At 42.3% G+C, this 72089-nt stretch overlaps 2 protein-coding genes across 4 annotated transcripts in view; both read left to right on the top strand.

Annotated features, from left to right (window-relative positions):
• Window positions 1-15158, top strand: part of LOC142435304 (cytochrome P450 4A6-like) — a 24378-nt gene extending 9220 nt beyond the window's left edge. For both annotated transcript variants that reach the window (XM_075539730.1, XM_075539729.1), the window contains exons 7-12: window positions 137-243; window positions 326-516; window positions 620-753; window positions 1704-1768; window positions 1912-1988; window positions 14991-15158. In XM_075539730.1, coding sequence (XP_075395845.1) covers window positions 137-243; window positions 326-516; window positions 620-753; window positions 1704-1768; window positions 1912-1988; window positions 14991-15156 — 740 coding nt within the window. In that variant the 3' untranslated portion in view covers window positions 15157-15158. The remainder of the gene's footprint in view (window positions 1-136; window positions 244-325; window positions 517-619; window positions 754-1703; window positions 1769-1911; window positions 1989-14990) is intronic.
• A 12820-nt stretch (window positions 15159-27978) lies between these two features.
• Window positions 27979-56859, top strand: LOC142435277 (cytochrome P450 4A6-like). Of its 2 annotated transcripts, XM_075539727.1 has the most exons (12): window positions 27979-28173; window positions 34884-35025; window positions 35669-35713; window positions 36176-36303; window positions 38749-38873; window positions 39208-39362; window positions 39833-39939; window positions 40022-40212; window positions 40316-40449; window positions 41400-41464; window positions 41607-41683; window positions 56694-56859. In XM_075539727.1, the coding sequence occupies exons 1-12, from the start codon at window positions 27979-27981 to the stop codon at window positions 56857-56859; spliced, it is 1530 nt and encodes a 509-aa protein (XP_075395842.1). The 2 variants fall into 2 exon arrangements, with proteins under 2 accessions (XP_075395842.1, XP_075395843.1); XM_075539728.1 differs by lacking the exons at window positions 39208-39362; window positions 40022-40212 and having other exon boundaries at window positions 39833-39931; window positions 40226-40449.
• The last annotated feature ends 15230 nt before the right edge of the window (window positions 56860-72089 follow it).

Raw genomic sequence — 72089 nt, 5'->3', positions numbered from 1 at the left:
CCCGCACACTACGCCTGAGCTCGCCTCAGTGAGACCAGCTCCCAGTTCAGTGTCGGTGATGACTGATAGACTGCTGCGGGTGTCTGGCTGCTGTGCCAAGTCTTCCCTTACACCGATGGCCATATTCGTGAAACAGACCAAGTGATCAAGCAGAGGAAGGCTTATCTGCAGGAAGAGAGAGAACTGGAAAAGGTCAGAAGGAAGAAGAACTTGGATTTCCTCGACATTCTCCTCTGTGCAAAAGTGAGTGTGGGAGAGGCTTGAGGCTTGCCCCCAACATTCCAGGGTCCGGGGTAAACCTGCACACGGCTCGGGGCTTCCCCAGATGGAGGACGGGAGCAGCTTGTCCGACCAGGATCTCCGTGCCGAAGTGGACACGTTCATGTTTGAAGGCCATGACACCACAGCCAGTGGCATCTCGTGGATCCTCTATGCCCTGGCCACGCACCCCAAGCACCAGCAGACTTGCCGGGAGGAGGTTCAGAGCCTCCTGGGGGATGGATCTTCCATCACATGGTGAGTGCACAAGAGATTAGAGAGCTCTTCCTCTCTGTTAGAGGAGAAGCCACTGGCCTACCCAGAATGTGAATACTTTTCAGCCTGGGATTCTTCTCCCTAGGGACCATTTAAGCCAAATGCCCTACACCACCATGTGCATCAAGGAGGCCCTGCGAATCTACCCTCCAGTGCCCGGTATTGGCCGAGTTCTCAGCAAACCCATTACCTTTCCTGATGGACGCTCCTTACCCAAAGGTATGAAATTCACCACACTAGCATGCAGCAACTATATCAACCAAAAACAACAGTTTCCACCAAGTTTATCCTGAGCCATGATGATCCACTGTGTGATAAATAGAACTGAATTTCACAGGAATAGGCTGTTAGATTTTCAGAAGTAAATCACCAAACATTTCTTTTAAAATATTTTAAAAATCACTTTCTTGTGGGCTCTGACAGGCAAACAATCCTTATGGGTGGACTAAGTACTCTAACCTTTGGTTAGCTGAACTAGTGTGACTCTCCAGCATCCAACTATTCTAAGAATTATGGATATATCTATGTGGGCTAATATGGTGGTTATTCAACATGCTGAGTCATCTCCACAAGGAGAGTTTTGCTTTAGAATAGCCTCTTTAGCTCTAAATCCTACTTTCCTGAGAAGTGGAAGGACAGAACAGAGAACCAGAGAAGGACAGAGGTCGATGTGGTCCTTTCTTTATGAGGCTTCATGCCAAATGAGAGAGATCAGGAAATCCAGGGTTGTAGTTAAGTGCTGTCCATGATCATAGGATTCCTCAGGGTGATGGCAGAGAGCATCTGGTGACCAGATGAGAAGCCATGGGCTTGTTCAGAACCCAGCTGTAGGCTTGCCTCTCAGTTCTCTGAATTACAGGTCTGCTGCACCCTAGCTTTATGGTCCTAGAAAAGTCAGACACCTCTCTGAACCTAATGGGTCTCCTTTAAAACATTGGAAAATGAGTGGGTTATCCATGAATGGTGGCTTTTCAGGTACAGTTGAGTAATGTAAATTTCCCTCTGGCACGTGAGTGACTACAAACAATCAGCCTCCGTTGCTTTCTTGCTTCTCCGGGTTTGTGGCACCCAGTCCTTCCGTGTGTCCACACCCATTGGACTGGCTGAAATAGGAGGGCAACCCCTCTTAGGTATATCAGTCCTTTGTCTCTTTCTAAATTTCCCCACAGGAATCATAGTCTCACTGAACATCCATACCCTTCATCACAATCCCAAGGTGTGGTCCAATCCAGAGGTATGAGGTCCTGGGAAGCAGGAATGGGATGATTTCCTAATACCAACGCCTCTTCAATCTCCCACACCCGGAAGTCCCACCCCTTATGAATTGGAAGGAAGACCTTGACCCTATTTGCTCAGTCTCTGCTTCTCTCTCTGTAGGTGTTTGACCCTTTCCGGTTTGCACCAGGCTCCACTCATCATAGTCATGCCTTTCTGCCCTTCTCAGGAGGATCAAGGTGAGGAAGCTTCCTGGAAAGGAGAAAGGCTCTTTGGGTGTCTCCCCCAGTGGCATTGATCTTCCTCGTTCCCCGGTGGCAGGCTCTGCTATTCCTGGGAGTGTTGGTGTTTGTGAGAAAGGTCTTTGTGTGTGTCACTGTACAAAAATAAGGAGCAGTAGCTAGAAAAGCCATGGAAGTTTGTACCTACTGCTCCTCCCAATGGCAGCCAACAATCAACCAGAGTGAATTTTCAAAGTTCTGTTATGTGGGTATTTGTCTCACTCTAGTACTGTCTCCAGTATAGAATATCTTGGGATTTTCCTTTATAAAAAAATGTTTTTCCAAAATCCCCCAATTTTTAAAGGTGGATTCTTCTCATCCTAATCATGTTCAGCACCACTTTTCTGTCAGTTTGTCATACTCTGATGGGTTGAGTGTTGCTGGGGGGTTAGAAAGGGGTTTTGTTCTATTTCAAACAGTTTATTAAATTACCAGCAAGATTATCCAAGGTAAACAGGTTTCAACTGAACTTCCAGACTAATAGACAACAAAAAAGGACCAGGCCATCCACTTCAGAATAGGTAGCTACTGAAAAACTTATTAAAAGAAGCAAAACATTGTTAGGTATATATGAATAGCAGATAAATATTGTCTGATATAGTTCCAGAAATTGATTCTTTCAGCTCAGAAGGCACTCACAATATTACTGAGAAAGCTGCCTTCTCAGAGTTGCATCAACCGAAATGATGTGGTTGAGTAAAGCTTTTAGGACCTTTATTTGATGATGGAATGTCTCAGAATGAGAAGAAACAGCTGTGAACATTTAGTAATATTAGACACTTGAAATGTGTAAAGTATGAATCTAAGTAAAGTGGAAGTTGTCAAAATAGAAATGGAGCACACTCAGAAATCTACCCTGCGATAGGATAATATCTACATACATACAAGGGAGTCATGTTAATACAACAGCCAACTACTGAACCTAGTGTGGAAGAATGCTACCTAGTTTCTTCTACTCACATATTCATTTAACCTAGAGGTTATAAAAATTCTTATGGTTAAAAGAAGCACAAAAACAACATTTTTTTATATCTCTGGTGGTAAAGAAAAACTGGAGAACTTTTTTCTCTCATATCTCTAGATGCTAGTTAACCCATTCATTAAGTATATTTTTTGTTTTGTTTTTCTCAACTTTTTATTAAAAGAAACTTTGATGGGAGACTCTCAGAGCTCTTATTACAATCCACACATCACTTGTATCAGGCCTTTCAGTACATATGTCAACATCATTCTTTTCTTGACATCTACTTTCTATTGAGTCCTTGGGAGCAGCTCTTCTTTTTTTCCTTCACCCCCATCATGGCCCCTTAATAATTTATAAATTATTATTATTATTTTCACATCTCACACTCTCCGCTGTCTCCCATCCCTCATGGTATTTGTTGATCTTCCCGCTGGAGGGGTGTGTGTGGCTATGTGCCAATCATTGACATTGGTTACCCTTCGTCCCTTTTTCTTCCTCCTTTTCCCCTACCCTTTTGGTATCACTATTCACATTCTTGTTCCTGTATTCCAAGTGTCCTGCACTTTATCACTTATCTATACCTGTGTACATGCTCAGGTCCACTCCAGAGTGAGAACTATGGTCATGACAGCGGGGGCGGGGTGGGTGGTGAGGAAGCACCAAGGAACTAGAGGAATATTGTGTGGTCCATCAGTACTGTACTGTACCTTAGTTGACTCATCCCTTCCCTGCAACCCCTCTGTGGGGGGATGTTCCAGTGTCTGCAGTGGACTTTGGGTCTCTTCTCTGACCCCTCTTGTTCTCAACAATGTGTTTTTGGTTTTGCTATGAATCTTCTGATGCCTGTCACCTGGTCCGGATGACACCTCAGGATCACAGTTGCTGGTGTGCTTCTTCCATTTAAGCTTGTTGCTTCCCTACTGTATGGACGCTTATTTAACTTCAAGCTGTTAAGACCCCAGATGCTATATCTTTTAGTATCTGGGCACCATCTGCTTTCTTCACCATATTTGCTTATGCAACAATTTTGTCTTCAGTGATTGCGCGGGGTGCGGTGGGGTGGGGGTGGGAAGGGTGCCAAGTGAGCATCACCAAATGCCAGTTTCTTAGAACAAAGTGTTCTTATATTGAGCAAGGGCATGAGCTGAGGCCCAAGGTCTGTCTGCAACTTCAGTATATGGCCTTATGAATATATGTACATATGCCAATTTTTATGTATTGATGTATTTACACAAATACATACCTCTGCTTATACCTCTATCTATAGATATGCTTGCTAGAGCCTTCCTCTGCTTCCTTTTGCCTTCCTCCTGCCCCACCAACATGTTCCCCCTTCTTCCACCTCTTAGTATTTCCTCTCAGCTAGATTGCTGTTGCTCCAATATCTACAGGATCTCCATAACTTCCTTGCTGTTGGATGTAATTCCCTAGTTGTTCCCCTGTCTATATTGTTTGCTCACCGCACCCTTCCCCTGGCCACCTTCTGCCCCCAAGACCCTCCAGGGCAATTGGCCCTGTTGCTTTCCCCCAGAGCTTGCTTCCCATTCCTGTCCTTTAAAAAATAATTTTATTAGGGTCACATATAACTCTTATCACAGTCCATACACACATCAATTATGTAAAGCACATTTGTACATTCATTGCCCTCATCATTCTGAAAACATTTGCTCTCCACATAAGCCCCTGGCATCACCTTCTCATATTTCCCCCTCCCTCCTCTCTCCCCCCTCCCTCATGGACCCTTGATAATTTATAAATTATTATTTTGTCATATCTTGCACTGTCTGATGTCTCCCTTTACCCACTTTTCTATTGTCTGTCCCTCAGGGAGGAGGTTATCTGTAGATTCTTGTAATGGGTTCCCCCTCTCAACCCCACCCTCCCTCCACCCTTCCAGCATCACCACCCTCACCACTGGTCCTGAAGGGATCATTCATCCTAGATTCCCTGTGTTTCCAGTTACTATCTGTACCAGTGTACATCCCCTGGTCTAGCCAGATTTGTAAGGTAGAATTTGGGTCATGATAGTGGAGGGCCAGGGGAGAGGAAGCATTCAGGAACTAGAGGAAAATTGTATGTTTCATCGTTGCTATGCTGCACCCTGACTGGCTTGTCTCCTCCCTGCGATCCTTCCGTAAGGGGATGTCCAATTGCCTACAGATGGGCTTTAGGTCTCCACTCCGCACTCCCCCTCATTTACAATGATATGATTTTTTTGTTCTGTGATGCCTGATAGCTGTTCCCTTCGACAGCTCGTGGTCAGACAGGATGGTGTGCTTCTTCCATGTGGGCTTTGTTGCTTCTGAGCTAGATGGCTGCTTCTTTATCTTCAAGCCTTTAAGGCCCCAGACGCTATATTTTTTGATAGTCGGGCACCATCAGCTTTCTTCACCACATTTACTTATGCACCATTTGTCTTCAGCGATCATATTGTGGAGGTGAGCACACAGTGTTATGATTTTTTTGTTCTTTGATGCCTGATAACTGAGCCCTTCAGCACCTTGTGATGACGCAGCCCATGCCTGCCTTATATAAGTAGGCAAGCCAACGATGTCATGGACCCAACAATAAGAAAACAACAGATCAAAAAACGGAAAAGAAAAAGAAGGAAAAAAAGAGAGAGAAAAACATACGTAGTTCCAGGTCTGTCCACTGACTTTGTGACCCTGGGGGAGTTCCAGGAGCTGGCCCTTCTAGCCTGAAGTCTAATTTGGGGGCTCTTTAGGGGATTTGTGGTTTGGCTTTGTTCCAGTTGATGATCAGTTATGCTCTCTTCCTGGTTTGCCCCGCTGTGGGGGCTACCACACTATCTCCCACCACACTATCTCCCAGCCACATGTCCCCATTATTGTCCTCTGTCACAGTCCCCTCCAGTAAGGGGACAACATGAGTTGTTGTCAGTCCTACAGTCCTCTCTGTGCTTTTGCAGTTCTGTGAGGGGACATCATCCTCTGGGTTTGGTGTGTCAATATGGGGTCTAGATTGTCCCTTTCTCTTTTTCCTTTTGGGTTTGCTTCCAGCTGGGCATGGCAAGTCAGCCCTTTTTCCCCACCTGAAGGTTTTGTGTTGTTCTCTGTCATGCATACTTCTAGGGTAGGGGTCAGTTTGGCTCTGGTTGAGGTCGGCCATGTAGGCCAATGTTTTCATGCATTCCTCCATGTGGTTACATTGCCATCATGGTTTGGTGCACCATGGTGGTGTCTGTATTCACACTCTAAATTTTGTGAAGACATAATCAAGATAATTCCCTCTTAGTGGTTTAGTGCCCTGCTCCCCTCATGTCGTCATCTCAGTTTCTCCTCCAGCCCTTTTGTCCCTTCACCTGATCCCCTTCCCCCTTCTTTGTGTTGGATTCACATGTACCTCCTTCGATTTGGTAGACCTCCACCCGACGGCCTGTGCCACGACCCTTATATTGTGAGATGAGTGTCTCTTCTTCTATACCTACTGTGCTGGTTATATTTACCTCAAGGGACACATTTCATACTTGTTCTTTTGTGATTGGTTGGTCTTGCTTAGCATACATTCTTCCAGCTCTTCTCATGAAAAAATGTTTTTCATCTGTGCTTTTTAGTGATGCATAGTACTCCATTGTGTGCATGTGCCAGTTTACTAATCCACTTGCTTATCAATGGAAATTTAGGTTGTCTCCAAATCTTTGTGATTGTGAATCGCACCGTAATAGACATTGGAGGTGGATGACTGGTTGTGTTTTATTTCTTACCTCTTCTGGGTATATGTCCAGTAGAGAGATAGTTGGGTCCTAAGGTGGATCAATTTCCACTTCTATAAATATCATGAGATGGATTTCCAGAGGGGCTGAGCATATCTACAACCACCTGCAGTGGAGTGCCACATCCCCTCCAAAATTTGTTGCTCTCTGATTTTCTGATTTGGACTAGTCAGGGTGATAGATGGTATCTTATGGTTGTTGCAATTTGCATTTCTCTGATGGCTAATGATCAGGAGCACTTTCTCATGTGTTTATTGACCATCCAGGTGTCCTCACTACTGAAACTTCTTTTAAGTTCTTTTGCCCCTTCCTCAGGGGGTTAACTTTTTCTCTTTTTGCAGGTCAGGAGGGTATTGTAGATTTTAGTAAGAAACCCTTTGTCTTTTTTGTCATTACTAAAAATCCTCTCCCAGCCTGTGGGTTGCCTAGTTATCCTGCTGGTGAAATCTTTCTATGCACACAGGTGTATTATTTTCAGTAAATCCCACTTGTTGATTTCAGGTTAACCTTTATGTGTATCCTTCCCTATTGCAGTTAGCTTATGTATTCCCTGGGCCATGGTTCTTAGGTTTGTCCCGATTCCTACCTTGATGGTCCTAATAGTTTGGGGTTTTACTTCTAGGTCTGTGATCCACCTTGAGTTTGTTCTTGTGCATGGGGAAAGGTCAACATCTTGTTTCATGTTCTTCCATGTGGCTGTCCATTGTTTCCTGCGCAGCTTGTTAAAGTCAGCCTTTGTCTCCCACTTGATGCATTTGGGGTACTTATCAAATATTAGTTGCCTATATGCTGGTAGATTTATTTCTGCATTTTCTATTCTTTCCATTGATCTGAGTGTCTGTCATTATGCCAGTATCATGTTGTTTTGACCACTGTGGCTGTGTAGTAAGTGTTAAAATCAGATAAAGTGAGACCTCTGACTGACTTTCTTCCTTCTTTAGCAGTTCTCTGATAATTCTGGGCTTCTTCCCTCTCCATATGAAATTGGTGGTCAGTTTTTCCAACTCTCTGAGGAAGGTTGTTGGTATTTGACTCAGAATCATGTTAGACTTATAAAATTCTTTGGGTAAGATTGACATATTTACTGTGTTGAGTCTTCCAATCCACGAGCATGGGATGTTCTTCCATTGTGGAGATTGCTTTTGGTTTCCTGTAGTGGGGTCTTGTGGTTTTCCTTGTATGTCTTAGTTTTTTTGGGTTGCATATATTCCTAGTTATTTCAATTTTGTCTGAGCTATTGTGAAGGGTATTGCCTTCTAGATCTCCTCTTTCGTGGTCCTATCCAATGTATATAGCAAACCAATAGACTTCTATTTTTATCCTGCCACTCCTCCATATTCCTCCAGTACTCCTGTTGTGAAGCTTTTGGGATTTTCACTGTACAGAATCATCTGCAAATAGCAATAGTTTCACCTACTCCTCATCCAGCTGGACACCTTTAATGTCCTCCTGCTGTCTTATGTTGTTAGCTAGAACCTGCAGTAAGGTATTGAATAAAAGTGGGAACTAGGGACGTCCTTGTCTGGTCCCCTTTTTCAGTGGGGTTGTTTTCATCTTTGTCCATTGACTACGAAGTAGGCTGTGGGCTTTTTGAAGATAGCTTGTATTATCTTGAGGAACTTTCCTTCCATTCCTTTCTTTCTGAGGACTCTTTAATTAGGAAAGGGTGTTGGATATTGTCAAATGCATTTTCTTTCTCTTTAGGTCTTATGTGGTCTTTATACTTTTTCTTATCAATGTGGTATATAATATTGATTGGTTTTCAGATGTTGAACCATCCCTGCATCCCTGGAATGAATCCTACCTGATCATGGTGGATGATATGTTTTACATATATACCTTTGTATTCTATTGACCAATATCTTGTTAAGGATTTTTTCATCTATGTTCATTAGAGATATCAGTCTGCAGTTCTCTATTCTGGTCAGATCCTTGCTTTTCTAAGTTATCAAAGTCAAATAGCCTTCATAGAATGCGTTTGGGAGTTTGTCAGCCTTTTCTACATTCAGGAATAGTTTGTGGAGGATTGATGCCAGCTCTTCCCTGAATGCTTGGTAGAATTATCCTGGGAAGCCTTCTGGTCCAAGGACTTTTTTGGGTGGTAGCTGCTTGATGATCATATATATTTTGTCTTTTGTTATGAGTTTGTTGAGGTTCCTGACTTCTATTTAGGATAATCTAGGGAGGAGTTGTTTTTCCAAGTATTTGTCCATGTCTTCCACATTTTTTAATTCATTAGAATACAGTCTTTAATAGTACTTTGTGATTATCCTTGTAATCTCATTGGGGTCTCTTGTGATTTCCTTGGTTTCATCGTTCATCCTGCTGATTGATGTTTGCTCCTTCCTTTCCTTGGTTAGGTTTGCCAGCGTTCTGCCAATTCTGTTCATCCTGGTTTTCTTTGAGTTCACTGATATAGTTCTCTGATTCCTCTAGTCTATTCATAAAGTCCGTGATCTTCTATGAGCACAATTAGCTCTAGTGTGTTTTATCTCACTCTCTCTTTTGTTCATTGAGAGTGATGCAGTTTACTGCTGCTTCTGTGACACTTTTGTAGAGGTGGGTGCCAGGTTTCTGGGAAACCAAGGGGCCCTGAAGTCTTTCTCTGTGTTCCTGTTTTTGAGGTAGCCTATGGGCTATTATGGAGGTGGATAGGACTACCATGTGGCAGCGTTCCTCATAAATTTAGTGGACAATGGTGGTGAGGAGTCTCAGTGGCTGGAGTGGGCTTGGAACATGTATGTATACTGTTGGGCTGTTTTGAACTGGGCTGTGAGGTGACAATTTGCAACCTTTAAAAAATTTCATTAAAAAATTTTTAAAGGTGCTTAAGAGTAGACAAAGGTGGGGGAGGTCTCGCTGCCATGGGAGAGGGTGCTGATCGAAGGCAGGAACAACTCCACTGCTGGTGGTTCAAGGTGCCAGGGGAAAGCCTCCACAGGGTGGAGGTGCCTGGCATTGATGGGGACAGCTGGCACTGACTCACCTGGAGAACACCATGCTAGCATGGGGCAGGCTGCTGATGTGGGTGATGGGAGGGGAGAAGCTCCGTGTGCAATAATAAGGTCAAGGGGGCCCATATGTTGTGTGTTGGCTGAGCTGTGGTCTGAGGCAGTGTTGCTGGCATGGGCCAGGGAGCCCCAGGGCTCAAGTTGCTTATCCTTTGGGCTCCAGATTGAGGCTATATATGGTGGCTGTATACCCTTTGGGCCAAGGACACACTCTCCCCTGCTGCCTGACAGGAAGGGATGCTAAGGAAGTGCTGAGCCATAGGCCATCACCACAGGGAACAATGTGGGCTGCCACGGGCATTGCAGTTGGGACCTCTGCAGCAGTGGAGGGGTCTCAGGAAACATGGGGGTGGCACAGCCTCACGTCACCCAATCTACTGCAGGTAGACTGCAGGTCAGTCACTTGTGCCTTGGGTGAATAGAAGGAGGAACCCAAGCTTGGTGGCAAGATCACTGCCACGTGGATCGAGGGAAACTGTGGGAGAAGGGTGTAGCTCCCTTAAATGAGTGCTTTGAGTGGACAGCTGCTGTGTGGGGGTCCTTCCATGGCTGTGTGAGTCTCCGCAAGGCAGCCGACCAGCTCCTGGCATGAACAGGCTGGGGAGCGGTGTGGTGCTATTGGTGTGTGGTGATCATGGTGAGAGCATGCAGGAATAGAAAACCCAGCCGAGCTGGGAAGTCTCAGGGACCAGGTCTCAGACCTCTGGGGACTCTGGCACAGAGCAGATGTTTGGGAGGGTCGCCCAATGGATAGGAGAAGTACTCTGGGTTATTGTGTGGGTCCCCTCACTTAACAGAATCCTCCCACTAGTTCTCCAGGAAACCGGTCTGGTGGTTTGCCAAGTAGCTCTCAGTGTGTGCCACTTAACTGGGTGCCATCTTGAGTTCTCCTACTGTTTTTCTTAATTTTTATAAATCCTTTCATTGAGGCCTCTTACAACTCTTATAACAATCCATACATCTATTATATCAAGCACATTTGTCCATATGTTTCCATCATCATTTTTAAAAGATTGTCTTTCTACTTGAACCCTTGGTATCAGATTCTTTTTTTGCCTCTACCAAATTCTTTCGTCTCAAATTGATAAAACATTCAATCAAGGTGTGTTGATCATTATTTGGTGATTAAAATACAAAGGTTGGAAACTAAAAGTAAATAATCAAACCAAACTCACTGCCATCGTGTCCCTTTCAAATCACGGAGGACGGAAGGGCACCTTGAAAAAAGGTTCTCAAAAGAAACAAAGCTGGAGACTTCATGACATAATTTGAATTTTTCAAGACCAGTTACCTGTTCATTGCTACCTTTTTCAACAACCAAAGACTGGTTATACACATGGACATCTCCTGGTGGAATACACAGATATCAAATTGAATACATCTGTGGGAAGAACCAATGGAGAAGCTCAACATCAGCAGCAAAAGCATGACCATCTGCTCATTGTGGAGCAGACCACCAATTGTTCGTATGTAAGTTCAAGCTGAACTTGAAAGAATTCACAAGAGCCAAAATACAACTTTGAGTATATCTCACTTGAATTTTGAGAACATCTCAAGAATAGATTTGGCTCATTGAATATTAATGGCAGGAGACCTGATGAACCATGGTCTGACATCATGAACATCATACATGAAGAAAGCTAAAAGGTCATTAAAAAGACAATAAAGAAAGGTCAAAGCAGATATCAGAAACTTGCTCTTGATGGTAGAGTAACGACCACAAATGCAAGTCATGATGAAGTATAAGCTGAGCAGAAAAATTCTAAGGGGGTCTTGAGAAGACAAAGTATTTTAATGAAATGTGAAAAGCCTAGAGTTAGAAAACAAACAAACAAAAAACAGACCTGCTCATCATATCTTAAACTGAAAGACTGAGGAAATAATTCAGTCATTAAGTTGGAATATTAAAATATTTTGCGGACAAAAATATTGGATTTTGCCAGAAGAATCAAAAGAGGATGAAAGGAATATCCAGGGTCACTGTGTTTGAAAGAACTTGTTGATGTTCAACCATTTCAGGAGGTGCATGTGATCAAGCACTGATAATATTGAAGAAGTACGTCCAAGTTTCACTGAAAGCATTACTGAAAAACAGGTCTCCAGATATTGATGGAATATCAACTGAAATATTTCAACATGCTGATAATGCACTGGAAGCACTCATTTACTTATGCCAGGGAATATGGAAGTTTCCTTCCCAACTCAGTGGAAGATATCTATATTTATACCCATTCCAAAAAATATAAAGGGGAATCAAGAAAATGCAGAAATTATCAAGCAATATAATTAATATCACATTCAAGTAAAATTTGCTGAAGATCATAGACAATAGTTTACAGCAGTACTTCAACAGCTGCCAGAAATATAAGCCAGATTCAGAAGAGAAAACAAGGGGTAGCATTGCTGATATGATATATCATGGATCAAAATAGAGAATGCCAGAAAAATGTTTATTTGTTGTTTGTGGACTTTACAAAGGCATTTGTTTATATGAACCATAAGAAATTATGGGTAGTATTGATCAGTAGGAATTCCAGAACACTTCATTGTACTCATGCTAAACTACTATGCATGGCAACCATTCAGACAGAACAAGGTAATATTGCATGGTTTAAAATCAGTATAGGTGTGTATCAGACTTGTATCTTCTCACCACACTTATTAAATATGTACCATGAGCAAATATTTTGATAATTTGACTACATGAGGAAGAACACAGTTTGGAAGAAAGCTTATTAACAACCTCTGATATGCACATGGAACAACTTTGCTTGCTGAAAGAGTGAAGGACTTGAAGCACTTGCTGATGAAGATCATGATTGCAGCCGTCAGTATGGAACGCAACTCAATGTAAAGACAACCCAAACAGTCACAGCTGGACCAATAGCTATAACATCCTAAAAAATGGGTAAAATATTGAAGTTGTCAAGGATTTCATTTTGGTGGGTTCACACTGAATACTCATTGTGCACCAACAGGTAAGAACTCATATGACACATTTTATTGGGTAAACCTCTTTACAATGTTGAAGAGCAAGGAAGTTACTTTGACGACTACAGTGCACCTGACCCAAGCCATCACATTTTCAATCGCTTCATATGCATGTGAAAAGTTGGACACTGAATTCTGAAGGCAAAAGAAGAATCTATGCATTTGAATTGTGGTGCTAGCAAAGAATACAGAAAGTACCATGGACGGACCACAGAAAGAACTAACAAATTGCTAGGAAGAAGTACAGTCTGAATGCTCCTAAGAAAGGAGGATGATGAGATTTTGCCTCATGTACTTTGGACATGTTACCAGGAGAGACCAGTCCCTGGACAAGGACATCATGCTTGGTGAAACAGAAGGGAAATGGAAAAGAGGAAGAAATGAAGAGGTGGATTGCGTGCAACCAAGTGCTCAACAGGGGACTAGTTGTGAGGATGCTGCAGAACTAGGCGGTGTTTCTTCGTGCTGTACAAAATATCTCTATGAGTCTAAACCATCTAGATGGCAGTACTTCACAGCAACAACAAAATCCATGAATATTCAATATTTCATTCCCCCCCAAAGAATTTTATTAGAAGCTAATCCAGATATCATATCATTCCTCATACCATGATACCATTCAATCATATCAAGCAGTGTTGTACAATCACTACCACAATCAGATTCCAAACATTTTCTTCCTTCTTGAACTCCTCGCCATCAGTATCCTTTACCCCTGCCCTTACCCCACCCCCTCCTCTGTACCCTCCAGGAACCCTGGGTCTAGTTCTTGCACCTACAGATTCGCCTATCCTGCGTTTCACATATTGAAAAACATAGAAGAACACGTAACAAAGACAGCTAGCAACAAAGACAAAATACTATAGAGACAAACCACAATATGAAAAAACCCACAGAAAATATCATAAAAACAGATCAAGCTCAGAGTGTATCAGAAGGGAGATCAAATGAAAAGGGTTAACCCTCGAGTCAGACTGATCAATTCAATCTACAGTAGTCTTCTCTCCCAGACTCTCTGTGGGCTCACTGGGTTATTCTCATCACTCAATTGGGTTGAGAGGGAAATAAGCCTCCAGGAAATCACTGGAGGCTTGTTTCATGTGTAGGAATGTTCTTCCAATGATCTATTTCTGTCTTGTTTCCTGTAGGAATGTTCTGTTGTTGTCTTTGTACAAGTTGTTTGTTCCTTGGGCTCGGTTTATTCTTAAGTATTTCATTTTTGGCGTGGCTAGTAAAATAGTTTTTTTTTCAGAATTATTTTCATTATTATACAGAATCCAACTGTTTTTCTAAAATATTTATCTTGAATTCTTCCACTCTGCTGAATCTCTAAATTGTTCCCAATACTTTATTGCTATTTTTTTAGGGTTTACCTCATAAAAATTCATATCATATGCAAATAGTGATAGTCTCACTTATTGATCAATCTGGATTCCTTTTATGTTTTGTGTGGTCTACTGGGTTTGGCTAAAAGTTTCATCACAATGTTGAATATGAGTGGTGATAAGGGACATTCTAATCTGGCTCCTGTTCATAGAGGGAATGCTTCTGATTTCTCCCCATTGATCAAGATGCTGGCTGTTGTTATTGCTTATGTCACCTTCATATGACAGCACTGTTCACAATAGCAAGCAGATAGAAATAACCTAAATGTTCAGAAATAGAAGGAAGGATAAGGCAAGTCTGGTACATACACACAAGAGGATGCTGTGCATCACTTAAAAACCAGCACCTCACGATATGGACGGACCCGCAGAACATTATACTGAGTGAAATAAACCAATCACAAAAAGACAAATAATACATGAAAGCACTAAGATAGAGACCAAAAAAATTGCTCTTGTACCAAAGGGAATAGACTGGAAGTTGCCAAGAGCAGGGGAGGGCAGGGGAGGAGGATGGAGTAATGGAATGGGCCTTTGATGATGCTGACTTGTGTGAAGTAACAATGGTAGCCCATGGGGAGAGGAAGCAGGTAGGGAAGATGGACCACTGCAGGGTTTGATTAGTGGTTTGGACTATAGCATCTCAAACTGATGATCTGAAATGTAAACTGTCACCTAATTTATAATAAATAAATATTTGAAATAAAAAGAGAGAGAGAGAAAAGAAAGACACAACAGGGGAACTGTATGCCAATAGCTTGGGGATACTGGGGGTGGTTTCTCATAGGAGAGGCCTAAGGTCTGGGCCTCACCAAGGGGGCCCAGCTCAGGATTAAGTCTAATGCCTTTTCCTCTTGGATGACCCTCCCTCTCCAGGAACTGCATTGGCAAGCAGTTTGCTATGAATGAGATGAAAGTGGCCGTGGCCCTGACTCTGCTCCGCTTTGAGCTGTCGCCAGATCCCACCAGGGTTCCTAACCCTATCCCAAAGCTTGTGCTGAGGTCCACAAATGGGATCCACTTGCACCTGAAGAAACTCTAATAACCGTGGTGAGACAAAGCGCAGACTCATCCCATCTATTCCCCCAGAGAGCCTCCTGCCTTGCACCCTGTCTTTCTATCTCATCTCCTGTATGTCTGCTCATCTTCCTGCTTCTTACTCCTACTTGCCTGCCTCCCTGACTCCTGTCCATCAGACATTCTGGTCTTCTTTATGATGACCTTTCTCTTGCTTTCCTTGCTGTATGTCTGTCTACTTTGGTAAATCCAACTCTCTGGGTGTCCAACTAACTCTTAATTACATCTCTGACCTCCAGGCTGTCCACCCATCTACCAGACTTTTGCCTCTGTCTGTTTGTCTGGCTCTGTACACATTTTCTGTTGCTTCTATGACAAAGACGGTGGAGAAAGACACGGGTTTCTACTTGAGTAAAGAGTTACACTCTCAGAAACTCACAGGGGCAATTTTTCCTTGTCCTATATCTACCTAATGACACTCAGTTTGTCTGATTTTCTTTATGATGAATAACCATGCACTCACTGGCTATAAGCAACCCAAATTTATTCTCTTACAGTTCTGGAGGTCAGAAGTCTGGAATGGATCTCACCACATGAAAACCACAGCAGTACAAAGCCAGCTCCCAACCTCCACCCCTGCTCCTACCAGAGAAGTTCTCATCTATGGCCTCATGATGACTTGGAATCAACAGCTGTCTTTCAGTTCCCTAAGTGCCCCAAAATAATCTATGTCAGAATCTTCAATAAAACATCACCTACAAATACATATTTGCCATATAAGGTTACATAGTCATAGTGTCCATGGACTTGAGTGTAGACATTTGGGGTGACTGTTTTTCAGTATGCCACTGTGGTCTTCGTACTGCTGTCTGCTCTGTCACACCTGAATCTCATTTACCTACCCAATTTATCACTTATGCAAGCCTCTAATTCTTTCCACCTCCCCAGCCAAGACCAAGTAGAACAGACTACACATTGCTTCAAGATGTGTCCTTTTCCTGGGGATGGAGAAGGGAAGCAGGGAAGTGAAGGGATGAGGAAGGCTATCTCATCAGAGGAAGAATACAGTTCCCTATGTTTCTGGAAGTAACTTCAGCTCATGTTGATATTTCCTAGACTCTCTACATATTGTTGTTTTTCTCTAGTCAGTTCTAAATCACAGTTACTCTGTTTACAATACCATTAAATACTACTCGGTCTTGAACAATCTCCACAATTGTCCTTAGGCTTGAGCCCATGGTCAGGGCCTTCCTTTTTTTCACCACAACTCCTCTTTACTGAGCCTGAAGTCCTTGTCCAGGGAGTGGTCTCTCCTGATGATATGCCCAAAGTATGTAAGAGGAAGTCTTGCCAGCATTGCCCCCATGGAGCATTGTGGCCTTATCTCTTCCAATACAGGTTTGTTTTTCCTTGCAGCAGGGCACGGCACTTTCAAATTCCTCTGCAGCAGCACAGCTCATGTGCACGGATTCTTCTACAGTCCTCCTTATCCATCGTCAACTTTGAAACGCATGTGATGCAATGGGCAATACCAGGCTTGGGGTTAGGCATATACCTTAGTCTTCAAAGGAACACCCTTCCTCTTTAATACTCTGAAGAGGTCCTGTGCAGCAGGCCTGCCTAATGAAACACGTCTTTTTGTCTGTTGACTGCTGGTTCCATTTGCATTGATTGTGGATCCAAGCAAGACAAAATCCTAGGCAATTCCAACCTTTTCCCCACAGATCATGCTGGAGTTGTAAGGATTTTGCTCTTCCCTGCATTCACTTGTAATCCACACCGAAAGCTGCCATCCTTGAGCTCTATAAGCAAGTGCTTCAATTCCTCCTCACAATCAGCAAGCAAGGCTGTGTCATCTGGTTGTTCATAAGGCTTCCTCCCATTCTGATGCCTCCCTCTGCTTCATCTAATTCAGCTTCTCTGTTCATTTGCTCGGCACATTGTTTGACCAATATGGTGAGGGACCATAAGGCTGACACAGAGCTTATCTGGTTTTATACCATTACCCCCTTCTTCTGTTCGTACAACTGCCCCTTGATCCATGTCAGAATGAACCCATTGCAATGATACGGAATCCCCATTCTTCTCAAAGTTACCCACAGTTTATTATCGTTCAAATAATTGAATGTGTTGCATAGTTAATGACACACAAGTAAGCATTTTTCTGATATTCTTTACTTTAATCCAAGATCCTTCTGAAATCAGCAATGTTTACCTTTTTACACACCCTCTTCTGAATCTGGTCCTAACTTCTGGCCAGTCCATATCAATATCTTTGGAGAATAGAACTGGGGAGAGAGTGCATGCGGACAAATTCTCTACGCTGATATTTAAGGATTCTGGGAGGCAGACTCTGGCGGAGGAAAGCCTTCACATTCATGAGTTGGAGAATAATCCCAGTCACCTTCTCCTGAGTCAAAACCTTCCCTACAATATCTTCCACGATCAGCTACTTAGTGGTGTTTCCTTTGAGCACATGGCTGCTCTGTAGTCCAGAGGATGTCTTTAAGAAAAATCAGATGCTATTGTCTGCCCCAATCACTTCTGATAAGGAGCATAGATTGTTCCCTTAAGAAGAGTTCAGGGACACCATAGATTAAGCCCACTCAAGGACAGCCAACATTAAGCCACCATCTTAACTGGGAACCCCCCCATCTTCTTATGTATGTGCCTTCCTGTCACATGTATGCCTCTAGCATATCCCCTTAGTGTTACTTATGTGTATGAACTGGCTTGCATGTCCTGATATTATATAAACCTGTTGGAGAATACATTAGTTCCCCGACCCCCCTCTCATTCTTGTCTCCATGGGAGAGGTTAAGCCTTTCATGCCTTTCCTGATGTTTCCTTAATTTACCCTTCAACTACACAATTGCCCATTTGGATCCATTCAGTTATGAAGGCTGGTGTCCCACCAATAATGTGCTGAAACTCTTGAGGGATTATCTTAAATAGAATTTATTTTTGTGCAATATCAATGATATTTTTCTACGGTTTGAGCATTCTATGGTTTACCTTTCTTTTAAATTGGCACAAATATAGATATCTTCCTGTCAGTTAGCCTAGAAAACAAAAAGTTCTCAATAAATGTTAGGTATTACTTAGTAGTATGGGACCAAGTACAAATAAGAAACTTAGATAAGGTAGAAGCTACAATAATCCAGTCAAGAACTCTCTGACTCTACATTTTTTACAGCCACACCTGTGGTAAGTGCTGTTGTTGACAACAGAGGTGATCTGAGTATGTAAAAAATATTAGATCCAGGAGCCCCAAGGAGTGAACACTGAAGCATAAATCAGTGTGTTATTCTGGGTAGGGTAGAGAAATTAATCAGAAACACGCGTATGTATAATAACAAAGAGTGTTATTTACAAGAGGAATTGAACATTGAGAAAGAATCCCAACCCAGTCCAGTCTAAGCCCATAAGCCCTCTACTAACCCACATATCCAACACCAACCTTTAAAGTCCTCTTCAGACTCACGTAACACATGCAATGATGCTGAATGCACAAAGATCACAGGCCAGTGGGTAGAAAGTCTATGGATCCATTGGCGTTGTGCACATCTCAGCACCGATAGGGGTCTTGATGCTGCTTCTTCAGCTTCAGAGGTCTGATTACATCAGGGTAGGTCCATGTTGTTTCTGAAGCTCAGGGAAGTAGCATACGACCATATGTCTTGCCAGCTGCAATGTCTCCCAGGGAGTGGCAGAGAGAGAGAATTGTCTCCTGCATCCAAGGAAGAAATGCATGATTTCCCAGTATTCTCAGCAGGCCATGCCCACACAGAGGCCTCATTGACTACGATCTGATTAACACACTAGACTCCACCCCTATACTCTTCATCCTCAAACTGAAAAATGATCATATAACTACCACACAGGGTTAGTGAAAATTTGAGCATGTTGAAGAAAATCTGCCCTTAGACACCAAGACTTAAGGACCAAAGAAAAGGATATGGCCCAAGGATTTTGTCATGACATAACTAGCAAGAGGGAGGCAAGAGGAACTTTTAAATATGAATGGAGATGGGTAGGAGAGCAGGTTGGATAAAATTTCAGGGCCCCGATTCTCTACCATAAAATAACAAAGATGTCTCTAATGTGAACCACAGGCAGATAGAAAACATAGGTTTAGGAATGGATTTTTTGTTCCCATTAATCTTAGCTCCAATCTAAGAAAAAGCAGCTCTTAGGGCATGGCCCTCCTCGATATGCACCCTCTTAAAGAAAGCACAGAAGATATGGGTGCAAGAGCAAAGTGGGGTGAAGACTCTAGATGGTGCTTGGCTCTGAGAAAGACTAGCATCTGGGGTCTTAAAGGTGTGTTTACAAACTAGCAGCCATCTAAGTGAGACTTCACGTAAGCCAGTATAGAATAAGCACACCAAAATCTGATTCAAGGATTGTAAATTATATAACCCAAATCCAAATTAGGGAATGGTATCAGAGTGTAAATGATAAAATTCTGATGTGCAGAGGATATGGATGACAGTGCAATTCCAAAATGCAATTGGAGGATCTAAAAATGGAATAAGATCTGGTGATTTCTCTCTGACAAAACTGATGGATGGGAATAACCTGGTTATCTATCAGACAGAGTATTAGAGAGATTATTATAGTAGATTAAAATGATAAATCTGACTTGAATGGTTAAAATCTTGTCACTTGATCTTCCTTTTGATACACGTTGACTTTGACCTGATTTAAATTACTTTTTTTTAAAATTAGGGTTTATCTGTTGAATTTTGTTATTGTTGGTAACGAACTTGATTTTTTGTATTGTATCTTTCTATATTTATTGGTATATGAAACCCAGGATGCTGAATCGATCGAGACCACTACAGGAATAAGGGTTCCTGGAGGTTTCCTCCCCAGAGGTGGAGGAATAATGGGGGAGGGGTGATAGCAAGTAGTACAAGGAGGAAGAAAATGTTTTGAAACTGATTGTAATGGAGATTGTCCAACACTGCTTGATATGATTGAGCTATTGAGTGGTATGTTGTCTGAATTATGTCCTACTAAAATGGTTAAAAAAATTTTAAAAACCTCAAGACCCCTTGGAATGGTGGCTTCAGAGGAATTACTCTTGAAACATTGTTCATGGTTTACTTTCTTAACTCTGGACCATGAACTTGACTATAGAAAAAATAGTCATTTCCAAACCAAACAAAAACAGGGAGGGAGAGTTGAAGACAACTTTCCTTACTCTCACATAAACGTACTGATCCTCTTTCTAGATATTCCACTGGTTGAACTCCTATTATGTTTCAAATTCTGATTCTTTTCTTGGAGGGTTTTAAAAAATCATTTTATTGGGGATTCATTCAATTCTTATCACAATCCATACATATAACCATTGTGTCAAGCACATTTGTACATTTGTTGCCATAATCATTCTTATAACATTTGATTTCTACATAAACCATTAATATCAGATCCTCATATTTCCTCCCCACTGGCCCTCCCTCATGGACCCTTCATAATTAATCAATTATTATTACTTTGCCATATCTTAATCTGTCCTACGTCTCCCTTCACCCACTTTTCTGTTGTCCGTCCCCCAGGGAGGAGGTTATTTGTAGATCCTTGTAATTAGTTCCCCCTTTCTATCCCACCTTCCTTCCACCCTCCAGTTATTGCCACTCTCACCACTGGTCCTGAAGTGGGTCATCTCTGCTGGATTCCCTGTGTTTCCATTTGCTATGTGTACCAATGAACATCCTCTGGTCTAGACACATTTGAAAGATAGCATTGGGATTATTATAGTGGAGTGGGGGGGGGAAGAAGCATTTAAGAACTAGAGGAAAGTTATATGTTTCATCGTTGGTACCCTGTACTTTGACGGGTTCATTTCCTCCCAGCAACCCTTCAGTAAGGGGGTTTCCAGTTGCCTACAGATGGGCTTTGGGTGTCCACTCTGCACTCATCCTCATTTACCATGATATGATTTTTTTCTTTGATGCCTGGTACCTTATCCCTTTGATACCTTGTGGTCACACAGGCTGGTGTGCTTCTTCCATGTGGGCTTTATTGCTTCTGAGCTAGATGGCCATTTATTTATCTTCAAACTTTTAAGATCCCAGATGCCATATCTTGTGATAGTTGGGTACCATCACCTTTCTTCACCACATTTGCTTATGTACACATTTGTCTTCAGTGATCATATCAGGAAGCTGGGAACCCACTGATATGATTTTTTGCTCTTTGATGTCTGATACCTGGTCCCTTCTACACCTTGTGGTCAGGCAGGTTGATGTGCTTCCTCCATGTGGGCTTTGATGCTTCTGAGCTAGATGGCTACTTGTTTATCTGAAAACCTTTAAGATCCCAGATGCTATATCTTTTGGTAGCCAGGCACCATCGGCTTTCTTCACCACATTTGCTTATGCACACATATGTCTTCAGTGATCGTGTCAGGAAGGTGTGTATCATGGAATGCTAATTTAATAGAACAACATGTTCCTGCACTGAGTAAGTATTTGAGTGGAGGTCAAATGTTCATATGCTGCCTTAATACTAAACCTATAAATATATGCAAGTAGATCTATTTCCCCACCATCTATTTAAATATATTTACATATGTACATGCTTTTATTTAGACCTGTATAAATACCCTTTGTCTCCTAGTTCTTTCCTCTATTTTCTTTTACTTTCCTCTTGTCCCACTATCATGATCAGCCTTCATTTGGGTTTCAGTAATTTCTCTAGGTTACATTGCCCTTGCTGAATCCCTAACAGGCCCCTCACACCCTCCTAGCCACTAATTTTGGATCATTTGTTGCTCCCCTGTCCCTGGGTTGGTCAATACCACCTCCTTACCCTTGCCTCCCCCTCTCCCATATCACCCTGGAACCATTGGTCCCGTTGGTTTCTCCTCCAGACTGATCATCCAGCCTATTTTATCTAAATAGATCTTTAGAGATAATAATATGCACCAAAAAACAAGGGATAGCAAGACAAGGCAACGAATGAGAACACAGTGATAACAACAAAATAGAAAATCAATAACCCATAAAAGAATGAATTAATTTTAAAAAGAAAAAATTAAAATAAAGAAAACCCTGTAAATAGATCAAGATCTGATTTTTTAACTCTAGGCATGTCCTCCAGTCAAGTATGATGGGGTGCCATGCTCTGGCCCCAGAGTTTATCCTTTGTACTCCCTCGGGAGCTCCCTGCTCTGCTCCTGCGGTTGCTCTGCGGCACACCTGTAGTGTTATGCCTTGGTGTCGTGGAGTCACTCTGGGCCAGTCCCAACATTGAGTCGCTGAAGAGCCCTGGCTCAGCAAGCTCAGCGGGTCTCATAGTGGGATCAGCCATATGGTCCACTCTGTGCATTGGCTGCTCACAGGAGGGATATCGTCTTGCAGGCCTGGTGGCCCAGGGTGTGCTCCACTCTCTTCCTCCCCATTCATTTGCTCCCGTGTGTGCTCAGATTAGATGTCCCTCTCCCCTAGCTGCACCCTCAGTGCCATCCCCCAAAGTAAATTCTTCTGGGGGTAGAATCAGCTGTCCATGTAGCTCCTTTGGGGGTTGAGCCCTCAGGACCCTCCACTAGCTCCCTTCTCCATGCTTGTATGCTGCATTAGCATCCCAGAATACTGGATTTAAGTCTGGTCCCTCTTTCCCTGTGGAGACACAAACAATACCCTCCTCTTGGGTGGGCCAGTACCCTATTCCCCCACCACACATCTCTTTTTCCCCCCTTGACTCCCTCCCCACCCCTCCTCTTTAGTTGGCTACCACATGTACCCCTGGATTTGGACTGGCTCCTGCCATACTACCTGGGACTCACCCCTGGAGTGTTTGTATACAGTTGCCTTTTCCCTGTGCATCTTTTGCATTTTTTCTTTTCTTTCTTTCTTTTTTATAAACTTACCTCAGCGGACTCATGTTGTACTTGTCCTTTTGTGCTTGATTACTTCACTTAGCATAATTTCCTCCTATTCTTCCCATGCGGCAATATGCATCAAGCGTTTGTCACTGTTTTTTAGCAATGCATAGTACTCCATAGTATGTATGTACCACAGTTTTTTAATCCATTCATCTCTTGATAGAAATTGGGGTTGTTTCGAACTCCTTGCAATTGTGAAGTGTGCCGCAATGAAAATTGGAGCACAGATGTCGGGCTGTTGTTTGTTTCTTGCCTCTTCTGGGTATATGCCCATTAGGAGGATTGTTGTGTCGTATTATAGTTCAATTTCTATCTGTATTAGAAATTGCCAAATTGATTTCCATAGTGGTTATACATACCTACAGGTCCACCAGCAGTGGATGAGAGTTCCTATATTACCACATCCCCTCCAACACTTGTTGCTTTCTGATTTTTTGAATTGGGCTTTCTTTGAGGATGTTAGGTAATATCTCATAGTTGTTTTAATTTGCATTTATCTTTTGGCTAATGATCGGTAAAATTTTCTCATATATTTCTTGGCCATTCAGATTTCAGACTCTGTGAAACTTCTGTTCAGGTCCTTTGCCCTTAGTGGGCAGTTAGTTTTTGTCTGGTTGAAAGCTTGCAAAGTAATGTAGATTTTAGTAATAAGGCCTTTGTCTGATGTATCATTGCTAAAGATGTTTTCCCAGTCAGTGGGCTCTTTTATTACTCTTTTGGTGAATTATTTCTATGTACACAGGTGTCTTATCTTCAGTATATCCCACTTGTCTACTTGTGACTCCTCTGTATTTGTATCCTTCCCTATTTCTGATAGCCTATTTATTCCCTGTGCCAAGGTTCTCAGGTTTGTCCCAATTCCCTCACTAATGGCCCTAATTGTTCGGGGTTTCATCTCAAGGTCTCTGATCCCTTGATTTTATTCTTGTGCATGGAGTGAGGTAAGGGTCTTGCTTCATTTTTCTGCAGGTATATATCCATTTTTTCCAACACCATTTATTGAAGAGGGTATCTGCTTCCCATTTAATATTTTTGGGCCCTTATCAAAGATCAGTTGTCTGTATGCTGATGTTTTTATTTCTGGATTTTCACCTCTTTTCCATTGTTCTGAATATCTGTTGTTATGCAAGTACCATGCTGTTTTGATTACTTTGGACTTATATACATGCTAAAGTCATGTAGAGCAAGCCCTCCCACTGTGTTCTTCTTCTGGAGGAATTCTCTGCAAATTCTGAGCTTCTTACCTCTCCATATGAAGTTGGTGGTCAGTTTTTCCAATTCGTTGAAGCAGGATGGTACAAACCCTATTCTTTTGTTGACATTTCTCTTTCCCTCTTTGGTTCCAAGACTTTATGAACAGGGTCAGTAATATCTTAGAATCGACCCATGTACCAATTACATTGAAAGCTCAAGAAATATTTCTTAAGTGACTATACAAATCAGCATTTTGACTCTATGCATTAATGAGAGGGTTATAACTCAACTGCATTCCCTTCCCACTTTCTCTGGAGCTTGTTACACAATTGCGGTGGCTAAACAGCCTGATTTGTTCTCTCAGTGTTCTAGAACTAGCTAGTCAACCTGAGTATCATTTAGCTGACCTCAAGGTGTAGCACAATGCACGATCTCTAGGAGAGATTCTTTTGGTTTCTCTGCCACTTTTGGTAATGCATTTACTGCAGCTTGAACGTTTACCTTCAGCACTGTTGGCTTGGCTTACATGCCAGCGGTTCTCAACCTGTGGGTTGCATCCCCTTTGGGGTTTGAATGACCATTTCACAGGGGTTCCTGATTCATAACAGAAGTAAAATTACAGTTATGACATACGAACAAAAATAATTTATTGTTGGGGGGCTAACAACAAGAAGAGGAACTGTACAAAAGGGACCAGGCATTAGGAAGGTTGAGAACCACTGTTATATTATTTTACATTCTCATCGCCAATAATTATCAGTGCATCTTGATTGCTTATTTGATCACTTTCCAAATGAAGTTGTTGATAGAATTCTTCCATTTCATCACTAGCATTTGTGGTTGGTATATACACTTGAATAATAGTTGCATTGATTGAATTTCCTTGAAGGAGCATATATATAATCCCATTGCAGCATTGCACATCATGATGGATTTTGCAACGTTCTCTTTGACAATGAATGCAACACCATTTCTCTCAATTGTGTTATTCCCAGCATTGTAAATCTTCTGAATTCCTCATTCCAAATGGCCAATACCAGCTCATTTCAGCTCATGAAAGCCTAGAATATGGATTTACATATATTGCATTTCATTTTGGAAGACTGCTAAGTTTCCAACATTCATGCGTCCCACATTCCAAGTTCTAATCATTAGTAGATTTTTGCAGCTGTTTCTCCTTATCTTGAGTCATGCTCAATCAACAAATGAAGATCCTGATGGCTTCATTCTTACACACTTTACCAAACCCATGTCATCACAGTCGACTCCACGCTGAGACATCAGATTGTCCTCCATCATAGTTTGAGTATCTGTGGACCTGAGGGGTCCACCCTGCAGCTCTGTCTCTGACAATTCCCTGCTTTCATTATGTAGGCCTTCATATCTGACAATGCTTCAAAACTAAGTTGTAAATTTTTCAGTGCCCCTTTCGTTCAATGTGGGGAGCCAAGTCCTTTTTCAATGATCTTTTCTTAGTCTGGAAGTTGAGCTGAAACCTGTTCACTCTGGGTGACCCGGATGGCATTTGAAATACCAGTGACATAGCTTCCACCATCAGGACAATACAAAAGTCACCACAGTATGACAAACTGGTGGACAAGTAATGAAAGAGTAAGATTAGATGGAAGTTTGATAGGTAATGAGCTTATGTTCATGGGAAGGGACAGTCCCCCAAATGGGGAGAATGGCTGCACAACTCAAAGCCTGTGGTCAGTGTCACTGAACTGCACACATGGAAACCGTTGCATCAGCCACTTTATTTATTTGCCAATTTAGCATATATTACCAGTAATAACAATAAGAAATCTGTCATCTGGGACTAGGGAAAAGGGGAGCTGAGTGCAACCCCGGAAGTGGGATCAGGATGGAGATCAGAGAATGGAGAGACCACTGGAGGGATGGTGCAAGTGTTTATTTGCCTCACTGCCCATGGATTTGTGCAGAGGCCTAGGAATTACCGAAGAAAAGAAGAACTTTGATCCCATGTGTTGTGCAATGATTTCCCTGACACCAGGGAGGACAAGGATGGGGGCCTTGTGCATAAATGCTTATGTAGGGTAACTAGGTTATGTAACAATAGTTCCCTGGGCGAGCTGACTTCCAAGTTCTTCTCCTTGCAATGTTTTTCATTCTTTTAATATCTGAACTTTGGGTCTTGGACTTGACATATGCAGATAATCCTTAGTAAGGGCCGAGAAAAGATGTGAAAGTTACCATGTCCTTCTTTCTTCATATTTCACACATCACCATTATGACCTTGTGAAGATAGTCACTCTTTCCTGCTCTTTTCACCCATTCAACTTCTACTTCTCCTTCAAGCCCCATTCTCTTTTGTTGTTGGTCTGGACTTTTCGTGTTATACTGTTCACATATCATACAATTTCATAGTCAAATCACTTTCAAATAGACTTGTAAATATATCAAAATCTGTTTTAATGCTCATTCCCAGCTCCTGCATTAAACGGTTACTCCCTAATACTCCCCTCCCCCAGCTCTTCACCTGCATTGGAGATAAAGCACTGCATCAATTATTGCCTCTACTTATCCACTCTGTCTGTTCTTCATAAACTGGGAAACCTAACAGACAATAATAAAACAAAAGAAACAGAAAGAAGAAAACAATAACAATGTAAAGGTTAAAATAAAAATTAAGAAAGAGGAGACCAGCAGCAATATTTAGAAAGCCAGAGAAAAATTTCTGGCATGGAACAAGTGAGTGTAGACCAAATTCAGGTTGAATAAAGAGGGAGGTAACTGACCAAGTATATATTATATACCATAGTTCACTCCACCATGATCAAGTTTACAAAAATCTCTTTTAATAATTATCCAACTTCCTCCATAGCCTTCTACATAATGGGTGTTCACAATTCAAGCCCTGTTTTTTTCCCTTCCTCTTAAGGCCCATTTTTAAGGTACTTTTCTGCTCCCTTTAGTTGATTCAGCCTAATCATCATTCCTTCGGTACAACACTTACCAGTGTCATTTTAATCATTTCTTTTTCTCCCTTGTCTCTTGGGAGTAGGAAGTGAAGAAATATTTTTGGAATAAGTAAATTAATGGACTATCTCATGTAGAAGTTTCCATCGACAAAGCACGAAAACAAGGCTAAGAGATTCTAAGTAGTGTAACATTTTAAGCTTTGTAAGCTGAGAGGCTGAAGCTGGACTTTGGGACTTCTAGGCCCAGGATTCTGTGCATGTGAGGCTAATATTGTTTAAAGGACCTGAATACACGGAGGAGCATTTCAAAGTCAACTGTCAAGAGCTGCTTTGGGACAGAACAGAGGTTATTCGATCCCAATCAGATGATCATTAGCTGTTTCACTCTAGTGATATCACTGGGTATCTCAGGCTCTCAAACTGTCACCTTTAAAATAGAAGTAATAATAACCTAGCCCATCTACTGACAGCGACAAACTACACTGAATCCCTTGAAGTCCGGGATCATGACTCTTTTGCTTGCAGCCTGGTCCTGGCACAGAGAATGCCGGTTGACACACAGTAAGTGCTCATTATATATTTCTTGAAATTGGGAAAATATGTGGGTATATGGCCATTATCACAGCATCCAATTATCTGATTATCACAGTTCTCCAACTGTTTGCCAAGATGGACCTTCCACTATTCGTTCATCTTCCAAAGGCAAACTGAACTCTGCCCCCATTCATTTTCCCTCCCCAAAGTTGGGCGGGACAATCCTTCCTAGACTTGGACAGGGGTGGTCAGGGACAGTCAGATATGATCCAGCTGCACCATGAGCATCACCATGTCAAGCCCAATGGGACTCTTAGGAGTTATCCCTGGACTCTTCCAAGTGGCGTTTCTGCTCAGCCTGGGTTTCCTGCTGATCAATGTGACCCGGTTCTACCTGCGCAGGCAGTGGCTGCTCAAAGCTCTGCAGCAGTTCCCGTCACCTCCCTCTCACTGGCTCTTCGGACACAAGTATGAGGTAGGAACTAGGGGTTCTGGCAGAGGGTCAGCAGGGAGGGTTTGAGTTGAGAGTATGAGCAAGTCAAGACATGAAGCCTTGTTAGGTGAATCTGTACCTGCCTTCAGTCACCCCTCAGGCATCTGCTCTCTACTCTCAGCAATGGGGAGCTCATTTACTCACAAGAAGGCTCTCTTATTCTTGTTGACATTCTTTGATTACTCCTGGGTAGATCAGAAGTCTGTCCAGACCACTTTGCAGAGCTGAAGGCAAATGGTCTTTCCTTCTGCGTCCTCTCATCTCCAGCTTGAGCAGCTTCAGTTGTAAAGAACAAGGCTTCCAGTTGCTTTCTGGGGCCAGTTACTCAATCCAGTGGCTCAGTTACTTGTGCTGCTGGAACAAAATAATAACCACCAATGGGTGGCTTTGCAGAATAGGAATTGTTGTTTCCTAGTTTTGGAGCCTGTTGTTTTCATTGTTAGGTGCCCCCAAGTTAGTTCTGACTCATAATTTACCCTATGCACACAGCAGAATGAAACATTGCCCAGTCCTGAGCCATCCTCAGAATTATTTTTTTTGAGCGATCGCAGCTGTCACTGTGTCAGTCCATGTCTTCCAGGGGCTTCCTCTTTTTCATGGCACCTTTACTATACCCAGAAAGTTGTCCTTTTCCAGAGAGTGTTCCCTCCTGGCAACAAGTCCAAAAATGTAGGATGAATTCTTGCCATCCTAGCTCTGTCATTCGTACGGTTCTCAGTGGCTACTTCCTCAGAAGTAGACAGCTTATTTCTTCTTTGTAGTCTGAATTTTCTGCTGAAGCCTGTTCACTCTGAGTGATGCTGCTGGTATTTGAAATGCCAGTGACATAGAAACCAGCAATGTATTAACGCACAAACCACCACAGCACCGTTGGACGAACTGACAGACAAATGGTTGTTTGAAGCCAAAGAATCTAAATTAAGAGTGTCGATAGATGCAATCTCTCTCTGTCTGTCTCTGCACCCTGTGCCTCCCACCATACATGCACACACATGAGCTCTAGAGGAAGATCCTTGTCCCTCTCAGCTTCTGTAAATCTTCTTTTTCCTAGTCTTCCAGACTACATGGATGTCCCACCACTCTACTTCTGTTGCACCACTAAGTACACACTATTTCATGTTTGCCTCTATTTTCCATTTGTATATGTTACTCGGTAGGGCTTTTCCCTTCCCTCACAGTTCTGGGCTGTGAGCACTTTGGTGTACCTCCCTTTAACCCAGTGCCCACCACACAGCAAGGCACATAGTACATGATCAGCCCAAGTGTGTTAACTGACAGAAGAAGAGGGGCTGGGACAGCTGCCCCAAATGGGAAACAAAATTTGCAACCTGAGCTCTGAAGACCAATGGGGGAGGGTTACGTAGAGGCGTGCTCATGAAGAGATTGTGGATAGAAGAAGCATTAGGAAGAGGTGAAGGCTGGAGGGGGTCAATTCCTCTCCTTTCTCCAAGCAGCCAACAGGATGATCAGCAGAGTGAAGCTGAGGAGTGGAGCTGTCCAATCTAAAAGCAGGCGAATACCCAAAGCTCCATTTGTTCACACAGATTGGGGAAATAATGCCTTCCACACATTTGATAAGATTTGGAAATTATTATTTTTCTAAATGCAGTTGTCACCAGCTGCCATAAACTTGTTGTGGTCCATTCTTGTAACCCTTTCCTGCTAGTCTTCTTGTTCTTGTCTGGTTAGATCAGACCAGGTTGCCCATTTCTCTTAAAAAAAGAATTTTATTGGAGGCTCCTAAAACTCTTATCACAACCCATATGTCCCACCATGTGTCAAGCACATTTGTACATTTGTTACCATCATCATTTTCAAAACATTTTCTTTCTACTTGAGCCCTTGGTATCAGCTCCTCATTTTTCCACCGTCCCTCCCCGATCTCCCCTCATTACACCTTGATAATTTATAAAATATTATTATTTTGTCATGTCTTACACTGTGTAAGGTCACCCTTCACCCATTTTTCTGGTGTCCATCTCCCAGGGAGCGGTTATATGTAGATCCTTGTGATTGTTCCCCTTTTCTATCCCACCTTCCCCTTTTCCTTCTGGTATTGCTACATTTATTATTGGTCCTGAGTGGTTTGTCCTGGACTCCCTGTGTTTCCAGTTCTTATCTGTACCACTATACATCCTCTGGTCTACCCATATTTGTAAGGTAGAATTGGGATCATGATAGTGGGGGGGAGGAAGCATTAAAGAACTAGAGGACAGTTGTATGCTTCATCATTGCTATACTGCACCCTGACTGGCCCATCTCCTCTCTTCAACCTTTCTGTAAGGGGATGTCCAGTTGCCTACAGATGGGCTTTGGATCTCCAACCCAAACTCCCCCTCAATCAGAATGATATGATTTCTTGTTCTTTAATGCCTGGTACCTGATTCCACTGACACCTCGTGATCACACAAGCTGGTGCCATTTCTGAGTTATGTTTTGACATAAAGAACCAGTAAACATGCTTCCAATGATTTCCCATTACAGCGATGTCCATTAGAAAATTTATATATGCAATAATCAAGTATGTTTATGAACAGAAATAATATGCTTTGAATCAGCTTTTAGTTTTGACTGGTCAATAGCAATTACAGTAAAAAAAACTACTGTTTGTAATATTTTCTCATTTTTTTCCCAAAACAATTTTATTGGGTTCTAATATATATATATCACATCATCCCACAGTTTAATATCATTAAGCAGCATTGTACAATTGCTACCCCAATAAATTTCAAAACATTATTTTCCCATTTTTAGAATTAATCATTTTATTGAGAGCTCTAACAGATGTTGCAACTATTCACAATTCATATAGATCAAGCATAATTGTATAGTTACTGTCAATAGAAGTTTCAAAAGGTTTTCCTTCAGGAGCAGAAAGGGGGAACCTATTGGAAAGATGAACATATAACAAGCCCTCACCCCCAGGAGAACAAACAACAGAAGCATGGGTGAAGGGTGACAGTGGACAGTATAAATATGAAAATAATTTAGGGTTTATCCAGGGTTCAGGAGGGTTGGAGGGTGGGAGAGGAGGGAAAAAGCAGAGCTGATACCAAGGGCTCAAGGAAAAAGAAAAAGTTTTGGAAATAATGATGGCAACATATATACAAATGTGCTTGAGGCAATTGATGCATGGATTGTTATAAGAGCCCCAATAAAATGATTTATTTTTAAAGTTTTCTTTCTTCTCGAATCCCTTGATATTAACTCCCTTTGATGCCCTCGCTCCTGCCCCCCCCCACCATGAACCCTTGTTATTATATTATATTACTGTTATTTTTATTATCTTACACCATTTAATGTATCCATTCACCTACAATTCTGTTGTTCATTTCCTCGAGTGGGGTTATATATTCATCATTCCTATCAGCTCCCCCTTTCTCCCTTTTCCGCCTCACTTCCCATACCCTCAGGGAATCATTACTTCCATTACTGTTTCTGAAGGGTTATCTTTACAAATGAACATACTCATGTGTCAGAAGATTAATGAGGTAAAACAAGAACCATAATAGTGAGGACAGAACATATTCCAGATCTAGAAAATTATTATGTTTTAATCAGTACTATACTGCACCCTTGACCTAATATCCCTTCTGTGAGGGAATGTCGAATTATCGTACAGGTGGGTTGTGTGTCTCTGTTGAGTCCACACTCCTTCATGTCAATTTGATTGCTTGTTTTTTGAAGTTCTGATAGCTATTTCTGTCAGCACCACATAATCACACAGGCTGGTGTGCTTCCTCCATGTCGGTTTTCTGGCTTCTCTGCTAGATGACCGCCTGTTTAATTCAAGCATTTAAGACTTGAATCCCAGGTTCTATATCTTTAATACCTGGGTATCATCCTCTATCTTCACCACATTTCTTTATGCACCATTTTGTCTTCAGTGATCATGTCAGAAAGGTGAGTACCATACAATGCTAAATTATTAGAACAAGCCATTCTTGTACTGAGGTAAGACTAGAGTAGAGGCCCAAAGCCCATTGGCTTCCTTATTGTATTTACACACACACATATATAGTCAAACATACCTATCTTTATATAAACATAGGTATATATATATATAATTTCTACTTATATATATAATTTCTACTATATATAATTTCTACTTTCTTCTTTCCTCTTTTCCTTTCTTCCTGCTGCACCATCATGATTATGCATCATTCACCTCTCAGTAATTTCTCTCAGACATATTTCAAATGATCAAGTTCATTTTTATTTATTAAATATTTCTATAATGTTTCAAGTGATCAGTACATATTTTTATGTATTTAATATTTCTATAATTGGTGAAATCATGTATTCAGAAGACACGGGTGATTATGATGAATGTGTTCCAGGAAGCCAATGTCAGGCAGCAAGGTATGGAAGTTAACCAGGGAGGCTCTGTTGCCTACTTACCTAAATTTACATCACAGCTCAACTAATTAACTCTAAACACCCTTCATATGACCTGGCTTATGCATTTTAAAAATTGAGATGACTATAAAGATGGTATATGCAAACAAATTATTATAAGAGTTGTCCATGGTAGACACCAAAGGTGGCAATAAAAATCACTATATTTTATCTGAATTAGAATAGTGTTTGTGCTTAGGTATGCTGAGAATTTAGTAGTTTTAACAAACTCAACTATTAACAGTAATTTCAACCTGTACAGGTCAAAGGAAAATTCAAAACAGAAGGAAAATTCAAAACAATGGGCTTCAAATATCCTCAAAAAGTTCTCACCCCTTTGTCTTTTCCCCTTGGGTATGTCCTGTCACATTTGTGTCTGCCAGACCAGTAGAGCCCATGCCTGTCTAGTATTTGTGTGGGGCTCACTTTCTTTGCTCTGTGTGTTTGGTAAAGCAGAGGGTCAGTGAGAAAGAGGGAGACCTACAAGGAGGGGGATGGACACCGTGATGATAACAACAGACCCTAATACAGTAACGATTATGAGCATGAATTAGGCCTATGCAATGTTTGATTTTCTTGTCCTTCAGGTCACTGAGTCAGAGTCCACTAAACTGCCTATCACATGATTTAATAAATAACTATCTAACAAATCAATAAACACCTATCTTGCATTTGAATCACTCATGTAGTTTTACTCACTCATTTATTTAAGTGGACATATTTTGGGATGTCCCTCAAGATAACTTTCTCTAAGATTATATTCCTACCCACAAGTTGGGTGGGCCTCTCTCCTAACACCCCCATTTAACCTGTGCCACAGTAGATTGTACCACAAGGAGCCCTCACGTGGGCTGGTCTCATCCTCTCCTCAGAATCGGATTCAGCAGCACAACGCTGAAATAACATTTTGCAGAAGGGAAGTGACAGCACAAGAAGGATTTAACCGTCCTTCTCCACTGCATCCAAGTCAGGTGCAGGAGGAAAGAATTGGTTTCTGTTTGCTCATGGCGGCATTCCAGCTTCCAGAATAGTGCCGGATACATCGTAGATCTTCAATGAATGTTCGCGGAATGAACTAATGGTTGCATTAACACTAAAAACAAAACAAAACAAAAAAAAACACCCAGAGATTCAGAGGCCAGCAAGTCTCTAATGTCTGTGTCTGCATTTTTCAGAATTCTTTCTGCTTCAGACATTGGACTCCTTGGGACTCTTGTTGGCTCCCAGCCTTCCCCACCCCCTTGCTTGTTTCTTAAATTAGCTCAAGTTTTATCTGTCATTTACAATATGAATTGTACTATTAGGACTCCTACACACATTCCCTCTCCCTGTCAATTTCCTCTATGAAAACGGTATTTCCTGTGATCTCTACTCTGCATTGTTGGTGTTAGCTGTGGTTGAGCCAGGTCGGATGAACAGCCACCCCGTGTCCAACAGAATGAAACTGGCCAGGCCTGTGCCATCCTGATATTGTGCTGATGGTTGAGCCCATTGTTGGCAGCCATTGTGTCCATCGATCTTTCAGGAGCCTTCCACCTTTTCTCTGCCCTCCTGCTTGACCTGAATAGGACATCATGTAGCAGATTTCACTGTCCTTAGTTCTCTATGGAGCATCCAGGCTGTGTTTCTTCCAAGACAGAAGTAATTGTTCTTTTGACGGTTCATGGTACTTTCAATATTTTTTATTAGCATCATCATTCCGATGCTGGGCTCTAATAAAACAGTGATAACCAGCATCCAAACTGAGTTTGCCAACAAGTGACCAACAACTAAAATGGCCACACTGGAATGAATATGATGTACTACGATCAAACCAAAGGGCTGAGGGAATCCAGGGAAAGGACATGTTGGGGTGAATAGGATTGAGTTTAAACTCATATCATCTGGGCGTATCATTAAGCTTTGTTTCCTCCTTCCTCTGTAAAATGGGATAGAGTAATAATCCTTACCTGACCACAGATTGAGCAACACATAATGCTCAATAATGTGAAAAGGGTTTGCATACTGTAGAGTCTTCCTGAATATTTATTACCTGCCTTTCAAATGTAAGTTTCTGGAAGCAGTTCAGAGTGAGGTTCGAAAGCTCAGCAAAAAGGGCACAGATGCAGCATTAGGGCAAGTCTTAGATCCACAACAAAAGTCTAGGTCAAAGACCAGACCATCAGAAACTGCTCCACCCCACTAATCTCTGTAGACAGGTAATGAACTACTATCCCCTTGCCTACCCTTCTTCCACACTTCCAATACTATTTCAAAAACAAATTTTCTTTGCTTTGTCTTTCCCTTGATTACAGTTTCAAGCAGATCAAGAGCTGGAACAGATTCTGAAATGGGTAGATAAATTCCCATCTGCCTTTCCTCGCTGGATGTGGGGGAGCGAGGTCTTCTTACAGGTCTATGATCCTGATTACCTTAGGGTGATTCTGGGAAGATCAGGTAAGGCAAAACTCACAACCACCTGGAGAAGCTACTTCCTTTAAAAAAATAGCATTCTAAAATATCTCGGATTAACTCTAAACATATATAACATTCCCTATATCAAACACAATATCAATGTCATCATGTTGGATATTTAACACAACTGTGTGGGGTTGATGATCCTTCCTTCCTTCTTCTATTACATTTCTTCCCCTCATTCTTCCTCTCATTTCCTTCCCTGAATTGCATTCCTGCCATTTCCTTCCCACCATTCTTTCTCGTTTCCTTCCTTCCCTCCTTCCATCCCATCCCATTCCATTCGCTTCTCTTCTTTTCTGTTCTTCATTTTTCTTTTACCCAAATACCTCCCTTTGGGCTTCCTTCTCTCTCTTCTTTTCTTCTTTCTTTCCACCAAACTGATATGCTCTGTGATGTACTCTGTCCCATGAAAGAAAGAAAAATTGTGCATCCACTCTGCAGGGCCTGTTGTGGGATGTAAGGTGGCAAAGCTGCTAGCTGCTAGCATTTTTTACTGGTTGGCATTTAAGACGTTATCACATTTTTAACCAATTCTCTGCCCTAATCCTAAGAGTTTCTGATCGAGATACAATGAACCTGCATCCCTTTCACTCATGTTCTAATGACCTTCCTTTCCATTCAGATCCAAAGGCAATGGGATCCTACAGATTCTTGAGCCCCTGGATTGGTATGTATAAACAATGACTACATTCCACTCCTCAGGTAACTTTGTCAAAAGTCCTCCTTGGCTCATAAAGAACAGCAGATGTCCAATCATCACTATCACCGCCCCTGCATGTGAATCAAGCCTCGAATCTCCACTTTTCCAATATCCTAACCATATCATCTTGGTGATTGGAATTCTCTAATAATTCTGCTCCTTCCACATTTGTTCTCAGTTTACTCAAAACGTTAATATCTGGCTCTCAGACCAACATTTTCAAGATGCATGTCATGGCTATCATAATCACATCCCATGCACCAGTTAAATAGAAAAATCAGCATTCTTAAAATGTGATTTTGTAAAATTGTGCAAATGATGTCTTCAGCTGTTTCTCTCCCAGGACAGTTTTATTCCTCCTAATTTGTCTCCAGTATCCCCTTTGATCCCATCTCCCCCAAACACACACACACGTTCTCTCCGGGTCAGGGGAAGGTCTGCTCCTGCTGAATGGACCAACATGGTTCCAGCACCGACGGATGCTGACTCCAGCCTTCCATTATGACATCCTACAGCCCTACGTGCAGCTCATGGCCGACTCTGTCCAAGTGATGCTGGTGAGTGGGTCTCTCTCTCTCTCTCTGTCTGTCTCTTTCTCGTACCTATATACACACTCTCTCACTTACATATCCCTGAATGCACTCACAACACACCTTCTCACAGTCCGCTCTTAAACATGCTGTCCCAGGACATCCATAAAACACAGAATGACACTCAGACCCACCAACATGAATATTACCCTTTTAATATTTGACTGAGTACCCCCCTGCCCCCCCAAAATAATGAACAATGGAATATTTTTTCAAAACGATGTATTCAAATTTTGTTACAAAACAACTTTATCACCTTCAACGTTTTCTCCATTACAATTAATACATTTGTTAAATCTGCAATTCATTCTTGGAAACATTTTTTGAAATGCATCTGTTTGGATGGCTGGCACCAGCCCTGTTTTTTCCTTCACCTTTTCTACACTGTCAAATCACTGTCCTTTCTTGTCCTTTTTCATTCGTGGAAACAAAAAGAAGTCTCACAGAGGTTGTTAGGTGAATAAGATACTTGGGGAAAGGGAGCCATGCTGTTTTTTGTCAGAATCCAGCCCACTAAGATGGTTGTGTGAGTGTGTGCTTTGTCCTGGTGGCAAAACCAGTCAGTCCACCATCTGCCACAAATCAGGCCTTTTGGTCTCAGTTATGCAATCTTTATAGAACATCTAGAGAAAAAAATGATTAACAGTCTCACCTGGTGGAAAGGAGTCCAAATGCACTACAAGTTGAAAATATTATCCTTTTGAGGAAGTTGACGGACATCCAAAATGATGTTTGTCACCAATCGCCATTTCACCTTTTTTGGAACTAGAAAACCCCTCATGCACTTGAGTTTTCCCACAGCGCTGTCCTTGCAAAGCTGTCTTTCACGTCACATCTGTTTCTGTGGCATTTTTCTCCAGCAGGAAACAAAATTTCACAGCTGCATGCTGTTCTCTTAAATCAGCCATCACAAGAAAATGAGGTTTGAGTGAAAGTGCTGTTACTAAACAATTCACTGTGGCCAGAAGGAACGTTCCCACCTGACGACACTGGCTGCACTAACTCTGAATGAGTTGCTGGATGCTCGCCTAGTGGGAAAAATTCGGACTATGAAAGTTATGCGGTTCCCAGCACAATTCCACTTGTTTTGTTTTTGTCAGAGGGTAAACCCTCATACACATTGTCAACCTCTTAGGTACATTTATAAGTCCAAGATCCATTGACTCGCACAGACACTTATGGGCACTATCACTCACTCTGTTGTGATTTTACACTTGAACACACATGTGCTCACACTCATGCTGAGACGTGGATTCAGACAAACCACATAAATGCACATATTTAGACACACCAAGATACACTTATCCATAAAACATAGTAGGCATGTACTCTACATGTGTTTGCACATGTGATCAAATACACCACCTTCAGTGTGGCCAAACAAGTTCAGTTCTCATATTAGTATAGATAAAATACCTAAACCCTCCTCTGGCACTTACAGAAATTGTATTCTCAGAGCACTATTGCGAAAGCAGTTGTCCCTAGGCCTCCAGACTGTCCTGACAGCATGGGTTTGTAGGTGCTTTGACAGAGGATCCACCACTCTCTTGGATCCATCTTTTTTCATAGCTCATCTCCTCACCACCCACTTCCATGTGTTCCAGCCATTCATCTGGTCTGGGGTGCAGACTTGTGCATGAATTCGAGCCATTTCTTAGGGACATGAAACCTGGATATATATATTCAGGCCTATCATACCACCACTTTGTGGGAGGACTCTGATTTGTTACCCACTTTTGACTCAGTACAATAAATAAAATTACTGAATGAACATGGACTTTCTGGTTTCTTTTCTAAGAGGGAACCCAGCCTGATGTTTTAGACTTTATCTTGGATTTACATATTTGATACCTGAAAATTGGGTACATCAGCTCTCAGGACAATAAAGGATTATCCTAATTCAGAAGTCCAGAAACGAAATAGAAAAAAATGATAATTTATCAAGGGCTTATGAAGTAGGGAGGGAGTGGAAGGGGGAAATGCCGTGATACCAGGGGCACTAGTAGAAAGAAAATGTTTTTCAAAGGATGATGGAAACATATGTACAAATGTGCTTGACAGAGTGCATGCATGTATGGATTGTCATAAGAGCTGTATGAGACCCAATAATGAGTTACAAAACAAACAAACCAGAAAACAGTTTGTTTTGGTTTATGCTGGTAACCAATAACCAATGAAAATTGCTCAATAATTTAAATTGTATTTATATTATTAAAAATTAAAATTAAAATCAATGGGTAAATAGACTTTGTTTACAATATTTGCTTTACAGTCTTTCTTTGTGACAATGTCATTGGCTGGTGAAGTCGAAGAATTCCCAGTAAGACATCCAAAAACAGAGAGTAGAATCTAATCTGACTAGGAAGACCTTTAGAGGCATTCTGTGTAAAGCCAATGTCCATTTCTGCACAGGAAAAATGGGAGAAGCTGGTCATTCAGGACTCCCATGTGGAGCTGTTTGACCATGTCTCCTTGATGACCCTGGACACCATCATGAAATGCGCCTTCAGCTACCAGAGCAACACCCAGTTGAACAGGTCAGCAAAACCTTCAGCTCAGAGTCCTGGTATATAACAACTGATTGGGCACTTACCAGTTGGACAGGTGGGGCAGCTTGAATGGGCATCTTGGATGGTCACCTCCAAACAAAGCAAGATTCTATCCTAAAATCCAGCTACATAATCAAAAGCCTGATTGCTCATGCCAGTTTACAAGGGCTGGGGGGACAACAAAGGTTATAAGATCAAAAGACACGGATTGCTCTGTGGTGTTATGCATGCTGTTTGGAGCTGTCTTCTCCTAGATTTGCACTCAGACTCAGGGTGAGAGATACTTCTCCCCTTTAGTCTCATCAGCATCGTCTTCTTTTAGGAGCACCCACGCCTACATCAAGGCTGTTGGAGACCTGTCCAAACTATTTTTTTCACGTGTGAGGAATGCCTTCCATCAGACTGACATCATCTATGGATTGACACCTGAGGGCCGCTTAAACCACCGAGCCTGTGAAGTTGCCCACAAACACACAGGTACTGGTTTCTTTTCCCAGATAGTCTCTTTATTCACCAAAGCCCACAAAAAAGAACTTAACCCGACACCTGTGATGTAGTCAAACCCATCATTGCTTCTTTGGGAAGAGGTTCATCCGTAGGGAGGTACATGTCTCTGGTTGGAGGTGAGCAGTAATATATTACGTGGCATAGTCCGCATCAGAGATGCACATATGCCTCCATACTTGGAAATGGTTGATGAAACGGCTTCCCAGGAAACCGTCAAACAGAATTTGATTGACTTTTCTAGCAGAGAGGTCCAGATTCACACCCCACTGCTGTTAGAGCTTCACCTTTGACCCCCAGCCATCCCGCACACTACGCCTGAGCTCGCCTCAGTGAGACCAGCTCCCAGTTCAGTGTCGGTGATGACTGATGGGGGCTGCTGTGGGTGTCTGGCTGCTGTGCCAAGCTCTTCCCTTACACCGATGGCCATATTCGTGAAACAGACCAAGTGATCAAGCAGAGGAAGGCTTATCTGCAGGAAGAGAGAGAACTGGAAAAGGTCAGAAGGAAGAAGAACTTGGATTTCCTCGACATTCTCCTCTGTGCAAAAGTGAGTGTGGGAGAGGCTTGAGGCTTGCCCCCAACATTCCAGGGTCCGGGGTAAACCTGCACACGGCTCGGGGCTTCCCCAGATGGAGGACGGGAGCAGCCTGTCTGACCAGGACCTCCGTGCCGAAGTGGACACGTTCATGTTTGAAGGCCATGACACCACAGCCAGTGGCATCTCTTGGATCCTCTATGCCCTGGCCACGCACCCCAAGCACCAGCAGTCTTGCCGGGAGGAGGTTCAGAGCCTCCTGGGGGATGGATCCTCCATCACATGGTGAGTGCACAAGAGATCAGAGAGCTCTTCCTCTCTGTAAGAGGAGAAGCAACTGGCCTACCCAGAATGTGAATACTTTTCAGCCTGGGATTCTTCTCCCTAGGGATCATTTAAGCCAAATGCCCTACACCACCATGTGCATCAAGGAGGCCCTGCGAATCTACCCTCCAGTGCCCGGTATTGGCCGAGTTCTCAGCAAACCCATTACCTTTTCTGATGGACGCTCCTTACCCAAAGGTATGACTTTCACCACACTAACTTGCAGCAACTATATCAACCAAAAACAACAGTTTCCACCAAGTTTATCCTGAGCCATGATGATCCATTGTGTGATAAATAGAACTGAATTTCATAGGAATAGACTGTTAGAGTTTCAGAAGTAAATCACCAAACATTTCTTTTAAAATATTTTTAAAATCACTTGCTTGTGGGCCCTGACAGGCAAACAATCCTTATGGGTGGACTAAGTACTCTAACCTTTGGTTAGCTGAACTAGTGTGACTCTCCAGCATCCAACTATTCTAAGAATTATGGATCTATCTATGGGGGTTAATAGGGTGGTTATTCAATGTGCTGAGGCATCTCCACACGGAGAGTTTTGCTTTAGAATGGCCTCTTTAGCTCTAAATCCTACTTTCCTGAGAAGTGGAAGGACAGAACAGAGAACCAGAGAAGGACAGAGGTCGATGTGGTCCTTTCTTTATGAGGCTTCATGCCAAATGAGAGAGATCAGGAAATCCAGGGTTGTGGTTAAGTGCTGTCCATGATCATAGGATTCCTCAGGGTGATGGCACAGAGCATCTGATGACCAGATGAGAAGCCATGGGCTTGTTCAGAACCCATCTGCAGGCTTGCCTCTCAGTTCTCTGAATTACAGGTCTGCTGCACCCTAGCTTTGTGGTCCTAGAAAAGTCAGACACCTCTCTGAACCTAATGGGTCTCCTTTAAAACACTGGAAAATGAGCAGGTTGTCCTTGAATGGTGACTTTGCAGGGACATTTGGGTCATGTACATTTCCCTCTGGCACGTGAGTGACTACAAACAATCAGCCTCCGTTGCTTTCTTGCTTCTCCTGGTTTGTGGCACCCAGTCCTTCTGTGTGTCCACAACCATTGGACAGGCTGAAAAAGGAGGGCAACCCCTCTTAGGTATATCAGTCCTTTGTCTCTTTCTAAATTTCCCCACAGGAATCATAGTCTCACTGAACATTCATGGCCTTCATCACAATCCCAAGGTGTGGTCCAATCCAGAGGTATGAGCCCTGGGGAATCCGGAATGGGATGATTTCCTAATACCAACACCTCGTCAACCTCCCACCCCGGAAGTCCCACCCCTTATGAATTGGAAGGAAGACCTTGACCCTATTTGCTCAGTCTCTGCTTCTCTCTCTGTAGGTGTTTGACCCTTTCCGGTTTGCACCAGGCTCCACTCATCATAGTCATGCCTTTCTGCCCTTCTCAGGAGGATCAAGGTGAGGAAGCTTCCTGGAAAGGAGAAAGGCTCTTTGGGTGTCTCCCCCAGTGGCATTGATCTTCCTCGTTCCCCTGTGGCAGGCTCTGCTATTCCTGGGAGTGTTGGTGTTTGTGAGAAAGGTCTTTGTGTGTGTCACTGTACAAAAATAAGGAGCAGTAGCTAGAAAAGCCATGGAAGTTTGTACCTACTGCTCCTCCCAATGGCAGCCAACAATCAACCAGAGTGAATTTTCAAAGTTCTGTTATGTGGGTATTTGTCTCACTCTAGTACTATCTCCAGTATAGAATATCTTGGGATTTTCCTTTTTTAAAAAATGTTTTTCCAAAATCCCCCAATTTTTCATGGCAGATTCTTCACATCCTTATCATACTCAGCACCACTTGTCTGTCAGTTTGTCATACTCTGATGGGTTGAGTGTTGCTGGGGGGTTGGAAAGGGGTTTTGCTCTATTTCAAACACTATATTAAATTTCCAGCAAGATCATCCAAGGTGAACAAGTTTCAGCTGAACTTCCAGAATAATTAGAGACAACAAAAAATGACTAGACCATCCTCATCAGAATGGGTAGCCTCTGAAAAACTTATTAAAAGAAGCAAAACATTGTTAGGTATATATGAATAGGAGATAAATTTTGTTAGTTATAGTGCCAGAAATGAATTCTTTCAGCTCAGAAGGTACTCAAATATTGCTTTAAAAAAAGCTGCCTTCTCAAAGTTGAATCAACCAAAATGATGTAGTTTAATATAGGTTTTAGGACCTTTATTTGATGATGGAATGTCTCAGAATGAGAAGAAATAGCCGTGAACTTTTAGTAATGATAGACAGTTGGAATGTATGAAGTGTGAATCTAAGTAAAGTGGAAGTGTCAAAATAGAAATGGAACACATGCAGAAATATACCCTGTGAGAGGATAATATCTACATACATACAAGGGAGTCACGTGAATACAACAGCCACGCATTAAACCTAGTGTGGAAGAATTCTACCAACTTCTTTTTTTACTCATATATTCATTTAATAGCAGAGGTTATAGAAATTTTCATGGATAAAAGAAACACAAAAACAACATTTTTAAATCTCTGGTGATAAAGAAAAACTGGGGAATTTTTTCTCTCATAACTTTTGATGCTAGTTATCCCATTTATTAAGTATGTTTTTTTATTTTGTTTTTCTTAATTTTTTAATTAAAAGATCCTTTGATTGGAGACTCTTACAATTCTTTTTCTTTTTTTTTTTTTTTTGTAGTTAGTTCGGGGATCGTTTGCTGGCCCTTAGGAGCGTTTTCCAGTCCAGTCTGTTGGGGCACCACGCCCTGGCCCCAAAGTCCACTTTCAGCATTCCCTGGGGACCTTGATGCTCCATTCCCTTGCTGTTCCGCTGCACTCCCCCAGAGCTTTGCCTCGGTGTGGTGGGATCAGGTCAGGTGCAATTCCCACAGTGTGTCTCTGGTGCTGTCCCCTGTATCGCCATTGGTCACTGAGTGGCATCATTTCTCATAGTGGGGCCAGCCGTGTTGTTCTCTCTGTGGACTGGCTGCTCTACTCAGGAACATCATCCTCACGGCCTAGTGGGCCAGGCTGTGTTCCACTCTCTCCTCCTGCCCCTTCATCTGCTCCCGTGTGCTCTGTTCAGATATGTCTACAGACAACTCTTATTACAATCCACACATCAATTGTATCAGGCCTATTAGTACATATGTCCCCATTGTTCTTTTCTTGACATTTACTTCCTATTGAGTTCTTGGGATCAGCTCTTCTTTTTTTTCCCACTCCCCCAACATGGCCCCTTAATAAATTATAAATTATTATTATTTTCACATCTCACATTGTCCTCTGTCTCCCGTCCCTCATGGTGTCTGTTGTTCTTCCCCCTGGAGAGGTGTGTGTGGCTATGTGCCAATCATTGCCATTGGTTCCCCTTCTCTCCCTCCCCACTCCCCCTACCCTTTTGGTATTGCTATTCCCATTCTTCTCCCTGCATTCTGAGTGTCCTGATTTTTATCTCTTATCTATACCTGTGTACATGCTCTGGTCCACCCTTGAGTGAAAAGCAGCATTATGATCATGACAGTGGAGGATGGGGAAGCATCAAGAAACCAGAGGACTATTGTGTGGTCCATCGGTACTCTACTGCACCTTAGTTCACTCATCCCTTCCCTGCAACCCCTCTGTGGGGGGATGTTCCAGTGTCTACAGATGGACTTTGGGTCTCTGCTCTAACTCCTCTTGTTCTCAACAATGTGTTTTTGTTTGTTCATTGTTTCCTTGTTACTAATCTTCTGATGCCTGTTACCCGGTTCCGGTGACACCTTAGGATCACACTGGATGGTGTGCTTCTTCCATGGGGGCTTGCTGCTTCCCTGCTGGATGACCGCTTATTTAACTTCAAGCCATTAAGACCCTAGATGCTATATCTTTTAATAGCCAGGCACCATCTGTCTTCTTCACCACATTTGCTTATGCAACAATTTTGTCTTCAGTGATCGTGTGGGTGGGCGGTGGGTGGGGAGGGTGGCATATGAGCTTCCCCAAATGCCAGTTTGTTAGAACAAGGTGTTCTTGTATTGAGCAAGGGTATGAGCTGAGGCCCAAGGTTTGTCTATTTCTTCAGTGCATTGCCTATAACTGTATGTACATAGGCCATTATCTCTATTTTTATGGATTAAGGTATTTACATAAATACACACCTCTGCTTATACCTTTATCTATAGATTTACTTGCTAGAGCATTCCTCTGTTTCCTTTTGCCTTCCTCCTGCCCCACCAGCAAGTTCTCCCTTTGTCCACCTCTTAGGACTTCCTCTCAGCTAGAATGCTGTTGCTCCAAAATCCACAGGATCTCTATAACTTCCTTGCTGTTGGATGTAATTTCCTAGTTGTTACCCTGTCTATGGTGTTGTTTGCTCACTACAACCTTCCCCTGGCCACCTTCTCCCCACAAGACCCTCCAGGGCCATTGACTCTATTGCTTTCTCCAAGAGCTTGCTTCTCAACCCTGCCTTATGCTTTAAAATAATTTTATTAGGGACTCATACAACTCGTACCTCAATCCATACTTACATCAATTGTATAAAGCACATTTGTACATTCATTGCCCTTATCATTCTCAAAACATTTGCTCTCCACCTAAGACCCTGGCATCAGGTCCTCATTTTCCCCCTCCCTCCCCACACCCCCTTCCCTCATGAATTCTGGATAATTTATAAATTATTATTTTGTTATCTTGCCCTGTCCTATGTCTCCTTTCACCCACTTCTCTGTTGTCCATCCCCCAGGGAGGAGGTCACATGTAGATCCCTGTAATCGGTTCCCCCTTTCCAACCCACCCTCCCTCCACCCTTCCAGCACCGCCACCCTCACCACTGGTCCTGAAGGGATCATCTGTCCTGGATTCCCTGTGTTTCTTATCTGTACCAGTGTACATCCTCTGGTCTAGCCCGACTTTCAAGATAGAATTGGGATCATGAGAGTCGGGGCGGGGCAGAAGAAGCATTTATAAACTAGAGGAAAATTGTATTTTTCATCGTTGTTACATCACACCCAGACTGGCTCATCTCTTCCCCAAGACCCTTCTGTAAGAAGATATTCAGTGGCCTACAAATGGACTTTGGGCCTCCACTCCACACTGCCCCCCTCATTCACTACGGTAAGATTTTTTGTTCTGATGATACCTGATACCTAATCCCTTCAACACCTCGTGATTGCACAGGCTGATGTGCTTCTTTCATGTGGGCTTTGTTGCTTCTCAGTTTGATGGTCACTTGTTTACCTTCAAGCCTTTAAAACCCCAGATGCTATACCTTTTGATGGCTGGGCACCATCAGCTTTCTTCCCTACATTTGCTTATGTACCCATTTGTCTTCAGTCATTGTATCATGGAGGTGAGCACACAATGATATGATTTTTTTTGTTCTTTGATGCCTGATAACTAATCCTTTTGGCACCTCGTGATCACACTGGCTGGTGTGCTTCTTCCACGTGGGCTTTGTTGCTTCTGAGCTTAATGGCCTCTTATTTACCTTCAAACCTTTAAGACCCCAGATGCTATATCTTTGAATAGGCGGGCCTCATCAACTTTCTTCACCACATTTGCTTATTCACCCGCTTTGTCTTAAACAGTTTTGTTGGGAAGGTGAGCATCATAGAATGCGAATATAATAGAAGAAGGAATCTTGCATTGAGGGAGTACTTGAGTGGAGACCCAATGTCCTGCTGCTACCTTAATACTAAACCTATAAATATTTGCACATAAATCTATTTCACCATCGTCATATATAAATATATTTGCACATGTACATGTCTTTATCTAGACCTCTGTAAATGCCCTTTGTCTCCAGCTCTTTCCTCTATTTCCCTTCACTTTCCTCCTGTCCCATTATCATGCTCAGTTCCCACCAGGGTTTCAGTAATTCCTCTTGGTTATATTACCCTTGATCATGCCCTACCAGGCCTCCCACACCCCCCTCACTATCGCCTTAGATCACTTGTTGTTCCCTTATCCCTTGGTTTGTTAGCAACACTACCTTTACCCCCACTACCCCTTCTACCTTGTCCCCCCAGAACAGTCGGTCCCATTGTTTCCTCCTTCAGATTGTTTATCCAGCTTATCTTATTTAGACAGACCTGCAGAGATAATAACGTGCACAAAAACAAGACAGAGAAAAATCAAGCAACTATATACAACAAAACAACAACAACAAACAAATGACAAAAAAACACACAAGAAAGAGAACTTTGTACTTAGTACAAGAATTATTTGTTGGCCTTTAGGAGTGTTTTCCAGTCCAGTATGTTGGGGCACCAGGCACTGGCCCAAAGTCCACCTTCAGCATTCCCTGGGAATATCGTCGCTGCATTCCCTTGCTGTTCTGTTGCACCCCCTTAGTGTTTTGCCTTGGTGTGGCTGGATCAGATCGATGCAATTCCCACACTGTGTCTCATGCATCGTCGCCTGTAGGGATATGGGTCAATTAGGGGCATCATGTCTCATAGTGGGGCCGGCCATGTGTTCCTCTCTGTGGACCGGCTGCTGTAATTGGGAACATCATCCTCAAGGCCTATCTTCACCCTTCATCTGCTCCCCTGTGCTCCAATCAGATATGTCCCTCTCCCAGAGCTGCAGATTCAATGGCATCCTTTGAAATAAATTCTTCTGGGGGGAGGGCCAGGTTTCCACTTAGTAGTTGGGCTTAGGGCCGGCCCCCAGACCTCTGCACTGGTTCCTTACTCCATGCCAGCATGTTGCAATCACATCTTGGAGCATTGCCATCCCTGCCTTATATAAGTAGTCAAACCAACAATGTCATAGAACAAACAATAACAAACAACACACTGAGGGAAAAAAAAGAAAGGAAAAAGAGAGAGGAAAAAACATACATTGCTCCACGTCTGTCCACTGACCTTATGACTCTCTCCCCCAGGGTCCTGGGGGAGTACCAGGAGCTGCCCGTTCTAGCCTGAAGTCTATTTTGGGGGCTCTTTAGGGCCTTAGTGGTTTGGCTTTGCTCCGGTTAGTGATCAATTAAGCTCCCTTCTTGGTTTGTCCTGATGTGAAGGATTCAGACCAAACAATCTCCCAGCCATGTGTCCACATTATTATCCTCTGTCTCGGTACTCTCCAGTAAGGGGACAACATTTTTTGAATTGTTGTCAGACCTACAGTCCTCTCTGTGCTTTTGCAGCTCCATGTGGGGACATCATCCTCTGGGTTCGGTGTGACAATATGGGGTGTAGACTGATTGTCCCTTTCTCCTTTTCTTTCTTGGTTCGCTTCCTGCTGGGCATGGCACGTCGGCCCTTTGCCACCAACTGAAATTTTAGTGTTGTTCTCTGTCACAAATACTTCTACGACAGTGGTCTTTTTTGGCTCTGTTTGGGGTCAGCCATGTAGGCCAATGTTTTCATGCATTCCTCCATGTGGTTACATTGCCATCATGATTTGGTGTGTCATGGTAGTATCTGTATTCACACGCTCAATTCTGTGGAGACATAACCAATACTGCCAACCCCTCTTAATGGGTTAGTGCCCTGCTCCCCTCATGACATCATCTCAGTATCTCCTCCATCCCTTTCCTCCTTTCTCCTTAACCCCTCCCCCCTTCTTTGTGTTGGATTCACATGTACCTCCTTCGATTTGCTAGACCTCCACTTGACGGCCTGTGCCGCGACCCTTATATTGTGAGATGAGTGTCTCTTTTTCTATACCTACTGTGCTGGTTATATTTACCTCAGGGGACTCATTTCATACTTGTTCTTTTGTGATTGGTTGAACTTGCTTAGCATACATTCCTCCAGCTCTTCTCATGAAACAATGTTTTTCATCTGTGCTTTTTAGTGATGCATTGTACTCCATTGTGTGTATGTGCCAGAGTTTACTAATCCACTCGTCTCTCGATGGAAATTTAAGATGTTTCCAACTCTTTGTGATTTTGAATTGCATGGCAATAGTCATTGAGGGGAAGATGACTGGTTGCATTTATTTCTTAGCTCTTCTGGTTATAGGACCAGGAGAGGGATAGTTGGGTCGTAAGGTGGATCGATTGTCATTTCTATATGTATCGCCAGATGGATTTCCACAGGGGCTGAACATATCTACCCAACCACCTGCAGTGGAGTGCCACATCCCCTCCAAAATTTGTTGCTCTCTGATTTTCTGACTTGGGCTAAACTCAGGGTGGCAGATGGTGTCTTATGGTTGTTGTAATTTGCATTTCTCTGGTGGCTAATGATCAGGAGCACTTTCTTCTGTGTTTATTGGCCATCCGGGTCTCCTCATTTCTGAATCTTCTTTTCAGTTCTTTTTCCACTTCCTCAGAGGGTTAATTTTTCTGTTTTTGCAGGTCAGGAGGGTATTGTAGACTTTAATAATAAACCCTTTGTCTTTTGTGTCATTACTAAAAATCCTCTCCCAGTCTGTGGGTTGCCTAGTTATCCTGTTTTTGAAGTCATTCTATGCATACAGTTGTATTATTTTTCAGTAAATCCCACTTGTTGATTTCAGGTTCTCCTTTGTTTATATCCTTCCCTATTGCAGTTAGCCTGTGTATTTCCTGGGTCAAGGTTCTTAAGTGTGTCCCAATTCCTCCCTTGGTGGTCCTGATTGTTTGGGGTTTTACTTCTAGGTCAGTGGTCCACCTTGAGTTTGTTCTTGTCCATGACGCAAGGTCAATGTCTTGTTTCATTTTTCTCCATGTGGCTATCCATTGTTTCCAGCACCACTTGTTAAAGAAGGCATTCACCTCCCACTTGATGCATTTGGGGTGCTTATCGAATATTAGTTGTCTATAAGCTGCTGGTTTTATTTCTGCGTTTTCTGTTCTTTCCATTGGTCTGAATGTCTGTAATTATGCAAGTACCATGTTCTTTTGACCACTGTAGCTGTGTAGTAGGTTTTAAAATCAGATAAAGCGAGACCTCTGAATTTGTTCCTTCTTCTTTAGGAGTTCACTGCTAATTCTGAGCTTCTTCCCTCTCCATATGAAATTGGCGGTCAGTTTTTCCAACTCTTTGAAAAAGGTTGTTGGTATTTGACTCAGAATAATGTTAGACTTATGAAGTGCTTTGGGTAGGTTTGACATCTTTACTGTGTTGAATCTTCCAATCCACGAGAATGGGATGCTCTTCCATTTGTGGAGGTTGCTTTTGGTTTCCTGTAGTGGGGTCTTGTAATTTTTCTTGACTGTCTTTATTTTTCTTGGTTACATATATCCCTAGTTATTTCCTTTTTCTGAGCTATTGTGAAGGGTCCTGACTTCTTCATCTCCTCTTCTTCGTTCCTGTCTGATATATATAGCAAACCAATAGACTTCCATTTGTATCCTGCCACTCCTCCATATTCCTCTATCGCTGCCAGTACTCCTGTTGTGAAGCTTTTGGTTTTTTCACTACAGAATCATTTGAAAATAGCGATAGTTTAACCGCCTCCTCACCCAATTGGATAACTTTAATATCCTTCTGCTGTCTTAAGTTGTTAGTAAGGACCTGCCGTATGATATTGAATAAAAGTGGACACAAGGGGCCTCTTTGTCTGGTCCCCTCTTTCAGTGGGATTGTTTTCATCTTTTCTCCATTGACTATGATGTTGCCTGTGGGCTTTTCAAAGATAGCTTGTATTATTTTGAGGAACTTTCCTTCCATTCCTATCTTTATGAGGAATCTTTAATTAGAAATGGGTGTTGGATGTTGGCAAATGCATTTTCTTTGTCTATAGGTCTTATGTGGTTTTATACTTCTTCTTATCAATGTGGAACATAATATTGATGACTTTTCAGATGTTGAAATATACCTGCATCCCTGGAGTGAATCCAATGTGATCATGGTGGATGATAGGTTTTATGTATGTACTTTTGTATTCTATTGGCCAATACCTTGTTAAGGATTTTTCATCTATTTTCATTAGTGATATTGGTCTGTAGCGCTCTATTCCTGTGGGATCCTTGCCTTGTTTGGGCATCAAAACCAGACAGGCTTCATAGAATGAGTTTGGGAGTTTGTCGCCCTTTTCTACGCTCAGGAAATTTGTGGAGGATAAATGTCAGCTCTTCGCTGAATGCTTGGTAGAATTATCCTGTGAAACCATCTGGTCCAGGGGCTTTTTTTTGTTGGTAGCTTCCTGATGACCATATCTATCTCATCTTCTGGTTTGAGTTGTTGAGGTCCCTGAACTCTATTTAGGATAATCTAGGGAGGAATTGTTTTCCCAAGTATTTGTCCATTTCTTCCACATTTTTAATTCATTAGAATACAGTCTTTCATAGTACTTTGTGATTATCCTTTTAATCTCATAAGGCTTTGTTGTAATTTCTCTAGTTTCACCCTTCATCCTGCTGGTTGATGTTCGCTCCTTCCTTTCCTTGGTTAGGTTTGCCAGCAGTCTGTCAATTCTGTTGATTCTGATTTTCTTTGAGATCACTGATATGGGTCCCTTCCTCCTCTAGTCTATTTGAAAAATCCATGATTTTGTATGTAGCTTCTGTTATATCATCTGTTAGCACATCTATTACCCTTTGGTGAGTGGTCTTCATCCCCTCTATTGTGGACTTCATCTCCTCGATCATTGTGTCCTTCCTCTGCTTTGCTTCCCTCAACTCTTGTGTTACTCCAAATAGCCTTCTGAAAATTTCTTTTTTTTGGCTAGATCCACTCTGATTCTTCTATGAGCACCTTGAGCTGTGCTGTTGTGTTTTCTCTCTCTTGTTTTTTATTGGCAGTGATGAGGCATGTTGCTGCTGCTGCTGCTGCTGCTGCTGCTGGGACACCTTTGTAGAGGTGGGCGTCAGGTTTCTGGGAGACCAACGGGCCCTGAGCTCTTTCTTTGTGTTACTGTTTTCGAGGTTTGCCTGTGGGCTACTATGGAAGTACATAGGACTGCCATGTACACAAGGTTCCAAGGAAATTCATTAGATAATTGTGTTGAGGCATCTCAGTGACTGGAGTGGGGCTGGAACCTGTATATATGCCCTTGGGCTGCTTTGAACTGAGCTGTTGGGCCACGATTTGCAAACTTAAAATGTATTTCTCAATTTTTAAAGGTGCCTAATAGTAGACTAAGGAGGGGGAATCCTTCCTGCTATGGGAGAGGGTCCTTATCGAAGGCAGGAACAACTCCACTGCTGCTGTGAAGGTTCCAGGGGAAATCCTCCACAGGGTGGAGGTGCTTGGCACTCGTGGAGCAGCTGGCACTGCTTTCTGAGGGGAACGCCATGCTAGCGGGTGACAGGCAGATGATGTGAGTGGCAGGAGGGGAGCAGCTCCATGCGAAACAATAAGGCTGAGGGGGGAAATTATTGGGTTTTGGCTGTGCTCTGGTCTGAGATAGTGTTCCTGCCATGGGAGCCGCAGGGCTCAGATCGCTTATCCCTAGGGCTCCATATCCAGCTATTGATGGGGGCTGTATGTCCTTTGGACCAAGGATGCACTCTCCCCTGCTGCCTAATAGCCAGGGGTGCTAGGAAAGTGCTGAGCCGCGGGCCATCACTGCAGGGCGCAGTTGTGGGCTGCAACCGCCATTGCAGTCGTGGCCTTTGCAGGGGTCTCTGGAACCATGGGGGCGGGAAAGCCTCACATTACCTAACACACTGCAGGTAGTCTCCAGGTCAGTTCCATGTGCCCTGGGTGAATGGAAGGAAGAACCCAAGCTTGGTGGCAAAATCACTGCCATGTGGATCGAGGGAAACTGTGGGAGAACGGTGTAGCTCCCCTAGGGGAGTGCTGTGAGTGGACAGCTGCTGTGTGGGTCCTTCCATGGTTGTGTGAGCCTCAACCAAAAAGCCGACTAGCTCTTTGCATGGTGAGCAAGCTGTGGGGCAGGGTGGGTAATCGGTGTGTGGTGACTATGGTGGCAGTGTGCAGGAGCAACACACCAGCTGAGCCGGGAAGTCTCAGGGATCAGGTCTCAGACCTCCTGGGACTCTGAAGAGGGAAGAAGTTTGGGAGGGTTGCCTGATGGACAGGGGAAGGACTTGGGTTGTTTTGTGGGTCCCCTTACTCAGCAGAATCCTCCCACATTCTCCAGGAAACCGAGCTTGCTGTTCACCAAGTAGCTCTCATTATGTGCCATTTACCTGGGTGCCATCTTGTCTCTCCCCACCCCCTCCCCGTTTTAGTTAATTTTTTATAAATCCTTTCACTGGGCTCTTACACCTCTTAGAACAATCCATAAATCTATTGCACTAAGCACATGTGTCCATATGTTCCCATCATCATTTTCAAGAGTGTCTTTCTTCTTGAACCATTGGTATCAGATCCTTTTTTATGCCTCTAACAAATTCTTTAGTCTCAAGTTGATAAAATATTCAATTAAGGTATGGTGATAATTTTTGGTGATTAAAATGTAAACGTTGGAAACTAAGGGTAAAGAATCAAACCAAACTCACTGCCATCATGTCCCTTCCAATTCATAGATGAAGGAAGTGTACTTAGGGAAAAGGGCCTAGAGAAACAAAACCGGAGATCGCTTGATAGAATTTGAATTTTTCAAGACCAGTAATCCCTTCACTGCTACCTTTTTCAACAACCAAAGAACGGTTATACACATGCACATCTCCCGATGGAATACACAGAAATCAAATCAAATACATCTGTGGGAAGAAGCAACAGAGAAGCTCAACATCAGCAGCCAAAGCATGACCCGCTGCTAATTGTGAAGCAGACCATCAATTGTTCATATGTCAGTTCAAGTTGAACTTGAAGAAATTCAGAAGAGCCAAAATACAACTTTGAGTCTATCTCACTTGAATTTTCAGAGCATCTCAAGTGTAGTTTTGGTGCAATTAATGTTATTCTCAGGAGACCTGATAAACCATGGTATGACATCATGAACATAATAGACGAAGAAAGCAAAAGGTCATTAAAAAGACAATAAAGAAAGGTCAAAGCAGATATCAGAAACTTGCTCTTGATGGTAGAGTAACGAAAATAAATGCAAGTCATGATGAAGCAAAAGCTAAGCAGAAAAATTCAAAGGGCGATTTGAGAAGACTAAGCATATAATGAAATGTGCAAAGACCTAGAGTTAGGAAACCAAAAAGGACAGCCCTGCTCAGCATATCTTAAGCTGAAAGACTGAGGAAATAATCCAGTCCTTAAGTTGCAATATTAAATGATTTTGTGGACAAAATATTGAACTATGCCAGAAGAATCAAAAGAAGATGGAAGGAATATCCAGGGTCACTGCATCAAAATAAGTAGTCAACCTTCAACAATTTCAAGAGGTAGCATGTGATCAAGCACTGATGATATTGAAAAACGAAGTCCAAGTTTCACTGAAAGCTTTAGTGAAAAACAAGTTTAGAGAAATTGATGGAATATCAATTGAAATATTTCAACACGCTGATGATACACTGGTGGCATTCATTCACTTATGCAAAGGAATATGAAAGTTTCCTTCCCAACTTGAAGGAGACATCTATATTTGTAACCATTCCAAAAAATATAAAGGTAAATGAAGAAAATGCAGAAATTATCAAACAATATCAGTAATATCACATGCAGGTAAAATTTGCTGAAGATCATAAACAACAGTTTACAGCTGTACTTCAACAGCTGCCAGCAATTTAAGCCAGATTCAGAAGAGAAAATAAGGGGTATCATTGTAGATATGATATATCATGGCTCAAACTTAAGAATACCAGAAAATGTTTACTTGTTGTTTGTGGACTTTACAAAGACATTTGTTGATATGGACCTTAACAAATTATTGGTAGTATTGATGATCAGTAGGAATTCCAGAACACTTCATTGTACTCATGCTAAACTACTATGCATGGCGACCATTCAGACAGAACAAGGTAATATTGCATGGTTTAAAATCAGTAAAAGTGTGTATCAGACTTGTATCTTCTCACCACACTTATTAAATATGTACCATGAGCAAATATTTTGATAATTTGACTACATGAGGAAGAACACAGGTTTAGAAGAAAGCTTATTAACAACCTGAGATATGCACATGGAACAACTTTGCTTGCTGAAAGAGTGAAGGACTTCGAGCACTTGATGATGAAGATCATGATTGCAGCCGTCAGTATGGAACGCAACTCAATGTAAAGACAACCCAAACAGTCACAGCTGGACCAATAGCTATAACATCCTAAAAAACGGGGAAAATATTGAAGTTGTCAGTGTTTCATTTTGGTGGGTCCACACCCAGTGCTCTTGGGCACCAACAGGTAAGAACTCATATGACACATTTTATTGGGTAAACCTCTTTACAATGTTGAAGAGCAAGGAAGTTACTTTGACGACTACGGTGCACCTGACCCAAGCCATCACATTTTCAATCGCTTCATATGCATGTGAAAAGTTGGACACTGAATTCTGAAGGCAAAAGAAGAATCTATGCATTTGAATTGTGGTGCTAGCAAAGAATACAGAAAGTACCATGGACGGACCACAGAAAGAACTAACAAATTGCTAGGAAGAAGTACAGTCTGAATGCTCCTAAGAAAGGAGGATGATGAGATTTTGCCTCATGGACTTTGGACATGTTAACAGGAGAGACCAGTCCCTGGACAAGGACATCATGCTTGGTGAAACAGAAGGGAAATGGAAAAGAGGAAGAAATGATGAGGTGGATAGAGTGCAACCAAGTTCTCTACAGGGGACTAGTTGTGAGGATGGCGCAGGACCAGGCAGTGTTTCTTCTTGTTGTACAAAGGATCTCTGTGAGTCAAAACCATCTAGATGGCAGTACTTAACAGCAACAACAAAATCCATGAATATGCAATATTTCATCCCCCCCAAGGAATTTTATTAGAAGCTAATCCAGATATCATATCATTCCTCATACCATGATACCATTCAATCATATCAAGCAGTGTTGTACAATCACTACCACAATCAGATTCCAAACATTTTCTTCCTTCTTGAACTCCTTGCCATCAGTATCCTTTACCCCTGCCCTTACCCCACCCCCTCCTCTGTACCCTCCAGGAACCCTGGGTCTAGTTCTTGCCCCTACAGATTCGCCTATCTTGCATTTCACATATTGAAAAACATAGAAGAACACGTAACAAAGACAGCTAGCAACGATGACAAAATACTATAGAGACAAACAACAATATGAAAAAAAACCCCACAGAAAATATAAAAACAGATCAAGCTCAGAGTGTATCAAAAGGTAGATCAAGTGAAAAGGGGTTAATCCTCGAGTCAGACTGATCAATTCAATCTACAGTAGTCTTCTCTCCCAGACTCTCTGTGGGCTCACTGAGTTATTCTCATCCCTCAATTAGGTTGAGAGGGAAATAAGCCTCCAGAAAATCACTGGAGGCTTGTTTCATGTGTGGGAATGTTCTTCCAATTACCTAGGCATGTCTTGTTTCCTGTAAGAATATTCTGTAGTTGTCTTTGTACAAGTCTTTTGTTCCTTGGGCTCGGTTTATTCTTAAGTATTTCATTTTTGGTGTGGCTAGTAAAAATAATATATCTTTCTTTTTCAGAAATATTTTTATTTTGATACAAGAATCCAATTGATTTTAAAAAATTTATCTTGAATGCTGCCACTTTGCTGAATCTCTCAATTGTTACCAATAACTTTTTGTTGGCTTTTTAGGGTTTTCCTCATAAAAATTCGTATCATCTGCAAATAGTGATAGTCTCACTTATTGATCAATCTGGATTCCTTTTATGTTTTGTGTGGTCTGCTGGCTTTGACTAAAAGTTTCATCACAGTGTTGAATATGAGTGGTGATAAGGGACAGTCTAATCTGGCTCCTGTTCATAGAGAGAATGCTTCTGATTTCTCCCCATTGATCAAGATGCTGCCTGTTGTTATTGCTTATGTCACCTCCATATGGCAGCACTGTTCACAATAGCAAGCAGATAAAAACAACCTAAATGTTCAGAAACAGAAGGAAGGATAGGCAAGTCTGGTACATACACTCAAGAGGATGCTGTGCATCACTTAAAAACCAGCACCTCACGACATGGACAGACCCGCAGAACATTATACTGAGTGAAATAAACCAATCACAAAAAGACAAATAATACATGACACCACTAACAAAGAGACTAAAAAAATTGCTCTTGTACCAAAGGGAATAGACTGGAAGTTCCCAAGTGCAGGGTAGGCCAGGGGAGGAGGATGGAGTAACGGATTGGGCCTTTGATGGATGCTGACTTGTGTGAAGTAACAATGGTAGCCCATGTGGAGAGGACGCAGGTAGGGAAGATGGACCACTGGAGGGTTTGTTTAGTGGTTTGGACTATAGAATCCAAAAGTGATGATCTGAAATGTACTGTCACCTAATTTATAATAAATGATTTATATGAAAGAAAGAGAGAGAAACAAAGACAGAAAGAAAGAAAGAAAGAAAGAAAGAAAGAAAGAAAGAAAGAAAGAAAGAAAGAAAGAAACAACATGGGAGTTGTGTGGCAAAGGCTTGGGGATACAGGCAGTGGGCAGTGGTGGTGTCTGATAGCAGAGGACCGAGCCTGGACTTCACCAAGAGGAGCCCAGCTCAGGATTAAGCCTGATGCCTTTTCCTCCCGGATGTCCCTCCCTGTCCAGGAACTGCATTGGCAAGCAGTTTGCTATGAATGAGATGAAAGTGGCCGTGGCCCTGACTCTGCTCCGCTTTGAGCTGTCGCCAGATCCCACCAGGGTTCCTAACCCTGTTCCAAAGCTTGTGCTGAGGTCCACAAATGGGATCCACTTGCACCTGAAGAAACTCTAATAACCGTGGTGAGACAAAGGGCAGACTCATCCCATCTATTCCCCCAGAGAGCCTCCTGCCTTGCACCCTGTCTTTCTATCTCATCTCCTGTATGTCTGCTCATCTTCCTGCTTCTTACTCCTGCTTGCCTGACTCCCTGCCTCCTGTCCATCAGACATTCTGGTCTTCTTTATGATGACCTTTCTCTTGCTTTCCTTGCTGTATGTCTGTCTACTTTGGTAAATCCAACACTTTGGCTGTCCAACTAACTCTTAATTACATCTCTGACCTCCAAGCTGTCCAACCATCTATCAGACTTTTGCATCTGTCTGTTTGTCTGGCGCTGTATACATTTCCTGTTCCTTCTATGACAAAGACGGTGGAGAAAGACAGGGCTTTCTACTTGAGTATAGAGTTACACTCTCAGAAACTCACAGGGGCAATTCTTCCATTTCCCATAGTCTGCTTCAACCTAATGACACTCAGTTTGGTTGATTTTTTTATGATGTATAACCATGCCCTTATTGGCTACAAACAACCCAAATTTCTTCTCTTACAGTTCTGGAGGTCAGAAGTCTGGAATGGATTTCACCACATGAAAACCACAGCAGTACAAAGCCAGCCCCCAACCTCCACCCCTGCTCCTTCCAGAGAAGTTCTCATCTGTGGGCTCATGATGAGTTGGAATCAACAGCTGTCTGTCAGTTCCCTAAATGCCCCAAAATGATCTATTTCAAAATTTTCAATAAAGTCTCACCTACAAATTCATTGTTGCCATGTAAGGTAACAGAGTCACAGTGTCCATGGACTTGACCGTAGACATTTGGGGTGACTGATTTTCAGTATGCCACTGTGGTCTTAGTACTGCTGTCTGCTCTGTCACACCTGAATCTCATTTACCTACCCAATTTATCACTTATCCAACCCTCTAATTCTTTCCACCTCCCCAGCCAAGACCAAGTAGAACAGACTACACATTGCTTCAAGATGTGTCCTTTTCCTGGGAATGGAGAAGGAAAGCAGGGAAGTGAAGGGATGAGGAAGGCTATCTCATCAGAGGAAGAATACAGTTCCCTCTGTTTCTGGAAGTAACTTCAACTCATGTTGATATTTCCTAGACTCTACATATTGTTGTTCTTCTCTAGTCAGTTCCAAATCAGTTACTCTGTTTGCAATACCATTAAACACTACTCGGTCCTGAACAATCTCCACAATTGTCCTTAGACTTGAGCCCATGGTTATAGCCACTGTGTCATACCACCCTGGTCAGGGCCTTCCTTTTCTTCATCAAAGCTCTGCTTTACTGATCCGACGTCCTTGTCCAGGGACTGGTCTCTCCTATCAATATGTCCAAAGTATGTAAGAGGAAGTCTTGCCAGCATTGCCCCTATAGGGCATTGTGGCCTTATCTCTTCCAATACAGGTTTGTTTTTCCTTGCAGCAGGGCACGGCACTTTCAAATTCCTCTGCAGCAGCACAGCTCATGTGCACGGATTCTTCTACAGTCCTCCTTATCCATCGTCAACTTTGAAATGCATGTGATGCAATGGGCAATACCAGGCTTGGGGTTAGGCATACCTTACTCTTCAAAGGAACACCCATGCTCTTTAATACTCTGAAGAGGTCCTGTGCAGCAGGCCTGCCTAATGAAACACCCCGTTTTATCTATTGACCACTGGTTCCATTGGCACTAATTGTGGATCCAAGCAAGACAAAATCCTAGTCAACTACAACCTTTTCCCCATTGATCATGCTGGAGTTATGAGGATATTGATCTTCATTGAGTTGTAATCCACATTGAAAGCTGGCATCCTTGCTGTTTATCAGGAAGTGCTTCAATTCCTCCTCACATTCATCAAGGAAGCTGTGTCATCTGGTTGTTCATAAGGCTTCCTCCCATCCTGATGCCTCACATTTCTTCATATAATCCAGCTTCTCTGATCATTTGCTCGACACATTGATTGAACAATATGGTGAGGGACCGTAAGGCTGACACAGAGCTTATCTGGTTTTATACCATTACCCCCTTCTTCTGTTCATACAACTGCCCCTTGATCCATGTCAGAATGAGCACAGTGAAGTGATACGTAATCCTCATTCTTCTCAAAGTTACCCACCGTTTATTATCATCCAAATAGTTGAATGTGTTTGCATAGTTGATGACACACAAGCAAGCATTTTCTGATATTCTTTACTTTAATCCAAGATCCTTCTGAAATCAGCAATGTTTACCTTTTTACACACCCTCTTCTGAATCTGGTCCTAACTTCTGGCCAGTCCATATCAATATCTTTGGAGAATAGAACTGGGGAGAGAGTGTATGCGGACAAATTTTCTACGCTGATATTTAAGGATTCTGGGAGGCAGACTCTGGAGGAGGAAAGCCTTCACATTCATGAGTTGAAGATGAATCCCAGTCACCTTCTCCTGAGTCAAAACCTTCCCTACAATATCTTCCATGATCAGCTACTTAGTGGTGTTTCTTTGAGCACATGGCTGCTCTGTAGTCCAGATGATGTCTTTAAGAGCAATCAGATGCTATTGTCTGCCCCAATCCCTTCTGATAAGGAGCATAGATTGTTCCCTTAAGAAGAGTTCAGGGACACCATAGATTAAGCCCACTCAGGGACAGCCAACATTAAGCCACCATTTTAACTGTAGAACCCACCCATCTTCTTATGTATGTGCCTTCCTGTCACATGTATGCCCCTAGCATATCCCCTTAGTGTTACTTATGTGTATGAACTGGCTTGCATGTCCTGATATTACATAAACCTGTTGGAGAATACATTAGTTCCCCGACCCCCCTCTCATTCCTGTCTCCATGGGAGAGGTTAAGCCTTTCATGCCTTTCCTGATGTTTCCTTAATGTACCCTTCAACTACACAATTGCCCATTTGGATCCGTTCAGTTATGAAGGCTGGTGTCCCACCAATAATGTGCTGAAACTCTTGAGGGATTATCTTAAATAGAATTTATTTGTGTGCAATATCAATGATATTGTTCTACATTTTGAGCATTCTATGGTTCACCTTTCTTTTAAATTGGCACAAATATAGATATCTTCCTGTCAGTTATCCTAGAAAACAAAAAGTTCTCAATAAATCTCAGGTATTACTTAGTAATATGGGACCAAGTACAAATAAGAAACTTAGATAAGGTAGAAGTTACAATAATTCAGTCAAGAACTCTCTGACTCTACATTTTTTACAGCCACACCTGTGGTAAGTGCTGTTGTTGACAACAGCGGTGATCTGAGTATGTAAAAAATATTAGATCCAGGAGCCCCTAGGAGTGAACACTGAAGTGTAAATCAGTGTGTTATTCTGGGTAGAGTAGAGAAATTAATCAGAAGCACGCATATGTATAATAACAAAGAGTGTTATTTACGAGAGCAATTGAACATTGAGAAAGAATCCCAACCCAGTCCAGTCCAAGCCCATAGGGCCTATACTAACCCACATGTCCAACACCAATCTATAAATTCCTCTTCAGACTCATGAAACACATGCCATGATGCCGAATGCACAAAGATCGCAGGCCAGTGGGTAGAAAGTCTATGGATTCATTGGTGGTGTGCGCATCTCAGCACCGATAGGGGTCTTTATGCTACTTCTTCAGCTTCAGAGGTCTGGTTGCATCAAGGTAGGTCCATGTTGCTTCTCAGCTCAGGGTAGTACCATACTACCATGTGTCTTGCCAGCTGCAATGTCTCCCAGGGAGTGGCAGAGAGAAGCGTCTCTCATTTCCAAGGAAGAAATGCATGATTTCCCAGTATTCTCAGCAGGCCATGCCCACACAGAGGCTTCACTGACTATGATCTGATTAACACACTAGACTCCACTCCTATACTCTTCATCCTCAAACTGGAAAATGATCATATAACTACACACAGAGCTAGGGAAAATTTGAGCATGTTGAAGAAAATCTGCCCTTGGATTCTAAGATTTAAGAAAAAGATATGGCCCACGGATTTTTCATGACATAACTAGCAAGAGGGAGGTAAGAAAGACTTTTCTATATGAATGGCGATGGGTAGGAGAGCAGGTTGGATAAAATTGGAGGGCCCTGATTCTCTACCATAAAATAGCAAAGATGTCTCTAATGTGAACCACAGGCGGATAGAATACATAGATTTAGGAATGGATTTTGTGTTCCCATTAATCTTAGCTCCAATCTAGGAGCAAATAGCTCTTAGGTCATGGCCCTCCTCGATATGCACCCTCTTGAAGAAAGCACAGAAAATATGGGTGCAAGAGCAAAGTGTGGTGAAGACTCTAGATGGTGCTCGCCTCTGAGAAAGACTAGCATCTGGGGTCTTAAAGGTGTGTTTACAAACTAGCAGCCTTCTAAGTGAGACTTCACGTAAGCCCACATAGAATAAGCACACCAAAATCTGATTCAAGGATTGTAAATTATATAACCCAAATCCAAAATAGGGAATGGTATCAGAGCTTAAATTATAAAATTCTGGTGTGCAGAAGGTATGCATGACAGTGGAATTCCAAAATGCATTTGCTGGACCTAAAAATGGAATAAGATCAGGTGATTTCTTTCTGACAAAATTGATGGATGGGAATAACCTGGTTATCTATCAGACAGAGTATTAGAGAGAAGATTATAGTAGATTAAAATGATAAATATGTCCCATAGTAACCCTACAGGACATGTTAGAACTTCCCCAGTGAGTTTTTAATTCTCAAGTAAGAGTAGAACACCCCATTGTTCCCTGGGAACAGCTGGTGGTTTCAAACTGCTGGCCCTGAAATTAGCAGCTCAATGTGTAACCCATTATGCCACCAGGGCTCCTTCAACTAACTACAAGCTTTCCTTTCTTGTTGTCTTTTGTTTTGTTCTTTGTCAGTGGTTTGTTGTTTCATTGTATACTGTTGTATACTGTTTTGTTGTATACTGTTTCATTGTATACTGTATACTATGAATTCTACCTTGCAAGTCTGGATAGAGCAGAGGATGTACACTGGTTCAGAGAGGAGCTGGAGGCACAGGGAATCCAGGACAGATGATACCTTCAGGATCAGGGGTGTGAGGGGAAATACTGGGAGGGTAGAGGGTGAGTGGGTTGGAAAGAGGGAACCGATTACAAGGATCTACATGTGACCTCCTCCCTGGGGGAAGGAGAACAGAAAAGGGGGTGAAGGGAGACGCCGGACAGGGTAAGATATGACAAAACAATAATTTATAAATTAACAAGGGCTCATGAGGGAGCGGGGAACAGGGAGGGAGGGGAAAAAGAGGACTTGATGCAAAGGGCTTAAGTGGAGAGCAAATGCTTCGAGAATGATGAAGGCAAAGAATGTACAGATGTGCTTTATACAATTGATATATGTATGGATTGTGATAAGAGTTGTATGAGTCCCTAATAAAATGTTTAAATAAATAAATAAAATGATAAATCTGACTTGAATGGTTAAAATCTTGTCATTTGATCTTCCTTTTGATACACTTTGACCTTGATCTGGTTTAAATTAGTTTTTAAAAAATTAGGGTCTATCTGTTGAACTTTGTTATTGTTGGTAACGAACTTGATCTTTTTATTTTGTATTTTTCTATGTTTATCGGTATATGAAACCCAGAATGCTGAATCTATGGAGACCATTACAGAAATAAGGGTTCCTGGAGGGTTCCTCCCGAGAGGTGGAGGAATAATGGGGAGCTGATATCAAGCAGTACAAGGAGGAAGAAAATGTTTTGAAACTGATTGTAATGGAGATTGTGCAACAATGCTTGATATGATTGAGCTATTGAGCGGTATGATGTCTGAATTATGTACTACTAAAATGGTTAAAACGTTTTTAAAAAACGATCACGAGGTGCCAAGGGACCAGGTATAAGGCATCATGCAAAAAAATAACAAACGATATAAGTGTGTGTATGTAAGTGTATATATGTGTATATGTATATGTATATATATATACCATATTAAATGAAGGGGGAAGTGCAGAGTGGAGACCCAAGGCCCAAGTGTTGGCCAATGGAGATCCCTTCATAGAGGGGTTTAGGAGAGGAGATGGGTTAATTAGGGTGCGAGGTAGTACCGATGAAGAACACAGCTTTCCCCCAGATCCTGGATGCTTCCTCCCCCCAACTACCATGATCCAAATTCTACCTTGCAGGCCTGGATAGGACAGAGGCTGTACACTGGTACATATGAGGGTTGGAGGTACAGGGAATCCAGGGTGGATGATACCTTCAGGACCAAGGGTGTGAGGGACGATGCTGGGAGAGTGGAGGGTGAGTGGGTTGGAAAGGGGGAACTGATTACAAGGATCCACATGTGACCTCTTCCCTGGGAGAGGGACAGCAGAGAAGGGGGGGAAGGGAGACTCCGGATAGGGCAAGATATGACAAAAAAACGATGTATAAATTACCAAGGGCACATGAGGGAGGGGGGAGCGGGGAGGGAGGGGAAAAAAAAGAGGACCTGATGCAAGGGGCTTAAGTGGAGAGCAAATGCCTTGAGAATGATTGGGGCAGGGAATGTATGGATGTGCTTTATACAACTGATGTATGTATATGTATGGATGGTGATAAGAGCTGTATGAGTCCCTAATAAAATGTAAAAAAAGAAAAGAGGAGAAAAAAATGATTAGGGCAAAGACTGTACAGATGTGCTTTATACAATTGATGTATGTATATGTATGAACTCTGATAATAATTGTATGAGCCCCAATAAATTGTTAAAAAATAATAATTAAAAAAAGGAAAATAATAATAATAAAAAAAAACACCTCAAGGACCCTTGGAATGGTGGCTTCAGAGGAATTACTCTTGAAACATTGTTCATGGTTTACTTTGTTAACTCTGGGCCATGAACTTGACTATAGAAAACATAGTCATTTCCAAACCAAACAAAAACAGGGAGGGAGAGTTGAAGACAATTTTCCTTACTCTCACATAAACGTGCTGATCCTCTTTCTAGATATTCCACTGGTTGAACTCCTATTACTTTTCAAATTCTGATTCTTTTTTTGGAGGGTTTTAAAAAAATCATTTTATTGGGGGTTCGTTCAATTCTTATCACAATCCATACATATATCCATTGTGTCAAGCACATTTGTACATTTGTTGCCATATCATTCTTAAAACATTTGCTTTCTACATAAGCCCTTAATATTAGATCCTCATTTTTCCTCCCTCACTGCACCTTCATAATTAATCAATTATTATTTCTTTGCCATATCTTAATCTCTGCAACATCTCCCTTTACCCACTTTTCTATTGTCCATCCCCCAGGGAGGAGGTTATTTGTAGATCCTTGTAATAAGTTCCCCCTTTCCACCCCACATTTCCTTCCACCCTCCAGTTATTGCCACTCTCACCACTGGTCCTGAAGGGGTCATCCATCCTGATTCCCTATGTTTCCAATTGCTATGTGTACCAATGAACATCCTCTGGTCTAGACACATTTTCAAGGTAGAATTGGGATCATTATAGTGGAGGGGGGGGAAGCATTTGAGAACTACATGAAAGTTATATGTTTCATCGTTGGTACCTTGTACTCTGACTGGCTCATTTACTCCCAGCAACCGTTTAGTAAGGGTGTGTCCAGTTGTCTACAGATGGGCTTTGGGTGTCCACTCTGCACTCATCCTCATTTACCATGGTATGAATTTTTTCTTTGATGCCTGATCCCTGATCCCTTGGATACCTCGTGGTCACAAGGGCTAGTGTGCTTCTTCCATATGGGCTTTATTTCTTCTGAGCTAGATGGCCACTTGTTTATCTTCAAACCTTTAAGACCCCAGATGCCATATCTTTTGATAGTTTGGCACCATCATCTTTCTTCACCACATTTGCTTATGTACACATTTGTCTTCATTGATCATATCGGGAAGGTGGGCACCCACTGATATGATTTTTTGTTCTTTGATGTCTGATACCTGGTCCCATCTACACCATGTGGTCACACAGTTTGATATGCTTCCTCCATGTGGGCATTGATGTTTCTGAGCAAGATGGCTGCTTGTTTATCTGCAAACCTTTAAGACTCCAGATGCTATATCTTTTGGTAGCTGGGCACCATCAGCTTTGTTTACCACATTTGCTTATGCACACATTTGTCTTCAGTGAACGTGTCAGGAAGGTGTGCATCATGGAATGCCAATTTAATACACCATGTTCTTGCACTGAGCAAGTACTTGAGTGGAGGTCAAATGTCCATCTGCTGCCTTAATACTAACCTACAAATATATGCACGTAGATCTATTTCCCCACCATCCTATTTAAATATATTTACACATGTACATGCATTTATTTAGACCTCTATAAATACCCTTTGTCTCCTAGTTCTTTCCTCTATTTCCTTTTACTTTCCTCTTGTCCCACTATAATGCTCAGCCTTCATTTGGGTTTCAGTAATTTCTCTAGGTTACATTGCCCTTGAGGAATTCCTACCAGGCCTCTCACACCCTCCTTGCCACTAATTTTGGATCACTTGTTGCTCCCTTGTCCCTGGGTTGGTCAACACCACCTCTTTACCCCTGCCTCCTCCTCTCCCATATCCCCCCGGAACCATCGGCTCCATTTGTTTCTCCTCCAGACTGTTCATCCAGCCTATCTTATCTAGATAGATCTTCTGAGATAAAAATATGCACCCCAAAACAAGGGATAGCAAGACAAGGCAACGAATGAGAACACAATGATAACAACAAAAAAGAAAACCAATAACACATAAAAGAATAAATTAATTTTAAAAAAGAGAGAAAAAATTAAAATAAAGAAAAACTTGTAAATAGATCAAGGTCTGATTTTTTAACTCTAGGCGTGTCCTCCAGTCAAGTCTGATGGGGTGCCACACTCTGGTCCTAGAGTTTATCCTTTGTACTCCCTCGGGAGCTCCCTGCTCTGCTCCTGCGGTTGCTCTGCGGCACACCTGTAGTGTTATGCCTTGGTGTCATGGGGTCACTCTGGGCCAGTCCCAACATTGAGTCGCTGTAGAGCCCTGGGTCAGCAAGCTCAGCGGGTCTCATAGTGGGATCAGCCATATGGTCCACTCTGTGCATTGGCTACTCACAGGAGGGATATTGTCTTGCAGGCCTGGTGGCCCAAGATGTGCTCCACTCTCTCTTCCTCCCCATTCATTTGCCCCCATGTGTGCTCAGATCAGACTTCCCTCTCCCCTAGCTGCACCCTCAGTGCCATCCCCCAAAGTAAATTCTTCTGGGGGGAGAATCAGCTGTCCATATAGGTCACATGGGGGCTGAGCCCTCACCACACTCCACTAGCTCCCCTCTCCATGCTTATATGCTGCATTAGCATCCCAGAACACTGGATTTAAGTCTGGTCCTCTTTTCCTGTAGAGATACAACCAATACCCTCCTCTTGGGTGGGTCAGTACCCTAGTCCCCCACCACACATCTCTTTTTTTCCCCTTGACTCCCCCCCCCACCCCTCCTCTTTAGTTGGCTACCATATGTACCCCTGGATTTGGACTGGCTCCTGCCATACTACCTGGACCTCACCCCTGGAGTATTTGTATACAGTTGCTTTTTCCCTGTGCACCTTTTGCATTTTTCTTTTCTCTCTCTCTCTCTTTCTTTTTTTATAAACTTACCTCAGTGGACTCATGTTGTACTTGTCCTTTTGTGCTTGGTTACTTCACTTAGCATAACTTCCTCCTGTTCTTCCCAAGCGGCGATATGCTTCAAGAGTTCATCACTGCTTTTTAGCAATGCATAGTACTCCATAGTATGTATGTACCACAGTTTTTTAATCCATTTGTCTTTTGATAGAAATTGGGGTTGTTTTTCACTCCTAAAGGTCAACAAACTGACCTAGAACTACTAGCAATTTCTCTTTTCTTTTTTGCTATCTTTTTGTTTTGTCTTTTTTTTTTTTACCTTGTAAATTTTGTATGTTAGTGGCTTTTCTGATTATCACAGTGTCGGTGTTGTTGCTGTCGAAGCCATGTTCATATGTGCCACTTAGGCACAGTCAAAGTCATTTGTATTTGTATGCACGTATTACTATATCAGCAGGTCCACCTAGACAAGATAGGCTGGACAAAGAATGAGAGAAGAAAATAACCGGACCAACGGTCCTCGTGGGACATGGGAGTGTGGGAGGTAGGGGAAGGGAGGAGGTGTCGCCCAACACAGGGACAAGGGAACAGCGAGTGGTTCAAAACCAGAGGAGGGAGGGGAGGTGAGGACTGGTAGGGAGTGACCAAGGGCAAGGTAACAGAGAGGAATTACTGAAACCAGAATGAAGGCTGAACATGATAGTGGGATGGGAGGAAGGCGAAAGGAAATAGAGGAAAGGAGTAGGAGGCAAAGTGCATACAGAGAAGCCTAAATACAGACATGTACATATGTAAATATATTTATGATTATGGGGGTAATAGACTTATGTGCATATATTTATAGGTTCAGTAGTAGGGTAGCAGATGGACATTGGGCCTCCTCACGCATACTCCCCCAATACAATAGCACCTGACCCTGCTAAACGGTCATTGCATGATACCCACCTTCCCGACATGATCACTGATGACAGAGGTGTGTGTAAGCAAACACGGTGAAGAAAGCTGATGGTGCCTGGCTATCAAAAAGATATAGCATCTGGGGTCTTAAAGGCTTGAAGGCAAACAAGCGGCCATCTAGCTCAGAAGCAACAAAGCCCACAGAGAAGAAGCACACGGCCTAAGCGAATACAAGATATTGAATGGACCATATAGCAGACACCAAGGAACAAAAACAATCATTGTGTGATCACCTTCCTCACATAAACGATGAAGATGAAGGTGTGCATAAGCAAGTGTGGTGAAGAAGGCTGATGGTGCCCGGCTACTGAGAGATATAGTGTCTGGGGACTTAAAGGCTTGAAAGCAAACAAGCGGCCATCTAGCCCAGAAGCAACAAAGCCCACACGGAAGCAGCACACCAACATGGGTGATCGTGAAGGGCAGAGGAGACCAGGTCTCAAACAACAAATGCGGTGGGGGTGGGGGGGTGGGAATCACATCACCGTGAATGAGGGGGAGTGCGTGATGGGGACCCAATGCCCATCTGTAGACAGCTGGACATCCCTTCCAGAGGGGTAGTGGGGAGGAGATGAATCACTCAGGGTTCAGTGTAGCAACAATGAAACTCAAAACCTTCCTCTAGTTCCTGAACGCTTCCTCCCCTCCCAATTATCATGACCCCAATTCTACCTTGTTGACCCGGTTATACCAGAGGATGTACAGCGGTGCAGTAGGGATCTGGAAACACAGGGAATCTAGGACGGATGAACCCCTCAACACCAGCGGTAGGAGTGGCGACACCAGGAAGGAAGGGGGTGTGGAAAGGGAGAACCGATCTTGGAGATCTATGTGTAACCTCCTCTCTGGGAGATGGGCAATGGGAAGGTGGGTGAGGGGGAGACACTGGACAGTGTAAGATAAGATAAAATAATTATTTATAAATTATTAAGGGACCAGGGGGAAGGGGGGTAGCGGGGAGGGAGGGGGAGGGGAAAAAAGGGAAACCGTGCTGATTCCAGGAATCCAAGTGGAAGGCGAATTTTGACAATGATGAGTGCAACGAATGTATAAGGGTGCTTTGCTCAATTGATGTATGTATGGATTTTGATAAGAGTTGTATGAGCCCCAATAAAAAGATTTATTAATTAAAAAAAAGAAATTGGGGTTGTTTCCAACTCCTTGCAATTGTGAACTGTGCCGCAATGAACATTGGGGCACAGATGTCGTGCTGTTGTTTGTTTCTTGCCTCTTCTGGGTATATGCCCAGTAGGATTGTTGGGTCGTATTATAGTTCAATTTCTATCTGTATTAGAAATCTCCAAATTGATTTCCATAGTGGTTTTACATACCTATAGGTCCACCAGCAGTGGATGAGAGTTCCTATATTACCACATCCCCTCCAACACTTGTTGCTTTCTGATTTTTTGAATTGCGCTTTCTTTGAGGGTGTTAGGTAATATCTCATAGTTGTTTTAATTTGCATTTATCTTATGGCTAAGGATCAGGAAAATTTTCTCATATGTTTATTGGCCACTCAGATTTCAGACTCTGTGAAACTTCTGCTCAGGTCCTTTGCCCTTAGTGGGCAGTTAGTTTTTGTCTTATTGTAAGCTTGCAAAGTAGTGTAGATTTTAGTAATAAGGCCTTTGTCTGATGTATCATTGCTAAAGATGTTTTCCCAGTCGGTGGGCTCTTTTATTACTCTCTTGGTGAATTATTTCTATGTACACAAGTGTCTTATCTTCAGTATATCCCACTTGTCTATTTGTGACTCCTTTGTATTTGTAAACTTCCCTAATTCCGATAGCCTATGTATTCCCTGTGCCAAGGTTCTCAGGTTTGTCCCAATTCCCTCACTAATGGCCCTAATTGTTCAGGGTTTTATCTCAAGGTCTCTGATCCCTTGAGTTTATTCTTGTGCATGGAATGAGGTAAGGGTCTTGCTTCATTTTTCTGCAGGTATATATCCATTTTTTCCAGCACCATTTATTGAAGAGGGTATCTGCTTCCCATTTAATATTTTTGGGCCCTTATCAAAGATCACTTGTCTGTATGCTAATGTTTTCATTTCTGGATCTTCATCTGTTTTCCATTGTTCTGAATATCTGTTGTTATAACAGTACCACACTGTTTTGACTACTGTGGACATAGATACATGCTAGTCAGGTAGAGCAAGCCCTCCCACTCTGTCCTTCTTCTAGAGGAGTTCTCTGCTAATTCTGGGCTTCTTCTCTCTCCATATGAAGTTTGTAATCAGTTTTTCCAATTCGTTGAAGAAGGATGGTGCAAACCCCTATTCTTTTGTTGACATTTTTCTTTCCCTCTTTGGTTCCAAGACTTTATGAACAGGGTCAGTAATATCTTAGAATCGACCAATGTACCAATTACATTGAAAGCTCAAGGAATATTTCTTAAGTGACTATACAAATCAGCAAATTGTGATTCTATGCATTAATGAGTGGGTTATAACTCAACTGCATTCCCTTCCCACTTTCTCTGGAACACATTCCACAATTGTGGTGGCTAAACAGCCTGATTTGTTCTCTCAGTGTTCTAGAACTAGCTAGTCAACCTGAGTATCATTTAGCTGACCTCAAGGTGATAGCACTATGCACGATCTCTCCCAGAGGTTCTTTTGGTTTCTCTGTCACTTCTGGTAGCTGCTAACATTCCTTGAATTGAAGCTCTAGCATTTCACTTCCCTGTTACATTTAGCCTATGTATTCCCTGCACCGTGGTTCTTAGGTTTGTCCTTTTGTTGGGCAATTTCCTTTGTTTAAGGTCCTGATAGATGGAGGTTTTACTTCTAGGACGGTGATCCACCTTGAGTTTGTTCTTGTGCATGGGCGAGGTCAACAGTTTGTTTCAGGAAAGGGTCTTGTTCCAGTTTTCTACAGGTGGATATCGACTGTTTCCAGCACCACTTGTTAAAGAGAGCATCGACCTCCCACTTGTGCTGTGGGGCTCTTGTCAAAAATTAGTTGTCTGTATGCTGATGGATTTATTTCTGGGTTTTCTGTTCTTTTCCATTGGTCTGAGTAGCTGCCATATTTCCAGTACCATGCTATTTTGACCACTGTGGCTGTATAGTAGGTGTTAAAGTCAGGTAAAGCGAGTCCTCCGACCTTGTCCTTCTTCTTGAGATTTCTCTCCAAATCCTGGGTTTCTTCCCTCTCCATATGGAATTGGTGGTCAGTTTTTCTAATTCTTTGAAGAAGGTTGTTTGTATTGGTATTTGAATCAAGATAGCATTCAACTTACGTTGTGCAGTGGATAAGATGGACATCTTTGCTGTACTGAGGCTTCTGATCCAGTAGCATGGGATATTCTCCCCTTTGTGCAGATTGCTTTTGTTTTCTAATAGTAGCATTCTGCAGTTTCCCTCATTTAAATCTTTTGTTTTTTTGTTTTTAATATAACCATAGATACCTCAATTTGCTCTTGGCTATTGAACAGGGTACTGCTTTCTTGATCTCCTCTTTCGTAGTCTTGTCCAAAGCAGATAGCAATCCAACAGACTTATGTTTGTTCAGATTGTATTCTGCCACTCTTGCATATTCCACTATCTCTTCCAGCACTTCTGTTGCAGAGTTTTTTGGGATTTTAATGCATAGATTCATGTCATCGGCAAATGATAATAGCTTCACCTCCTTCTTTCATAGACAGATACATTTAATATCTTTCCTCCACCTTATGCTCCTCCTTCTGCCTTAGGACCTGCAGTATGATGTTGAATGAAAGTAGGGACAAGAGGCATCCTTGTCTTTTCTTGTCTTGTCCCCTTTTTCAGTGGGAATATTTTGTTTTTCCTCCTTTGACTATGATGTTGGCTTTTCATAAATAGCTTGTATTAACTTGAGGAAGTCTCCTTCTACTCCTTTCTTCTTGAGTGTCTTAATTAGGATTAGGTGTTGGACTTTGTGAAATGACTCTTCTGAGTCTATCAATATTTTCATGTGGTTCTTATCCTTTGTCCTATCAATGTGATGGATGATCTTGATGGACTTTCAGTTGTTGTACCATCCTGCATCCCTCGAACGAATCCCACTTGATGATGATGGATGTTATGTTTTTGTTTGTAATTTTATTTTATTGGGAGCTCTTACATCCCTTATCACAATCCATACGTATATACATTGTGTCAAACAAATCTGTACATCTGTTGTCATAATCTATTTCAAAACATTTTTCTACTTGAGCCCTTGGTATCAGCTCCTCACTTATTCTTCCCTCCCCTACCCTCTCTCCCTATGTCCCTTTGATAATTTATAAATTATTTTGTTGTTGTTCCTGTCTTACGATGACCTCTATCTCCTTTCATCCACTTTTCTGTTGTCTGTCCCCTCAGAGGGGGCCATACGTTGATTATTGTCATCAGTTTCCCCTTACTCCCGCCTTCTATTACCTTTCTAGTATCTGTTCTCCCTTTATTCACCCTGACAGGTTTATCTGTAGTGGATTCCTTGTGTTGTGATCTCCTATCTCTATCCGTATACCTGTTTTAGCCTACCCACATTTCTAAGATAGAATTGGGGTCCTGATATTGGGTGGAGGAGGGAGGGAGAGAGGGGAAGAACTAGAGAAAGATTGTTTGTTTCGTTGATGCTTTACTGGACTCTGACTCACTCATCTCTTCCTTGTGGCCCTTTTGACATAGGGTGTCCAATTGACTAATGATGAGCTTTGGGTCTCCACTCTGCCCTTCCCCTCATTCCAATTGATATAAATTTTTTGTTTTGGGTCTTTGATGCCTGATACCTAAGCCCATCAA

Source organism: Tenrec ecaudatus, chromosome 1 (assembly GCF_050624435.1).
Source record: "Tenrec ecaudatus isolate mTenEca1 chromosome 1, mTenEca1.hap1, whole genome shotgun sequence".
Classification (NCBI taxonomy): Eukaryota; Metazoa; Chordata; class Mammalia; order Afrosoricida; family Tenrecidae; genus Tenrec; species Tenrec ecaudatus.
The sequence above is the reverse complement of the archived record's forward strand: the minus strand, read 5'-3'. Positions and strand labels throughout refer to the sequence as shown.

Excerpts from the sequence above, each read along its gene's own strand:
- LOC142435277 (XM_075539727.1), top strand. The coding sequence starts at position 27,979 with ATGAGCATCACCATGTCAAGCCCAATGGGACTCTTAGGAGTTATCCCT. Across the intron at positions 39,363-39,832 it reads AGTTGCCCACAAACACACAG|ACCAAGTGATCAAGCAGAGG; the intron begins GTACTGGTTTCT and ends TTCGTGAAACAG. Across the intron at positions 41,465-41,606 it reads AGGTGTGGTCCAATCCAGAG|GTGTTTGACCCTTTCCGGTT; the intron begins GTATGAGCCCTG and ends CTCTCTCTGTAG.